Source organism: Bombus vosnesenskii, unplaced genomic scaffold (assembly GCF_011952255.1).
Source record: "Bombus vosnesenskii isolate JDL3184/JDL3185 unplaced genomic scaffold, Bvos_JDL3184-5_v1.1 scf7180000013265, whole genome shotgun sequence".
Lineage (NCBI taxonomy): Eukaryota > Metazoa > Arthropoda > Insecta > Hymenoptera > Apidae > Bombus > Bombus vosnesenskii.
In genome coordinates, this window is record NW_022882925.1 from 6954567 (window position 1) to 7015514 (window position 60948).

The window sequence follows — 60948 nt, forward strand, 5'->3', positions numbered from 1 at the left end:
TGTTATATAAGACACGCATTTATAGAAAATGGAAAAGTGCAGAATCGCATAGAACGCGTGTAGTATAAAAAAGTATAGAAAATATCCAAAGTATAATTCTATACTATCCGATAGGTGACACAATTTTCTGCTTTTCTACCTACATCTTTAAAAATGAAATTTGTGTAAAAATCTACACTTAATATACCTATGAAAACTTCCTATGGGTGTTCGACCGTTCGTGGAGAGGCGCGATCGCGATGAAGCGCGGCAACGGGAGTCGTAAATTCCCGTTACGATTATATAATCGACGCCACGAAGTAATCGATTCCCTATTTCGGTTAGGATAATAGAGGTGGTTGAATTGATAATAACACTGAGAATAACAGGTAACAATATATATTTTATTCCAACAACTTGTAGACAAAATAGTTACGCTCGGTGCGTATAGATATAAGTTAACTCGATGACTAATCTAAAGATGCAAAACCAGCGCAGAGATGTTGACTGATTTAACGATGATGAACCAGTGAAGTTCGGTGACGATGCTGTCGCAGAGGAAAACTCCTGCTGGGTGTTGGTCGCCCCACCACCTCTTCTTTTTTTTTTCTCCGCGAAGAGGGGAAAATGCTAATTACGCATACTCAGTGACCCGTGTCACTGGGTTATGTGGGGCTCGACAGATAGCGTCGCCATACCCACTAAAAACCCCTCTTCTCTCCGCTCGTCTAGCTTTTTTTTTGTACGTGGAGAAATCCTCATGGACACTCCGCCGCTGCGGTAGCAGCAGAACAGTGTCGGACTCTTACCGACTAAAACTCCACGATGGCCTGCCTATGTGTGTAACAGAAGTGCCCCGGGATTTCTTGCGAATTACTGCCGGTGCACTCCCCGCGTCCTCTTGATTGAGTCAGTCATAAAATTTCCTAACAGATGAATTGGAGCTAGAGGAGGCTATTGCCCCTAGCGCCATTCCCCGATCTAGTCGCGACCAGTTGGGGGCGGCGGTGCAGCTGCTCCGGGCCGCCTGACCGCCATCACCCTCCGCCGCGTTACCCTGCAAGGGTGAGAGTTTGCCTCTCTGCCCGCTCCTTTGCGAGTATAACTTGCTCGCACAAGAAGGGGACAATCTCTTATTCCTGCGGCCCGCTCAGCATCGCTTCCACGATCGCCAAGGGGCCGATCTCTCGCCTATGACGAGGCGCAGGGTGTAGCGGTGCAGCTCCCACGCCGGACAAAACTCCGGCGTGTACTACGCCGTGTCCTTGCCCTCCCCGCAATAGTGACAGATATGCGTCGTCTCGTGTCCGATCTTCATCAGGTACTCGCCGAATACGCCGTGTTCCGTGAGCACCTGGGTCATCCTGTAGGTCAGCGGGAGACCGCGGAGGATCTGTGGCGGATCGGTATCAACAGGACGCCGACAGGTCGAGGCATCAAGGCGGCGCAACACCTCCCGGGCGATCCGCGGGTACCAACCGCCAACACTAGAGGACTACGACGACAACGAGTCTGTCTGTCTTACTCGCTAGCGGTCGAATATACGAGCGATTGATATAAATACCGCACCTAGCGAGACTCCCTCTACGTCTAAGGCAGGGACTACCGGGCATAGCCTTACTGACGAGTCCACCTCTCTCTTTTCATCCGTCACAGATCCTCCATGCCTCCCAACTTGGGAGGACCGCCTCCACGCCTGGATGTTCGCCTCCCTCATTGATCAGCTGAGACCGCCACTTCCCGCAGGGAGGACTTGCTTATGTAAGTCTATGGAGGCTGGCATACTCACGTTCCCGCAACCAGGGAGGACCGTCGGAACAAGCGTCCCGCTTACGTGAGTCCTCTATGTACACCGCAGGGAAGGTCGCCGGGAGTGTAAGGCGTTTAAGTACGGTTACACACTCTCTAAGTGGCCTTGGGTAGTAGCGCACCCACGATCCTGATGCCAAGGATGGACCGTAGGGATAAGTTCCCAGGTACTTTGTACCTTGAGGTCCCCGCTTACGTGAGTCCCATCTGGAACTGCCGAGCACGGTTAGCAGGTCGCCGGCCAGCAGTGATGTGGCCGTATATCCACACGATAGTCCCACCAATGACTTAGGATGGTACCACGGGGGTCGAGTGTAAGGAGTAGTGACCCCGCTGCTCGACCAATTATGGGTTTGGACTCGTGGTTGCAGTGGTTGATGGCCAAGATGCTGGTAAGAGGGCCGATTTAAGGGATATTGGCTCGCCCCGAATGGCCTTCGGCGGGTGAGCAGCGTCCCACCTGCTCCAGAACCGTCCTGGAGAGACGGAAGGGCTTAGAAAGCGCCCCGTTCGACCTGAGATGAGCGACAGCCCCTGCAGGCTTAGTTAATCGAGGTAGCAAGGCACTGGATGCTTTGTGCGCTGGTGGGGTGTAACCCGAACCCCTATGGCCCTATGGGGTGCCCAGGTACTGTATAGCGCTAAATATACGCTCAGGAAAGAACCCGAAACCAAAGATGAGAATACTTGATACCGCCACTGGTCCCACGTATCCTCCTCGGCGGTTCCCAGGTCATCTGGGACGGCCTGTTCGGGAATATCTCCGCTTGAGTATCAATGCCCGGAGCTCCCGCAGAGGAGACGCGGCCAGAATCGTCGACGCGCGGGACACCGTTCGGTATCCCCTGACGATTCCGATGGCGGTCACCCTGTGCAGCGTCTTTAGGAGCAGGACGCTACGGCGACTCGCCATCAGATCGTCTACTCATACCGGGGCCCCGTACATCACTCGAGACCGAACGACGCCCTCGTATAGTTGGCGCACCGCGACTCCCACCCCGCTGATGTTCGGCAGCAGGCCGTACAAGGCGTTGGCCGCCGCCAACACCCTCGGGACCAGGGAGTCGAAGTGCGGCCCGAGCTTTCACTGGCTGTCGATGATGAGATCCAGATACTTCATCCGAGATCCCACTTCGACAGCTTTCGCTCCTCTAGCTGTACGAGCACCAGCCCCGGAACCGCTTTACGGCATTACTTCAGGGTTGGGCTTTACATTCGTACCGCTCCTTCTTCTTGCTCTCCTCCTCTCTTCGCACTTCTCTGGAGTCATTCTTGATAAAATTATTTTCTTGCTCCAAGCCTGTAACTTTGTTCAATTGTGTTCTTTTTTCACTATACACAAAATTAAGTTGTCTGTCGTCAGTGGTGTGCCGATGTAGTTCTCCATTTCAGCCCTCTCTTGTATCCATCTAGGGCAGTGGAACAGCGCATGCTCGGTGTCGTCACCTTCACTATCGTAGTCCCAACATCTAGTGTGGTCCTCCTTATTAATCGTGTTACGGTGCTCCACTTTTTACCTGATGGAGTAATAACCATAAGGAACGTCTTGAATTGAATATATTTTATAACAATTAAGGGCCCTAACAGTAAAATACAAATGCTTAGTTTTATTACAGTTTCTTAGGATTATTGCGGTCTGATTAATTATATTTGCGCAGCTAGTGGCCTCATCGATCGAGGGATGGGTTCCGGGTTACGCAAAGAATCGCCGAACGTAACAATGGGTATTGATACAAATATTTTCGTGAGCCATGGTACTTACTGAGCTCGATAGCGAATTCGTGGCCGTCTAATTCTTTTTCTCACATCGGTGTTTCGAGCTAAGTAACGCAATTACAATTTTCATCCAACGTTTCGTTCTTTTCGTTGCGCGTGGAGTTCTGCACGCGTGTTGGGGGAAGACTTGGAAATTTGCATTGGAGAACTCCGGGCAGCGAATTTTCATGAAATTTTCAGACGAAAATTTCCTATCGGCGCTCTCGCGCAACATCTCACAATTCGGAAGATCTTAATTTCAACATAAAAATTCCTGAAATACTTGGAACGAAGGCACACAGCTATAATTCACGCCGCGTCTCGCGCTTATGCCACTTTAATTAAACAAAGTCCTCGTTGGCAACAGCAACTATTCAAATAACTTGTTCATCGCGCAAGGTGAACAAATTCCTAGCTGCTAAACAAGTCTTTATCAATTTGATCGTTCACCGTTGCTCTTTGTTTGATTTCCACTGCTTGCGGACATTCGTGGAAATTTCAAATTGAATTCCATAAAAATTTCTCGTTGGAAATCTTTTCCAGTTTGAAATTTCAATAATTTTTATGAATTTCTGACTGAATTTTTCGGATAAATTTTTCGCTAGTTTATCGATTTCAAGCTTGTTTCGGGTGATTTTTAATTCTCAGTTGTGGCTGCGAGCTTCTAAAACTTGCATAACAAAATATTTCCGACGTTGATTTTAATACAAGAAACTCACGGAAAAATTTTCTATCTGTCACTTTGCAAGCATTCGTCGATTCACTGCCTTTATTTGTTGCATTTTCTTAGAAATTCTTAGAAATTAAATATTATCGAAATTAATATTTCCAAAATTTACAGCGATTCTATTTGCAAGTTTCTAATTTGCGAAACCCAGTACCCAAGTACAGATGCGAAGTTTCGCTAATTTCGACTATCTTCTCGGCAGAGTATCTTTGTTCTTGCAATCCCCGTAGCTTTCGTCGTTAAAATCTATTCGACATCTTAAATTCCGACGTACTTAATCGCATAAACTAACAGATAATCTGTTACTTTTCGAGGAAGCGCATTATGCGCGAAATAATGAAGTGCGATTATAGTTTGAGACGAATAAAAAATTACAACAGACGATGGGACAAATGAAATTGCATAATACCAGAGAGAAACTATTAATAAACTTTTATATCTTAAACTCTCGGTAATATTGAAAAATAACAAGCACCTGAAACTGGTCTAATTGAAAAATGGCATAAAGTAGCAATTTTGTTACGATGCAGGTGATTGGATAATTCGCGGTATTCCAATCTATCTTCGTTGTATAAGATTAAAAAAGTAGTAGATAAAATTATTTTCTCGTACGATTTAATCAGGCAGAAAAAATCGCAGCATACGAACAATCCTAAATATCGATTCTGTGTCTTAAAATCAATTTGCAGTAGACACGACAGTCGTAATCAATACATTCACAACGTATTCACATTTCACACACGAAACATGCCGCGTCTGCTCCTTTCTTCTTTTATCTTCGCTGTAATCGGCATCGCAGAAAAGGCAGGCACCATCCTTTTCGGCAGGTTTTCCCCCGATATTCGGAGTTAGCAACAAGCCATTAAAACCTAAAATTCCAAGTCGCATTTTCTATTTGCCAAACGTTTGCATAATCGACACGAAACGATACCATTAATATACGAACGCATAGCTGAAGAGATTGGCTCTAAAGTTTCGATAAACTTTGTCCATTTTATCGAGCGCCTAAAATGCCAATTAAGTTGTCCACGTGGTTTTCGTTGCAAACTTTATAACGTGCAACGTGGGAAAACTTTAACTTCTGAAAAATAACTGATGCGTCGTTCGTATCGTAAACTTGGCATAATCTCATATGCCAAACAATTATTATTACACGCAAAATGAACAATCTAACGGTTCTTTCCCAGGAAGCTCTTTTCCATCTTGTCAAATGAACTTCAAACGGACACGTATAATACATTACCAAAAATAGCTTGCTTCTCGAAAAGCTGAGAGTTCTCGTTGCGCATTCTCGCCACGTACAGACGAATATCCACGTGACTCTGCGTATTCCTCCTCCTCGCTGGCTGTGTCCATACTTTGCCAGAAAACATTCGCTGAATCCTGCGTCGCTCGTCAACCGCGCCTGTACTTGGAACATGATTCGGCCAGCCTCTCGTGTCTCTGCGTAGGCAAAATTAGAAAGGCGGGGTCGCCACGGATCGGTAAATTATTTATTTTGCCAAGTAATTTAACTTTTTTAATTGATCGTCGCTGCTTTGTCTCGCCGACACCTGATTTGCCAAAGACAGAGTGGCGGAGTGGGGGATGAAGGATCGGTTGACTAGAAAGTCGGAGGGCAAAGGGTGGAAGATCGAGTCGATTTCAACATGAAATATTCTGCTTCTCGAGCCACGACGAAACGCCACTTTGCGGTTCTAACTTTCCAGACGAGTTTCTGAGGGTCGAGGGAAAAAGAAGTACGCAAGCACAGGGTTGGCGTTCGCTACTGGAGTAGATGCGCGAGCGGACAAAACGATGAGACAGAGAATGGTCACCCGATCTAGACGAGATTCCCCATTTTCAATGCTTCCGAAGGATATGAGACGAAGCATTAAGTACTAACGTGTATCTTACACGAAACATAATTTCGACATCGGTCGATAATTTTGTTCGAACATTTAAGAAATAGGACACATTTTTTTGAAGGAAGAATTTATTTTAAGACTAATGGAAATATCCGCTGATGAATTATTTAATGTCGTTCAATGTTGCGCCTGTAAAACTCGATCGGAATTTAATTTCTTCCACGTTTCCGTGTACTTATATCACATATGAATATCTGGCCTGCGAATTATATTATAAAATGTCCGTGTGTCACGCGCGATGAGATCATCCCTGAGAGATCGTTCATTTTAACCACCAAAAAATACTGTTTCTTTGATAGAATCCTGCGTCGTAAATGCTGAAGTGGCCACTTCTATGAAAACTCTACATCTGATCTTTGTAGTTTCCTCAAACAGTGAAGTCATCGACAGCGTATAGACAAAAGACTGGGACAAAGGCAAACCATAGACAGTTCACAGGCGACGATGGCTTTGGGGTTTTGCGTTATAGGGTAACACTACTAGTGTAACGCCAATCCACATCAGAGACCAAGCCACACACCGCGGGCAAAATGGCAGCCAGATGTCTGCACATCCTTGGCGTGTATCCTCAATAGTCTTAAGGACCCACCACGGATCTTGGCATTTTCATAATTAAAGTCCTTCAGACCAAACAAGTATCTTTTGTTTCAGGCTTCCTTTTACATTTATTGTTTCCTACGGATTAACACGGGAAAGTTGGTTCTCCTCATGTTCGGTACCTTCCGTTAGCAATTTTCTCTCGAGGGCGGCTAAAACCCTTCCTGGTCTACTAACCTTCTTATTATCCAATCGGAAGCAGTGTCCACTGCCCTCACTTTCCTAACCAAAATTGTCATCAACAAATCCGATGGTTCCGTGTCCTTAGACACACCCACCCTTAGCTTTCCTCAGACGTGATATTGGCACGTGCGCCGAAAGCGCGCCGCGCGGACCATTCGAAAGTGGCAGTGACTGGTGGAGTGATAAGTGCGGAACAAGTGGCCATTTTTGTGTCCAATGGGGAAAAAGGATGCAACCGCCGGGAAAGATAAGGAGGTAGAGGAAACCGTGAGAGGAGGGAGTGAAGCGGAGTTGGCTGCTGAGCCGACACACGTCAGCCCCAGAAGCATGAAGAAAGCGAGCCCGCCTAAAGAGGGGTCCTCCTACTCCACACTGAACGCGGAGAACCTACGGACGGAAGAAACGACGGAGGAAGAGGAAACCCCGCCAACGAAGTGCCCCGCGCGAAGAAAAGGAAGGCCGGCGGATCCCCCGAGCTCTCCACGGACCTAGCCGAAGAGATGCCAATATCTACTACGGCAGACATAGGAGCGCAACTGATCCGTCGAGCCTCCGAGGTGACCAAGGTTGCCGAGACATCTCGCAACCTCAAGGGCACACAGGGGAAAACGCTGAAAGAAGCGGCAAGGACCATTGCTGCTGGCATAACAGAGATGGTGAGAAGAATAGACCCCGCCTCTGGCGCCCTCGCTATAATGCAAGGACGCATAGCGGCACTAGAGGCGGAGAACGAGGCGCTCCAAAAAAAAAAAACTGGCCTTGGGCCCTACCGCAGAGAAGAGCAGTGAGACAGCGCGTCTCGCCATAGTCGAACGCAAGATGGAGGAGATAGGACCCTCGCTGCGCCGGTTGGAAGAACGCCTTCAAGACATAGAAAGAAGGATAGATAGAGCCAGGAGTTTCAAACGCTCCAGCGACCAAAGGAGGTCAAGCGGCTGCCACGGAATGGAAGACCGTTGAAAGGAAAAATAGAAAGAAGGAGGCAGAGAAGAAACAACCGGCGAAGCTAACTCCCGGGATAGGGGCGAAGAGCCTAAGGAAAGCCCCAGAGGGACGATCGGAGAACGCGCGAAAAGGGGGAGGCAAGCTGCCCCCTCCCCACAGACATCACGAACATCGGTGGTAACGATCACGCTGAGGGACAAATCGGGCCAATCCTACGCAAAGGTGTTGGCCGCGGCCAGGGATAGCGTCTCCCTGGACGGAGTCGACATCAACGAGGTGAGGATGCGAAAGACCATTACCGGAGGCGTCATTCTGGAGGTCCTGGAGGTCCAGGAGAGGGAGAAAGCTGCTGCGCTCGCAGCACGGCTGACCCGGGCCTTGGATTCGAACAAGGACTGCGTGGCGACACCCTTCCGAGCAGCGGAAGCAAGGCTGACTAAGATAGACATGTCGGCCACTAAGGAGAAAATCAAGAACACCCTGGCGAAGGAGAGCGGTTGCAAGCCGGAGGACGTCCGATTGGGAGAAATCCGCCCGGCCCGAAACGGCCTTGGATCTGTGTGGATACGAGGCCCGGCCGGTGCAGTGAGGATACTGGTCCAGGCTAGCAAAGTCGTCATAGGTTGGTCGACAGCGAAGGTCGAAATTATCGAGCGAAGACCTTTAGAGTGTTACAGGTGCCTGGAGATTGGGCACGTAAGCAAGACCTGCACCTCCAAGGAGGACAAGGGACACCTATGCTATAGATGCGGCAAACCAGGACACCAAGCGAAAGCATGCAAGGCCGCGAGCCCGAAATGCCTGCTCTGCGAGGCGCTTTGAGCACCAATTTTCCACAGGATGTGTGGATCGGCCTGCGCCCCGCCCGAAGAAAAGGAACAAGAGGAGCCACCCGCGGATCCACAGCCGCAAGTGACAACGAGAAAGGCTCGCCGTCGCAAGGCGACCCTAAGCCGGTGAACAAAGAATCTGGCACGGAGGAAGCCATGGAAGTGACGGCATTAGGTGACTGAAATGCGCATCCTCCAGACTAACCTGGAAAGGTCAAGACGAGCGCAAGGCCTGCCCTACTGAACCATTCGGGAGAGCACGGTCGCCCCAGCGGTGTTGGCAGAACCATACAGCATTCTGGATGCTCCGGAATGGTCCGGAGATACAGACGAAATGGTTGCTGTCGCCTGGACATCAACAACGCCGGAAGCGTTCGCCCACAGAGCCCTGCTGGAGCGCGGCAACGGATACGTCGCAGTCGAGTGGGCAGGGATGATGGTGGTGGGTGTGTACGTGTCACCCAACAGCGGATGGGCAGCGTTCGAGGAATTCCTGGACGGAGTTGGCGACTGCGTCAGGCGACGACTTCCCCGGCAAGTGCTTGTCCTGGGAGACTTCAGCGCGCAGTCCACGGAATGGGGGAAACCCAGGACCAATGCGCGCGGCCGCGCGCTGTCAGACTGGGCCGCGGGACTGGGACTCCTGTTGGTGAACAGGGGCTCGACCAGTACCTGCGTGGCGTGGGTAGGGAACTCCATCGTCGACATTACATGGGCCTCCCCCGATGCATTCAGGCGGATTTCAGGCTGGAGAGTGGCCGAGACACTTTCGGACCACCTCTACATATTCATGGAGGTGGACACACTCGGACCTGGAACGGCGACTGCGGGCGATGGTCGCGGCCTGCCGAGAACAGGACACGCGCGCTCACCGCCAAGATGGAAGGTAAAAGAGATACGAAGATCTACTCCGGGCGGCCGCTATAGCAACAGCTTGGAGCTGGGAGGCCTCGACGACGATGACCGAAACAGGCGTGGAAGAGGAGGCCGAGAACCTTCGCCGAGCCATAACAGCAATCTGCTTCGCATCCATGCCACGCAGCCACACCGGGCACGGTGCGAAGCGGAGCAGTCTACTAGTGGAACCACGTCATTGCGGAGCTGAGGACGAGATGCGTCCAGGCCCGAAGACGGTACCTGAGGGCCCGCCGCTGGCGACGACGCGACGAGGAAGAAGTCTCCTTTCGCTACCGAGAGTACCGCGTGCTACGGCTCTCGCTACAAAAGGAAATCAAGAACGTGAAGGATCGTGCCTGGTCCGAACTAGTTGAAGCAGTCGGGTCTGACCCATGGAGAATGCCATACAGGACAGTGACGCGAAAACTTCGCGCGAACGGCCCCCTGGCAACGATGGAGATGGAACCTGCGCTGCTGCTGCGAATCATCGGGACGCTTTTCCCCCCGCAAAAAGACAATGCGGCAGAACAGTCGCGGAAAAGGGCACGGCCGATGGAATGGAGGGACGACTGGGAAGTCACGGAGGAAGAGCTGTGGGAGGCGACCAGAAGAATGGCCACCTGCGACGTGGCGCCTGCGGAAGTGATGGGGGTCATGGCCCCCAGACTTCGGCGCCTCTACACAAGATGCCTGAGAGAGGGAGTTTACCCTCGGGCATGGCGGACGGCGAGGCTGCTCTTGCTCCGTAAACAGGGCCGACCGACGACTTTGCCGTCGGCGTACTGGCCGATATGCCTGCTAGACCACGTCGGCAAATTCCTTGAGGGGGCGGTCGCCACCCGCTTGGAGCGACACATGGCGAAACAGGTGCCAGATTGGCACGAAAGCCGGCTACCGGAAGGGACGGGACACTCGACGATTGACGCGGTCAGACGCGTGCGGGCGCCCACAGAGGACATGGCTTCCCGGAACAGTGTGGTGCTGGCGGTTTCTTTGGACATCGTCAATGCGTTCAACTCCATGCCCTGGGACAGGATAGTGGCGGCTCTGGAGCACTTCAAGGTTCCCAGCTACCTCGTCCGCCTTCCCGCAGGGAGGATTTACTTATGTAAGTCTATGGGGGCTGGCAAACCCACTTTTCCGCAGCCAGAGAGGACCGTCGGGACAGGCGTCCCGCTTACGTGAGTCCTCTATGTACACCGCAAGGAAGGTCGCCGGGAGTATAGGCGAGAGGCTCGTCTACGCTCTCTCTACGTGGCCTTGGGTAGTAGCGCACCCACGATCCTGATACCAAGGATAGGATCGTCGGGATAAGTTTCCGGGCACTTTGTGCCTTGAGGCCCCCGCTTACGTGAATCCTATCTGGATCTGTCGAGTACGGTTAGCAGGTCGCCGGCCGGCAGTGACGTGGCGGTACATCTACACGATCGTCCCACCAATGACATAGGATGGTACCACGGGCGGTCGAGTGTAAGCCCGGAGGGAGTAGCGACCCCTCTGCTCGGCCAATTATGGGTTTGGACTCGTGGTGGCAGTGGTTGATGGCCAAGATGCTGGCAAGAGGGCCGAATTAAGGGGTAATGGCTCGCTCCGAATGGCCTTCGGCGAGTGAGCAGCGTCCCAACTGCTCCGGAACCGTCCTGGTGAGACGGTAGGCTTTAGAAACGTTCCACCGGTAACGAGCGAAGGCTCCTACAGGCTTAGCTAATCAAGGTAGCAAGGCACAAGGTGCCTTGCGCGCTGGTTGGGCGTATCCCAACCCCTATGGCCCTAGGGATGCCCGAGTACTGTATAGCGCTAAATATACGCTCAGGAAAGAACCCGAAACTAAAGATGAGAATACCTCGTCCGTCTGATCCGAGCCTACCTCGACAACAGGTGGATATGCTACGCCATCAAGGAAGGGGAGGAAAGGTGACCCGTCGAGCGCGGCGTCCCGCAGAGCTCGGTGTTGGGTCCGATCCTGTGGAACATTGCGTACGACGAGGTACTGCGATGCTCGCTGCCCCCAGGCGCGGCCATGGTGTGCTATGCGGACGACACTCTGATCCTGGTCGGGGTCGTGGTTGGCATGAGACGCTGTGTATCGGTGAAATCGCAACGGCCTGCGCGCCGCTGCTGTGCTCGGAGTGGCCTCCTGCGAAGTCGGAAGTCATCTGGTTTTACGACAAGAAGAGGCGAGGAACTCCACCACCCGGCCTATGCATAAATATGGCAGGCGAAACCGTTGGGTGGAATCGCAGATGAAATATCTGGGTCTCGTCATTGACAGCCAGTGGACGTTCAAGCCGCACTTGGACTCCCTGATCCTGAAGGTGTCGGTGGCTGCCAATGTTTTGTGCGGCCTTGTACCGAACATCGGCGGGGCTAAGTTGCGGTGCGCCGACTATACGAGGGCGTTGTTCGGTCCCGAGTGATGTACGGGGCCCCGGTATGGGCGGACGATCTGATGGCGAGTCGTCGTAGCATCCTGCTCCTGAGGGGGCTCCACAGGGTAACCGCCATCAGAATCATTAGGGGATACCGGACGGTGTCCCACGCGTCGGCGACCGTTTTAGCCCCCCCCCCCCGTGGGGGCTACGGGCGCTGGCACTCAAAAGGAGATACGCCCATTGGAGAGTATGGGATCCGAGAGAAGATCTGACCGAGCCGGCGGCCCCAAACGACCTAGGAACCGCCGAGGAGGAAGCGTGGGTCCAGTGGCGATCCCAGCTGATCAACGAGGGAGGCGAACATTGAGGCGCGGAGGCGGTCCTCCCAAACTGGAGACATAAAGAAGCCGCCGCGACCTCCCGCTCACATTCAGGATGACCCACGTGCTTACTGGGCACGGCGTGTTTGGCGAGTTCCTGAGGAAAATCGGACGGGAGACGATAGACATTTGTCACCACTGCGGAGAGGGCAGGGACATTGCGCTACACAAGCTGGAGCTCCGGCGTGGGAGCTGCCCCGCTACAATCTGCGGCACGCCATAGGAGAAAGATTGACCTCCTCAGCGATTGTAGAAGCGATGTTGAGAGGGTCACAGGAATACGAGGCCGTCCGCCTCTTCTGCGAGCGAGTTATGCTCGCGAAGGAGCGAACAGAAAGGGAGAGAAAGAAAAACCTTCACACTTGTAGGATAAGACGATGGAGAAGGATGGCATAAGAGGTTCCTGGAGCACTCCTGTCATACGCGTAGGATGGTCATCGTGGAGTTTTAGTCGCTAGGAGTCCGATACTATTCTGCTGTTACTGCTGCTGTAAAAAAAGAAAGCTTTCCTCAAACACAGTATCGTCAGTAAAACTTCACTTATTCTGTATCCTTAGAATAGTCAACATATCCTTACCGATTTCTACCCTTAGACCAGTCGCGTACTTAACGTATCAGTGTAACTAGGTTTTACATAAAGTTGTTGAAGTGAATTGTGATTTATGTGTGTTAATTCAGTGTGTATTCCATTGTGACTGCTGAATGCAAAATAAAGTTTAATAAAAGCAAAATTGATTGTTGTGTTACGACTTACCTATTTTATTTTATCATCCAAAACTCAACATTACGTGACACTAGCGTACGGATCGGGACCAGCTCAAATTATATTCCTACTAGTACCTACACTAATGTACTAAAATATATTTCCTACTTTACAATTTATCCACGCGTTTCCCTGTTTATATATCAAATAGCCTCAACAGTACAATATACAGGGTGGTTGGTAACTGGTGCTACAAGCGGAAAGGGGGTGATTCTACGCGAAAAAAAGAAGTCGAAAAAATAGAATAAAAAGTTTTCGTTTGAGGCTTTATCTTTATCTTTTATCACTTTATCACGTCTCGTTATAACGAATCTCACTGTAGATTTTTAAAAAGATTAAAAAAAAATTTTTTTTTTAATTTTTATTCTATATTTTCGCCTTCTTTTTTCGCGTAGAAGCATCCCTTTTCTGCTTGTACCACCAGTTACCAACTACCCAGTATAATGTTACATAGTATTACGTTATATTCTATTACATTATATAGTATTACGGTATATAGTATTACGTTATACAGTATTACGTTATGTAGTACTACGCTATATAGTATAACTTTACATAGTACTAGGCTATATACTATTACGATATAACGTATTACGTTATACAGTATAAAGTTGCGATGCATTATGTTATACAGTATTACGTTATAACGGAATGTAGTATTACGTATTATAGTATTACCGTATAACGTATTACGGTACATATTATTACGGTATTATGGTATATAGTATTACGTTATACAGTATTACAACATACAGTATTACGGTATATAGTGTTACGTTATATACTATTACGCAATATATTATTCCGTTATACAGTATTAACGTAAAACGTATTACGGTATATATTATTACCGTACAACGCATTACGCTATACAGTATTACGGTATAGAGTATTACGTTACATAGTTCTACGCTATAACGTGTTACGGTATATAGTGTTACGTAATATAGTTTTGAGGTATACACTATTACGTTATATAGTTTTGCGTTACAACGTATTACAGTATATAGTATTACGTTACATAGTATTTCCGAATAACCTATTACGGTATATAGTATTACGAAATATAGTATTACGGTTTATAGTACTACGTTAAATAGATTACCGTCATAACATATTACGGTATATAGTATTATCGCATAACGTATTACTTTAAATACTATTACGTTATTAAGTTTTATGTCATATAGTATTAAGTTATGTAGTATTACCTGATATAGTTTTGCGTTATGTGGTATTACGTTATATAGTTTTACGTTATAACGTATAGCGGTATATAGTGATACGGAATATAGTATTACGGTATGTAGTATTAAGTAATACAGTATAATCGCACAACGTATTACTTTATCTACTATTACGTAGTATAGTATTACGCTATACAGTATTACGCTGTAACGTATTACAGTATTTACTTCTAACGTATAATGTATAATGTATACAGTATTTCGATGTATGGTGTTACGGTGTATAGCATTACGTTATACAGTTTTACGTTGTAAAGTTTTACGGTATATAGTGTTACGTCAAGCAGTATTACGTTATATCGTACTACGGTATATAGTATTACGTTATACAGTATAATGTTATATCGTGTTACGGAAATATAGTATTACTTTATATAGTGTTACGTTATATAGTATTACGTTATGTAGTATTACGTTGTACAGTACTACGTTATATAGTTTTATGTAATATAGTATTACCGCACAACGTATTACCATATCTACTATTATTAGTATATAGTATTACGATATAGTATTACGATATACAGTATTGCGCTGTAACGTATTGCGGTATATAATACTATTTTATATACTATTTCCGTATAAGGTATCACGGTACATAGTATTACCATATAACGTATTACGGTATATAGTGTAACGTTATATTGTTTCACGTTATATCGTATTACGGTATATAGTATTACTGTTTATCGTATTACGGTTTATGGTATTACGTTATATAGTTTCATGCTCCAACGTAGTACGGTATGTAGTATTTCATTCTATGGTTTACGGTATACAGTAATACCTCATGATACACAGTACTACGTTATATCCCATTACGGTATATAGTATTACGTTATATAGTTTTACGTTATAACGTATTACGGTATACAGTATTTCGTTGTATGGTATTCCGTTATATGACATCGCGTTATATAGTATTTCCGTACAACCTATGGCGGTATATAATATTACCGTATACGTATTACAGTATACACTATTGCCATATTACGTATAACGTTTTACAGTATTACGTTATAACGTATTAAGGTATATAGTATTACGTTATATAGTATTACCTTGTATAGTTTTACGTTATAACGTATAGTAGATAGTATTACGTAATATAGTGTTGCGGTTTATATTATTGCGCTATAATGTTGTACCTTAAAACGAATTACGGTACATAGTATTACGATATGCAGTATTACGTTATATCGTAACGGTATATAGTATTACGTTATATAGTATTCCCGTGTAACGTATTGCGGTATGTAGTATTATCGCACAACGTATTACCTTATCTACTATTACATAATATAGTATTCGCTATATAGTATTATGCTATAACGTATTTCGGTATATAGTATTCCGTTGTATGGTATTAGGGTATACAGTATTACGAAATACAGTATGTCATTATAACGTAGTACGTTATATGCTATTGCGTTATGATGTTTTACGGTATTTCGTTATAACGTAATACGGTATATAGTATAACGTTATATGGTGTTACCGTAAACGTATTACGGAATATAATATTATGTTATATAGTGTTATGGTATATATTATTGCGATATATAGTGTTACTGTATATTGTATTACGTTATATATTATTACCGTATATTGTATTACGATATACAGTATTATGTTGTAACGTAGCACGTTATATGCTATTGCGTTATAATGTACTACGTTGTATAGTATTACGTTATATAGAATAACGTTATAACGTATGATGTTATATATTATTATGTTTTGCATTATTACTTTATAATATATTACGTTATATAGTATTATGGTTTGCATTATTACTTTATAATGTATTACGCCATACATTGTTACGTTTTAATGTATTACGATATAGTGAATTACGTTATGTAGTATCACGTTACATAGTTTTACGTTATATAGTATTATGTTATATAGGATTATGTTATAACCTATTATGTTATATAGTATTACGTTATAATGTATTATGTTATGTAGTGTTACGTTATATTGTATTGCGTAATGTATTGTAACGTTATATGGTATTACGTTATATAGTACTACGTTATATTATATCATTACACGTTATATTTTATTACGTTATAATTTATTACCTTATATACTATTACGTTCTATTATATTTCGTATTGTATCACTATATATTATACTAATTACCACTTGCTTCCATTCAAATGTGTTTCGCGTTAAACGCGGATAAAGAAATTACGTTTGATGAATCAGTCGTGGTTCAGGCAATGCGAGATCTATCGAGCCGAGTGTCGATTCTAATTTCTCTGGTTTTTCATTCAGAAAGTGTCGACTGGCATTAACTACCTGATAGTTTCATTATCTACTTTGGAATATCTCTATTCCTACGAGAACTGTATTGGATGCTGTATCAGCAGTTAGTGCATATGTTTTGCCGGGGATCTATTGTACTCGAGTTTCACCTACGAAACGTTATTTGAAGATGATGTTATCAACGTAATTTACTGCGAATCAAGCTATTGCAGAATACTATAACCTGTAGATAGCGGATTAATTGCTTTATTACTATTCAGGATATAAATTCGTTACTTCTTCAACTACGAAGCTTTATTGATCCTCTTAACGTAATGTACGTTTGGTTCGTCAATGGAAACGAATAATCCTCCTCGATCATTTCAACAGCATTTTATTTGGATCAATCAAAGCTCATGTTTGCTACCGTCAACATTCACATCGATAATCGGATATCTTCTACGTGAGATTTCTATCAGATGTAGCAAAGTGCAAAGGGCTTAGATTTATCTTTTATTGCCACACAAATCCTGTGACATGCGTTGTCTAACGAGGCGTATAATAGAAGGAAATAATAACATCATCGCAAGAGCAAATATTTAACCGTTACGATAGAAACACTGAGATATCTAAATAATATGCAAGGGAGGAAAATATTCTGCTATATTCTTCTTCTTCGCTGAAAGTACACGACGAAGAAATCTGACAACTGTAACTACTAGTTTTACGATGTTTCGGGCAGACGACGAAAATAGAAAATGAAAATCCCACTGTTCGATGTCGTGCGTTGAAAAATTGATTTCAGATTGCAATTTTTCATAGACACCAGTCACATCTAGAGGAACGGGTCATTATTTATTGATGGTGCTGAGGGATATATGAATCCGTATTAGTAGTCTGCCAACAACATATCGCTGATCCTACGATTCAGGACGACTCATACGGTTTACCGCAATGCTTCAAAATTCTCTCGATAGTAGCCTTGTAATCGATGAGGCGTAGTTCTCTCCTTGAACTTGTGGTTTTGGAATACACCAATTTCTATGGAATATTGACGTGACCATGCGAATGAACTTCTCCATTCATTGAGGTAGATTGCTAGTTAAAAATATATTCGATGTTCGGGTGTTGTTATCATTGGATGTAAGTTGGAGTCTCTTATAGAATAACTATCTCTATGATGACAGCATTTCGTGATGCGAAGGAAGATATAATCGAAATTTTGCAGGACTGACAGGAAAAATGTTTACTCCTCCCTTTTAGAATACCGTGCGAATCCTATAAATCTTTGTCCTCCTTTTTTCATTAAATATAAAGACATAGAAATTTGAACAAGTAGACGCCGCTATCTGTTCTACTTTTGAAATCACAACAGCATAGGAATTTGTGGAATCTATAGACTTCGCGTAAAATTCTTAAATCGATCAAAATTTTAATTTAAGCCACACGAATTCAGGCATCGAGACCCCGCGATGAAGTTGCCCCTCCCCAAACATACTAAACGTATTGTTTCTAACGATCCGGGGAATCTGTTGCACTATAAATGCGACATTAATATTCAGTGGCTCTGATGCTTATTCAATCGTATATTATATTTCCTCGTCGCAACTGTACAAGGCTAATCTCAGCAACTGCAATAACACGGCTCGACTGTCTCGTCTGCGATTGAGCCACTTTTTTTCGTGTAGCGAACAATAGACGAAAGCTCGAAGACTGAATGTTAACCAACACTAATGACGTCTTCCATTCTTCTCTTTCCTTTTTTTTTCATACGCGAGTTAGCTTGATTAAAGTGATCATCGAAAGCCTAGCTTAATGCTATCAGAGAACAGCTACATCTCATGGCCCTTCTTTTCAGAACATTTGTTTTCTTAGGAAATGATTTGACTCTGACGATCAGACGTAATCATTAGTCCCTTTCCCGAACGTCGTATCGTTAAGTTGCTCATCTATTGGATTTCCGCATGGATATTACATTGGCCTAATGATGCATCGCTCCGGGATACCCAGAGCAATGGAACATGTGTCATTCTTGTTTGATCGTCTATCATTTCAGCGAATGCAAACCAATGATGCGCTGGGAATCTCCCGGATTATGTACAAACAAATTGCCTCTATAGGTTGCGCTAACTATTGTCGAATCACGCGTAAACTGAAGTTTTCTTGTAAATTGAACGCTCCATGTATTTCAGCTTCATAATCCTTGAACAACGTGCTTTTTCCAATTTCGATCAGGGAAGGAGAAGCAATATTGAAACTCGAAGTAATCAGGGCACAAGTTTGATTAAAAAAGTACGAGTATAGAAGGATAAGGCATACGCGAATGTGTAATTTTTAAAGTGTAACCTGAAACGAAGTTTCATTAATATGGAATAGAATTTAATACAGTCCTTGTTAACTTGCAATTTATAAAATTTCGCTAATATTGTTAATTCGATTACAAGTTCAATTAAGCGAAACGACGAGTTCGTTTAAGTTTAACTGATTAATTATTACTTAAATTAAGAGGACGGAAGAGGTGAAAATGTTTAAAAATCATAAGCGACAAATTGCTATTAATTAAAATTTGTCTTCCGCTGAAGATTAAATAAAGGATGAAAATAAATGTCTGAAATAAAGTATGACAGTCAGTAATGAAACATTAGTTCAAGGATCCGCGCGTCGTTAATCATTGACTTGTACTACTTCATTTACCAGGAATTCCCTACGAATCATTTTTTTATTACGGGGATTAGAATTTCATCGTATATTCTTCGTTCGGCAGTGGCCCTTGGAAAGTGGTAAAAAGGTATCCCTTGCGAAATATTAAGCTAGAATTGCGACATTATTCCAGAAACCACGGAGAAATGGAACTGTCATTCGTGTTTAAGAGTCCATCGCGTTGGCTGCAATCGTGGAACGTTGGCATGTAATAAACGTACCTCTCAAGTTTTATTCCACCACCTCTTTTGTCAAACCAAACTTGCAACTCAAATTCTGGAATTTACAACGTTTCCTTTGTTAAGAAGATCAAATTATAGCCTCTCAACATGGTACTTTCACACTTAGGTACTTACACTTTCGAGTTAAAATGAAATTATATTTCGTCGTGAAGTCTGCAGTACCGAGAAACTATTTTCATTAAAATCATTAAAAGATAGATCATCTTAAAATGGATATAAAACAGACAAAATGAGATAGAAACTTTTTATTCTAAAGTCATAACAAATAATACTGACAAAATTATAGTTATAAATTAAAAACGAGGTAAAAGACTGAGCTAAAACATATATAAAATCTTGATTCTCGTGAATAACAGGATCTAAAAATTACAGGATAAAGGAAGATCGTCGCCTAGAATAGGTGAACAAGAGAAATGATTACAAAATCCAATTTCTTCTTTGTATTACATGAGCGCCTTTATTGATATATGTACTTTACAATTTGTATCAGGACAACTCTCCACGAAATCTCGAGTGTTCTTAAACCTAGAACTCTTAAAATCTACGACGATCCACTGGAAAAGAAAGGAAAATCTCATATCGTCGTTTAAGTTACTTTCAAAATGTGTATTTCTTTGCGCGCTTGGCTCGCGGATGGGCAGGGGCTTATCTACCACGATCCGCGAATTTTCAGCAAAGCTTCCTCTCGAAATTACGTAACCTAAAATTTTTATAATAATTTAAACATCGACATCTTTCTATCAGCCGCGTCGTTAAGCTCTTTCGTTCCTTTCTTTTTAAATTCTTCTTTACAGAACAAACGATAAGCTGTTTCTTTGTCCTCTAAATCTAGATTAGTAACTATCGTCGAACCTATTCATCACTTAATGTTACTATTTATACTCGTACTCTCGTTATTACCTTACAAGCGTTGCTATGTACAAAGTTTGTTCACAGTGTAAGCGTAAACTTCGCACGCTGTTTACGTCTATATAAAACATTTATTACCATCAGCACACGAGAAAAAAACATGCTTAATTACGAATCTATGGAACATTCGATACGATAGGATTGCTCCAAAAATCGAGCAACGTCACGCGATCGACACAGTCATCGAGTTTGTTAATTAGGAAGATTGAAGATACATCGCTGTTGTAATTGTTTCGCAAAACGGACGTCACGCTTAAACGACACGAATGCACGTTCCAGTTCACATGATAACTATCCTGTATAATATCGAATATCGAATACCGGCGATATCCTTTAATTTCGATGTAAAATCGGCGCAATTAGTGCTTGTTACAGAACGACGAATCCGGCGTCGAAATATTTGTGACCTGAAACAGTAATAATACAACAACAAGAAGCAAGGAAATTAACAAAGTTGCTACAACTGCGAGTATTGTTGAATCTAATAGCAGAGTAATTGCTTCTCAAAATAAAAATATGTCCTGCAACTTGTAAATTAACTGCGTGAAAGTTAACTTTGCAAATCTTCTGCCATATACACTGCTAAAAATTGTTACTCCGCACTCTTCGTTAATTTTTGTATAGGCGATTGCCTTTTACTTCGTTTCACGACGCAGTCCATTCTATTTGATATAAAAATCATAAAGATATCATAAAGCAATTTAATCTGCATAATGTATCCATTAGTGTGGAATAAGGATCGAAGGAGAGCCGCGAGGACTACGAATATCCAGTACCTTCAGTTTCGATAAGAAAAGGGAAACGATTGTGAAATTTTTAAGCGACCATCTTCGCAGACGTGTTCAGTAAAGTAGTTCGTAAGCGACGACGAAAATGGGCAGACTCGATGAAGGGTACACAGATCGATGACGAGAAAGTGCAAGAAAGACAAGCCAAGAGAGAGAAGAGCTAAAGATACGAAAAAAAAAAAAAAGAAAAAAGGAAAGTGGAGGCAAGCGTACGATACGACAGAGATGAGGAGGCAAAAAGAGAATGGCAGCCCTCTTTTACTTGACGAGTGAAGTTTCCACCGGTTTCACAGCTCGGCCTACTTTGGTAAGCCTCCTAACCCAGAATTATAACGTGGAAACATTGCGAGAATTTCGGTCGGATGGTACGAGAACGTCACGTTATTCGCGGCCAAGCTCTAAACATTTCTTTAATTAATATTGGATGGCGATGGATTTCTGAGTGACGTAGGGCCATCAACTAAGACACTTTGATAACGTATTTCATATCAATTTCGAAGAAATACGTGTCCATAAAGACGGATAGGGGAAGAATCGTTTCTGAGGTATCCAGCGGTTCTTAATCCCAACGAAGGGAGTATCTTTACGATCCTCGTGACAATATGTCATGTTGTCTAGGTTAATTGCTCATGATAAATGTATAAAGTTTTCTATGGATGACTTTCTTACGCATGTTTGGAAGGAATTAATCGGTAAAGTAGTTTAGGAATGGAAAGATTTTTAAATTGTCGGTTATGAAGAAAATGGAAAATATTTTTATTCCACATTTCTCGTCGAGTAGTCTGTTTTAATTATTCTTAGTTGGTCGTCATTTAGAGCTCTCTAATCGTAGTATTTAAAGTTACAGAAGGGACTGGTTAATAGAGATTTTATTTGTCGCGAAACTTTTAATCAAGGACTCCAGGAAAGTAAGTTAAATACAGAAACAATGTTACCCGGAAATTGGAAAGGCAAGTTGAGCGTCTTAATCTATTTTTAGGTATCGTCGATGACTCATTGTATGGGCAACCTAAGTACAAGTACTTTCCATTAAGCGTCACCCTAGTTTTCCCCATTCGACGTTAATTCCATGTGAATTCGTGTACTCTTCTTACGATCACGACCACCTCGGTGCGTTCCCTTCCCACCGACTCTATTTGCTCCAAACAAAGACGCTTTCACAGATGAAGTCTCATGATGCTCAGGAAGGAACTATAAGTAATTCGAGACTATTCCACTCTGGAGAGCGAGGCTACCTTTTATCACTTGCTCGTTACGTTTTTGCTAAAGACAGATTTATTTACGTAGAGGAAGAAATATCAAAACAAAAATTCATTAAGCCTTGTTCTCAAAATATTTTCATATAAATTGTTTCAAAAATTTGGAATATTTAGAAACAAAGCTTTTTTCTATATGATATATTACTTGATATTAATGATTTTAATAAAAGTTTAATTTAATATTAATTATTTCTATCATGAAATTGTAGGAAATTATTCTAGTAAAAATTAGTTTAATATTAATTATTTCTATTATGAAATTGTAGGAAATTGTAGAATCGCTTAACACCTTTTGCTTCGTAATTCGCATTCGCAAGCTGAATTCGAGTGATATACGATGCCCATGGAGCTTGACAGCGACATAGGTTGGTAAAACTGATAATACGTAGCTATAAGATAAATCAGTATCTACATAAAGCCAAAGATGTACAGTAGCAGACTGCACTGATACTAGGAAATGACGTTTGCGTGATACCACAAGTATGTGAATTATAGGCCATTCATTCATCTACGGAAATATGATTTATCATTGATAAGTACATGCCCACCTCATTAGTATATACACGTTCCATTGCTTCTATAATGTAATCGAATTTCGACATGCGGTCTTGCAAAATCTGGCGTGGGAATAATTTTTCGTTAGGTAAAAACTCGTACAGACCAGTGAACTGTAAAAAACCAATATCGTATTTCCCGTAACATTACTATAACACCACATATCGAAAAAATATCACAAATATTCGTTTTCAAGAACTGGAAATATTTTTCATCGATCATTATAGACCACTTGTATTATATTTGTTATATTTTAGCTCGTTCTTGTAAAATCAAACGCGGTTGAATTATTTATACATCTTGTAAATGTTTTGATTCCCAACGATCAAATTACTTCTACACGTTACGAATTTTCAGATTGCCAACCGGAAAGCTCTCGAAACAGTTCCCCGTAGTAATATTACACCAACTGATTGCGCAACCGTATACAGAAACATTTTCTTATCAGTGCAAGGAGAATGGTCCCATCCAGAGATATTGAGATTGTCTCGATAGCGAAATAACCATTACCAATCGGCATAGTATTTCGAAGAAATTTTAAAACAAGAGGCAAAAATCTACGTAATCCTATTATTATATTATAGTATTATTCGCTAATCTTGTTCCGATAGCCAAGAGTGCGCCGTTGTAAATCTATAAAATTCTCTTTGAAAAATTGCAAATTGTTCATTTTGGCTACTCTGAGTTGAGGAGAGAGTTTGCCTGGATCTTGTTAGCAAATTATACGCTTTATAGAGCATGTACGCGCATACTCCGTAATATTCTCCGATAATTTAAACGCATACATAACATAAGCACGGGCAAAAACGTGCATGAAATATAACATTCTTCTGGCTTCCTTCTGCTTATAGCTTCCTATAAGTTTTATAAAATGAAAACGACGTCATTAAGGGAAACATTTATAATCCTTATCTCTCTCTTTCTTTCTCTCTCTCTCTCTCCTCTCCCCCCCCCCCTCTCTCTCTCTCTCTCTGAATGTTCAGCCAAGTTCCTAGGTTTAATTTATTCGTGTTACGTCACAGGAGAACGAGCATATAGCTAAACTTATTGATATTGTATGTTAATAGCTAAGAATAGACGGAGTTTTTTTTCACAAATAATACGTTCGGGGAAGATTAATGGGAGAGGACTGCAAATTTTTGTAAGCTTCCAGAATTTATTAAGAATAATACTATTAGAGACAGAATATATTTCAGCTTTTTCGTGAAACAAGAACATAACTTCCGATAAAAAATAAAATAATACTCACACAGATGTTACGACTATCAACGGATATGTTCTACAAATGCGCAACAAAATTTATGAAACATTTACGTCGTGATTATACTCAAGCAATTTCACGATGAACAGGCTTCTCATTTTTCCTTTTCCTCTTCAATTTCATCAACTGTAAGTTTTATTACATCGAGAAATTTCACTCTAAAAAATGGAACTAGGTAAGAATGGATCTTACACTGTTCACGAGATTAATGACCAAGGGCTAAAATATGATCACGTTTAATCTCTTCTATGTACCTTTCTGTCCTTCGCTTTGTTCTCTGATCTTATTAATGAAAACATCCAATGGATCGAAATTGATTTCAAACCATTTTCCTACGCTGAGTCGTAATATCTGCAATTTAGAAGACAAACGCTCTCCTCGGTTTTCTCCAACATGTCGACAATGCTGCGTGAAATTGGAACAAACTTTCATCATATAAGAGTTATGTGGTGTCTTCAACCGACATTGCGAGGTAAAATCTCAGAAAATACTGCATATCAGATATCAGAAGATCTTCGGCATTGTTAAACGCAGTACTTCGAAACATTTAGAACGAACTTTGAAACAAATGTTTATAGAAACGCTCCTTTCCTTCTTCAAAAATGAATTCTTTTCCGACACAAAACAGAAGACGACGAAAGTTAGAAATCGACGAAGAACATACAACCAATTCGCAGCCCAAGAATGCAATGGAACATCCGTAAGTTGGTTTATTATTGCAGTTACAATCAGCAAATGCTTCGTGGTCGTAATAGAAATAAACCATAAAAAGTAGGACGTTTGTTTTAGAAAACGATTTCGTATTGCTGCGTAATATGTTCACTACGTTTTGCACAACGCGGAGATTACACCGTAATTTTCTTTTACGACTTCCATGTTAACGGTGTTTTATAGATGCCATGGAAAAAATTAAACAACGCGAAAGATTGCTGACACCTGCTGGTTCAGTGTGCAAATCCGCGAGGATGAGGAACGTTGTTATTAAAGCTTCGCCAAGAATTTGGGAATTTAGGGCGCCCGTAATATGTTTTTTCCCTTCTCTTCATTAATGCGTTTTACTCGACGCTCCGGACAATGTGCTTCCGAAATGTACGGAAATCAACAACAAAGACTACGAAAAACGGGAGAAAGCGCTGACTCACTCGACAAGACGGAAGTAGAGTATGGGAAATTTATGGAATTAGCGATCTTTTCTCTAGCGCTGCCATTTTTTGTTTGAAAGCTTTCAGTGAAAAAGCGTGTTGGAAGTTTGTAGAGTTACAATATTTACGATGATATTCCTAGTTCTAATTTCTACGACGCGCATCATATTACGAAATAGTCGCCAAGCTGATAATAAACTGAATACCAGTGACTGAACAGCAACTTTGATATAAGTTAAGAGATGTACAGGTGAAATTCCTGTAATTACAAAACTCAGAGAGTAAGTCATAAAGCGTTAATTTAATTGCTAGACCGCCCGTTCGTTAGGAAACTTTGGTAAGATGGAATAAAATCGAGATGCAAGATATATAAAGCTAACTGAAAATGAGAACGAAACACGTTGCTTCCTAAAACGTTCTTAACATTCTTTCACTATTAATGAACATAATTTTTAACTTTTTGTAATTAATGAACAGAATTTTTAAAGTAACTGTTATAAAATGTTGCGTTACTAATTATAAAAAGTAACATGAAATAAAATTCTAAATTTATGGTTTTTATGTCGAATATTAGTACAATAGAACTTCGCTTATATAGGACAAATAGTTTATATATCACCAACTACCTATTATTTTTCGTTCACATAATAGGAGCTCGTGTTCAGATGGATTGAACGAATGAATTGAAGCAGCAAAACTTCAGTTAATCGGGCATTAACTAAAATTTCGTTCGGATAAATGCAATTTGTATAAGTGGAGTTCTGCTATGCGACAAAATACGATGAAATTAAACGAGCAAACTCAATCGAGACTAATCGCGTTTGCCATTGATCGCTAGTTTGATGGATCGTGTTGACACAAAATTGATGAGCACCGCGAGAAAAGAGAAAATGATGCTGGTCAATTGGTACATAGTTTCATAAACCGCAATCGATACTGTGTACACGTTGACGATATCCTCTAACAATATTGTTCTTTGCACGGAAGCGTAGAAGTAAACTATATGCCATATGTTACTAGTTTACGTCAAACGTAAATAAATCAGTGCATAAAACAAATTATGAACGCGAAATGGGATTTCTTCCGAACGTACTGACATTTTGTGCTTAATAAAATTTTGATCGTAATACGAGTTTATCACGATTGCAATGAGATGCCGTGAAAACAGATCACAGTTTTCGCAGCGCGACACGACGCATCGCATCGCATCGCGTTCAAATATCGATCCCATGTTGTATTTTATATCCTCTCATGCGGGTTTGATTAAAGCGCGTTGTCTATTTAGCTGTGTAATTTCGGCAAAGGCGTGAAGCTCATAAAATTCGAATGACCGAATCGTATAGCTTTATCGACAATTTGAAAGTGCTATAGCAATACACGAATCTCTTTCCGTCTCTCAACTATCGCGAGAATTTTATCCCTTACTATCGTCTGTGACATATAAACTACGATAGCATAATAATTCAAATCTCGGATTAGTATACACATACAGACTGCGGATATTTAGTTATAAATTCGTCTATTTCGCAATACAAATAAATAGAATCTAAGTAGAAATTCATTTCTTTCGCTAAATATCGATTACTTTCCTTCGGATATTTCACTTTGTATATTTACATTTGATCGAGAATGACTGGGAAGTCAAGATATAATAGACTAATATAACAGTTTCTTCTGCTTCGTGAACAAAATTCATAAACGGAGTAGAAAAATAGGAGCGAACTCGTAGACAGGGATGTTCGCGCGAAATAAAAGATAGCTTGTACAAGTAAATGACCAAAATAAATGACTAAACACTCTGTAGGAGGTTCAGGCATTCGAGCAAATGACGTTTATATTTTTGTGCAAGGTAGACGAACTATGCGATAACAACAATCCAAAGAACGGATACGGTGTAACACAAGCGTCGAGTTGGAATGTTCTATTACGGTTAAAGTTATTTTAAGAATTTATAAGATCAACAAATGTAGACAGAGATACGAATGTAGAAGTTCCAGCGCCCAACGATGATTTATACGATTTATCTATCTTTAACAAGACTGAAAATCACTGATATAACAGGAAAATAGTTACGATACAGAGATTTACAACATCTTTCTCGCTTGAAACTAAAAGTGTAATAAATTCATTCACTTATGTACGTATCTCCAAGTATCTAAGTATTAATCTTTCGAAACGTCATATTAACTAAAATATGTAAATCAGATATTTATGTTCGTATGTCTTCTAAATTTCATTTTATTTAAAAACTGTACTTGTATGGGATGACCTAATATTTTATTCAGTTTAAGGCATATCGTTCATCAACCCGGTTTATAGACTAAACTAACCATTCGAATATAACCATTCAAAATAGACGCAAGGTTTTAACGTTTGTATTCGTTTCGAACGTAATATCAACCATAACTGTTGTTTGGAATTATCTAAATGTTGGTCCGACATTCCACGAGGTTCCGCAATTATTTATCTGAAAACGAAGCGGTTGAGAGGCATAGTAGCTAGCTATAGTCGTTTGTCGGGGAGGAGGGGGGGGGGGGCAGGATTATAGAACAGGCCAGTAATCTGTGGTAGTCGAAGCACGGCGATGGATAGATCCATAACGCGGCGAGTTTATGTTTCGCAGCAACAGCCTTCAAACTTCATCGGAATAAAAATGCACGAACGAAGAACGAGGGGATGCATGGACGAAAAAACTAAGCCGGATTTCCACATTAATTTGTCGAAACTGTGATATGCTTGGTGAATCGTTCCACGCAAAGCTATCACAGACCGACGTTATTCAGTCATAAACGTAATAATAGCTGTCGATTGCAGAGAAAAATCGTGCTGGTGCTTATGGTTCCGAGCAGGACTATGATTTACGGCATGTGCTCTGCTGAATTCGTTGATTTCGATTTGGAATCACGATATAATGTTCCGATTACGTAGAGAGAAGATATAACAGACTAGAATAAACGATAAGCTTGAATTCGATTTTAACACAATCAACGGAGTTTCAAAATTTCGAAGAATAGTTGAGTGTTAATTTCATGTTTTCTTCGGCTACGATACGCGATTATCAGTTTTTCCGATACAACATTTTTGTATTAAATTCTCCTTTGTCCCTGTCAAAAGATAAACTTGAACAATGCACGGTAGATGGAAAGAATCTGCTTCTCCGGAAGGGAAGTAATAGTGTCTTTGATCGAGAGCGGCGAGATTTAATGGATTAAGAAATCCCTTCATTTCCTCATTTCATTTTCATCTTCCCTAAATCTCATTTGCGACAAAGGAAAAGACTCGCTTTAAAACTGAAGGGCTTAAACGTGCCGTGTATTAAAGCTTTACAAGTTCGCGCTATCGCTGACGATCCTTAAATCCTCAAACGAGACGAGACAAATCAACAGACGGAATAGCATTTGGACAAAATTTATGGGTAAACGCGTTTATGTATCGCGGTACGATATCCAGCATATTCAGAGTGTTTTATTAGCGCGCGAGCCGCGATGTTATACGAAAAGTTGCGCGACACGATAAAAATTTGTCTACTTTCGCACTTCTCAAGAGGATATCAGCGAAAATAAGGCAACGTATATATATTCCCCTATGGTGTCACGCAATGATATTTGCAGCCAAATCCATGCCGTCTTATCACTTTCTGAGACAAATTTCTCCCAAGCAGCTAAAAATACCGATAGTGCGCCCCGAATGTTGCCATGCAACTTGACTCCAGCAGTGATTCCGCCTCTTTCGGGTTTCAAAGTGAAACAGTATTTTATAGACTAATAGCGCTCGTAGATCTCGAGAATGTCAAGGAATTTAGAAAAGTCAACACGTTACCTTGCCAAACAAGTTTAAATTGAAAAAGTATTCTATCGTCGACGCGTGTTTAAAGCCTCTTTCGGTGCTATTTTACGAAAAATCTGTACGAGATTTTTCGCCTGTTTTTACACATACGTTCGTCCGTATTGCGATAACGTACACAAATTATTTTGGAGAGAAATAATCAGAATTGGTAGCAGTATAAATCCTCGAACGTACTCCTTTAGAAGAACAGACGTAGAATACAGAATACATTCTTAAATAAAAATCTTCGAAAGACAATTTGCGAAGATCACTACGACGTCTCGATAACGCGGTACAATTACAAGATCCTTCGACATAATATTGCTTGAGCGGAGCTCTGAAATTTGTTTCACAGATAAGTAAATCGAGTTGGTGCCGTAATCGTGGAAATAACTCGAGAGAAATTAAAGTGGCCGAGGATCTGATGTCGTCTACTCCGAGCAGTCTATTTATTTCTCCTTTCGTTTGCTCCGTTTCTCTTTTTCTTTCTCTTCCATTTCTTTTCTTAACTCGATCTCTCTTTGTCGACTTCATCGACTGCATTTTGCTCGAACATGAAAGGGAAACAGTCGCTACCTGTTCGGTGGAAATATTTAAACAATCGATGAAACCAGCGAAATGCGAATAATTCGTGCGATTAAACGGAAGTTACCGTCGTCTCAGTACTCAGATTTCTAACCACGAAATGCGTTTCAAAGGCTGGTAATTATGAAAATATGCTGAGTCGTTTAATAAATTGAAGATTTTACCGTTTTTCCACTAAACGTTTTATTTCACCGAATAATATATTTTCACGAATGTTATAGTTTACAGTGATACTAGCACTCTGAAAATCCTGTATATGGCTTATACTTTTTCTAACTTCATCCTAATTTAGGAAACTATATATACTCAAATATATATATCCTCGTAAATTAGGATAATATAAACCAATTCTGCTTATTCCGGTGTGATCCTTGTGCAATTGAGTAGATGGCGAGCCAACTCTCGTAAATGTGATTTCGTTGATTCCTGAAATTCTGTACGACACTATCTAAAAATTTGCACGTTGTGTCTTTGGAAGGGGGACCTAGACCCAGTGTTGTGTGAGGGTGTGCGTCGAAGCGATGGAACGAACACTCCTGTGAAATGTTCGAATGGGTCTGAGTTATGTCGCAAGAACCGCTAGGCTAATCGTGAGCATGAGCGTTCCGAAACGCCAAGGTTTATGATAAGGTCACGGCTATTGAGCTATGGAAAGTTACTGTGGAGAAGTTAAAAATACATACTACTACAAATCCGTTAAATTACTCGCCATCTAGTACCATCTGAGTACTGCCACTGAGTGGCGCTGAAAATGTATTTCTCAAAAACAGTGGTTGTTCTTGACCGTGACACAAACGTGGCCTAATACAACCCTCGACACATTGCGTTATAACATTCGATAGTTACCTTGCTACATAAATAAAAATTAATGAAGAATTTGTTGATAAAATAGTAGAAGTTTAGGTAACCCAACGCTTATTTTTGACGAAACGTAATTTAATTAGAAAATTGAGAACTTTATTTTATACGTATAGTTTCTAAATATTATAAGTTATATAAATAAATGAGTAGTGGGGTATATTTGTAGCAACTGACTTTCCCGTCTAAAAGATATATAATAGAGAATAATGAACTGAAAATGGTCAAAAGATAATTCGAACGAAAGGAACTGCGGACACAAAACAGATAAGAGACGAATGGGTGGATTCTCCCGCGTTCCTTTCGTGAAAAGTCCAAGATACCGGCGAACAGCACTTCTAAAATTAGTACCATTCTTCCCTCCACTCCTCACACCCGGTTTTATCCCCCTTCGCCAGGGCTTATTATCTGTTACTCGTGGATTCAAAAGTAGAATTGCAGAAAGTTGACCTGGTATTTCGCAACGTACCCTTCAACCATCTATGAGAACCGACTCTTTCTAACTTTCCCATTCTGTTCATTCCACACAATCAATCAAAAGCAATTGATAAGCTCTGATAAAGGAATAACGATATTGCTTCCACCACTATATTCCATTCGACCAATATTTCTTAGGTGTAAGTGATATACGAGCCATATTAGTATCAAGGCTTGAAAGGAATCGATTTAGGCTTCGGAAATCAAGAAATTAGGTATTCATAATATGCGGACGCGTTCGATAAATCTTTCTAAATGACGCGTTTCCTATAACCGGTTTCGTTTAGCTTTGAACGTTTCAAAATGATCTATGACGCGAAATTTCCATTTTACCATCTTCTTTCTTTCTTTCCCCCTACTTCGAGGAGAATACATCCGAAACGATATCGTGCGTACACATATTGTAGCAAACAGAATACATAATGATTCTGAGAAGGAAAATACTTCGACCTAGGTAAAAATTCTGCGTTGTTTAAAGTGACGTTTTACGTGTTGCAACCTAAGATGAAGAAAATCTACTTTTCAAATATTAAATGTCAGGACGCTTGATGAGAAATTGATAAAGAAAAGCTGCGAGGTAAAACTTCTGAAAAAATACTCAAAGAAATTACGAAAGGGAAGTCATGTGAAAAATTAATTCAAGCAACGATAGCAGCAACTTTTCGAGTATAATCGGGTTAACAATCTTTCCATGCTAAACTTTTCATCACCGTAAAAGTCATCTTGTATCGTTCCATCTTTGTATTTCATTTCCGTCTACTCTTTCTTCTTTACTCGTTGGGTTACTCCATCCTACCTATCTGACTAAACGCAAATATTTTCCTCCATCCTCCGCCACAAGACAAGATTGTATAATAGAAAAATTTTCTTGTTGAAACCAGGGAAGGGGAATTCGATTCGATTCTGTTACATCACACGGATGTTTTGATACGTGTTGGATATAACGAAATCTCCACAGATGGATGTAACAAATTGAAATAGAAATATCGTTCAACAAACCAACTTATTACCAACTTATTTACTTTTTACCGACCTTCCCGTCACCGATCTTTCGATCATTTTTAAATACTTCACGATGATAAATGATACGTACGTATTAGGTACATGTATCTCATAAAACTTCTGACGGAGGATATAGCATAGTTATAAAAAAAAAATACGTTATAATAATATTGATTTATAAAAATATAAAATATTGATTTATTTTCTATCGATTTATTTTTCTGTAATTTTTTCCTAAATACTTCACGACATGAAATTTCAATAAAAGGGAAAAAAGCTCCAAACTCGTTCGTTTGCGTTACTATAGAATATAGAATTTAATTAGCTTGTGCACAAAACTTCATCGTTTGCGTTACTATAGAATATAGAATTTAATTAGCTTGTGCACAAAACTTCATCGTTTTTGAAGTCTTAGTAATGTCCCTTAAACATATTTAGTATACCATCCACTGGTAACTATATCACTAACGCTTACATCGATCTTCTTTGAAAAACGAAGAGGTATTGACTTTTACCTAATAGTTGCGAAGGAAACCTCATAAAATACGTGGCAAAGTTTTGAACGCGGTGTATAAAGGAACATTGAAGGAACCTTGTAGGTACATTAACTCCTTAATGAACATATAAAACGAGAAAAATGTGCTTCATTCGCGTTAATTTGTTCAGAATGGTTGTTGTTAGAGTATACAATGTGTCCACTGTCTCGTGTCCAATTTTCCATTTGCTTTACTAACAGAATAATAGAGGTAGGCATCACGATTTTCCTTGAGAATACAATGTAACAATAAAGACATGCGCATTTACAAACATTTGTTCGTGAAGTTTGCGACGAAAGAAATCTCTATCCCCTACAGATACTTCAGTGAATTGATCGAACGTCTGCCAGTCCTCGAAAGTATGATCGGAAATACTTGGAAAAGAACATAACTCCCCTATAGACGTTTTCGGAGGATTTTACGAGAAAATTTTAGGCTACGAATGAAACGTTGTCGGTATTTTAAAACAATCACTTTTCAATTCACACGATTCCAGCGAAATCTAATTTCGAGTGTCTGTACTTATCCTGATTTATAGCAGGGATTCGTTGCTTTCTAGCCGCTTTGGTAAACGTAATCTGATTTTCTAGCCGTTTCCACTTTCCGCCCGAAGAATTTCCTGCCACTTTATCTGCAGTCCGCGGTATAAATATATGAAAACTCCTATTTAAGGACAGTATTGCATGTTTTTTACCGGATGGGTAGGAAAAATGCGTATCTCCGGTGAAATCCGATTTTCCAGAAGGAATACGTTCTAAAGTACATCGCATCTCCGATCTTACGTATTCCTATCCGATATTATCCTCTGATAAGCTCTTCCTATCCTACTCTTACAACTCTTAGAAAATATCTGTCAGTGTAAACATCTGACTGTAATAAAATGTTGGAAATTGCGGTAAACACAACCATTGAATTTCAAGTTAATTTTATGATAATAAACACGACAAAAATTAGTAAAAACATTTATCTCATGTAATTAACAAGAAAGGGGGGACGTGGTTGAAGGTTGATAATGAACGTAGCAATGAAAGATTTCTCGATAAACGTGAATTGCTATTTTTTTCTTCATTTTTATGACTAATCTTATTTCCATATCTCTTCGTCCAGCCAGTATGCGGATCAGGTTCTAATTATCGCTTTAGAGACGTTAATCGAGTCAGCACAATTTGGCATTTCCTCTTTTTCGATGAAAGTTAGCTACGCCATAAACGACGTCGTGTGGTCTAATGAAAAAAGTTCTTCCAGTCTCCTCAATTCGGAGAAGCTGCATTAGCATTGATAACGATAGGCATCGAACATTCCACGAATAAGTATTCGCTTCATTCCCTTTTACGAACTCTCTCAAATGCTCTGAATATTATACGAAGAATTTTTACGAGCGCAATTGAAAATTTCATAAATTCGTAAGCTCTGCTGACGCAGATAATTACAACAACGATATCAAATTTATCAATTTCAGAATCATGGAAACAATTTATACGAAAATGTGAATAATCGAGGATGAAACGTTCAGCCCAATCCTCTCACACTGCTTTATTTGGTATTTCACAAGCGAAAACCAGTGTGTGACCCGATATCCCTACATAAGTGACGCTCGTCTTACGATCAACGAATTATACGGACGTCTTTCTGATGCAAAAAGGGAAAATACGCTGACTCAAACTGAAGTCAGCGAGAATTCTACAACGAGAATGAACGTCGGTAAAAGGCAGTAAGAGCAACGTGCAAATGGATATAACACGAGCACTATTTGTCGAATAAGAAGACTGTCATTCAGGCGTTCTACAAACGTTCTCGGATGTCGTTGGGGAACGTTAACGCCTCAGCCAATCCCTACCCTCGCAATTTCATCCTCCTATATACCGCGTTGCCCTTCCTTTATCCTGCAAAACCTTCGGGAGCAGTTCGCTCTGTGGATGTCGCGCACGCTTCTGTGATTTATCATCCGATACCTATTGCACAGCCTCCAGTCATTCAAGCCTCTACAATGTAAGTTATGTCGTGCAGTATTATTAAGGATAAAGATTGTAAGCGAACGAGGTTGAGAGTAAGTGAAAAGAAATGAGAACCAAGTCGTTCGAGTTTATTTCTTCTGGATGATTGGCGGGGTGAAACGAAGCTCCCGCGTTTTGCTAAGTCCCGACGGGTCGATTGAAGCTTCCACCACTTGTAACTTAGCGGGAATTTTCTACAGAAATCGATATTAAGAAGAAACTTCGTGGGCTGGCGAAATAGAGAAAAACAGTGAAAATATATTATTCGGTGTTTGTTTTATTTATCGAGGGTATGTCTCGCAATGTGCTTTGTATCCGTAACACGCGAAATGAAAACATTGTCCCTACTGCTGAATATCTCTATGAAATGTTCTATACGAGCCGCAAGAGACGAATAAGGAGACGGGAAGAGAATAGCAGAGGGAGAATGAAGAAACTAGTTCACCGGACTTTATTTTCCGGATATTGAAGCGGAATGTTTGCAATGAATTTTGATGTGCACGACGTGTATTATGTATAATAGAAAGTAGTAAAACTGTGAGACCTAACATACAAAAAATATCACAATCTGCAATTACGATAAAAGTAACTCCCAAATTCAAACAATGCTCCGTAACAAAATCTAACTTGTGTATTTGATTGCAAGTTCTAATCACGCGCTTCATCCGAGATACATTTTGGGTAAAATAAACAGAAAAGTAGGCTGCGAGGCCGGTGTAACCTAGACATTCTATGAGCACAGTAGTCTCGATGGCCTTGCATTTTCAACTTGAAGATGTACGCCTACAGCGATACAAGTAGCGCCGGGTGTTTTCAAAGCCTCTGACTCGTCCATAAAACAAAAGAAGCTTTCCGGAAGGTCGAAAAGCTACTAAGGTAAAAGATGCGTTTCACTTTCTCACTATTATGAAGAGCTAATTGCCTACGAAGTAATTAATTCTATCGTGCAATTTTAAACGAGAATAGGAGAAACATGAAAAGAGAAGCGCGCACATATGCGCGTTATAGTTTAAAAACCGGTTATTTGTTTAGGAGTTTAACTCCGCTTAGAATTTTATTCACAGTTTTAATTGTTAAGCAAATTTCTACAAACGTGGATCCTACTGTGAAGTAAAGCGTGAAGTGCTATATAGCATTTTCTAATTTCGGAACAAATATCGAAACTATTGAAATTGAATTACCACTCTATCTAGAAACTAGGAAGTCGACGAGAACCAAGAAGCGTTAGTAAAGCAAATCGATTCTCTAATCAATTTTGAAAAATTAATTAGAGAAAATTGTTGATTATTAATTTTACAAAACTAGTTAGAGAATCGATCTTTCAACAAACTCTATTATTAATTTTCAATGTCTGTTCAATTAAAGATCTTTAAGTGATTAAGATAGATAGTACGAAACATTGAATAAGCATTCCTCACTTTTTAATCATATCAACGAAAGCTCCTTAATATAGCATGTAAAATAAAGTTAAGCAAGGAAAATCTTGGAACAAACAACGTTGAAAAAATAAAACTCACCTAAAGGATGTCACCAGTACTGGCAGCTCTCGTAGTCTTCGTCAATGGTCCCAGTTGTCTGGTTTGATCTGGTCGAGGTCTGCAGTAAATAATTTTTCGAAAAGCTTTCCGAAAACTGTCACTGAGGAAAGCGTAAAGAATAGGATTGACGCAGCTGTTCGTATACGCCAGAATATGACTCGCTATTTGCACCATTATTGTCGCTGATGTCAATCGGTACACATCCAATGCTTTTGTCACTAGGATTACCTTTTGTAAAAAAAAAAAAACAAAACACGCAAAAGATATTATTATAATCCTCGAGCGTGGAGAGTTTGGATTATTTCAAACTTATTTCGGATTAAATATGCTCGCTCGTAGCGGAAGAATGAAATTTTCCATGGAAATGCAGCAAAAAATCTGTTTTATAACGAACGATTGACGATCACACGTGTAAATATGTATTAACTGCGTGTCACAGAAGGTACACCGATGGCAGTTCATTTCTGTAATGGCGATATTGCCACTAAAAGTGCCGAAAAGACCGATAATAAATAGTCTATCAACTTTTTGGCTGAATTTTAACTCACTGATCTCGTGTCCTACTTAAAAAGAACCAAAGTAAAGGTATTATGCGAATATTGTCAAAGAAATATACGTTTAATACTTGAACAGATAAAAACGTACAATTTCTGTGATATGAATTCAGCAGCTAAGTTAATAAGAGTCAATAGGAAACATTTGTACAATCTATGAAAACAATATTTCTCGTTCATCGAATAAAAATCGTATAAACTCTTCGTTCTGGCTGCTGTAACATATCGGCGAATTTCTATTGCGTTTCAATGCATGGCCGATACATTTTCAACGGAGAATATTTTACACAGGAAGCTCAATAAACGCAGTATATCCGATATATATTTAGTGCCGTGAGAAATACATAAAACATTCATTATGAAATAGGAGACAAGCGAAAGATACATGAAAAATCATTATGTTCCATTTCGAAACGCGAAAGAACAGAACATCGTACTGGTCTTAATAGTCTTGACATAGAACCGGGTGGCTGAACATATTTTTGCGGTTCCATAGAATTGTTTCGCTCGCTATTTTCAATTCGCAACCATTATTTACGCAATTATTCTTTTGGAACCACCGTTCTATTCACGAATTTTTCTATTTCATTCAATTTAGAGAAATTTCGTAAAGGATCGATAAATTTCTATGGACTGTACCACGCTTTAAATGTAACGATATCATTCGTGTAATTTAACTATCTCACAAAGCCAAAATTAAAAAATTAGTAGCATTGTTGACCGACCGATAAACCTCATGCCGATATTCCGTATTGGCCACGAAATACACCGAATTACCGAATTTCACCGCGCAATTTCCTTTCGCGATTTATCTTCCATCTCAATTAGCGCCAATGGCGTATCAGTTGATTACATCTTGCTTTTCTTGCTCATGAATTTTTTCCGTCAAAAGTCAAACTCCGCAATTGCCACTTAATTCTCTGGCCGCCGTTTACGACTGATATCACGGCGAATTATACGATACGAAAACCGTGATCTGTCGGATAGATCATTGCACGATAGCCCCGTGGAATTTACACGCGGTTACGTAGTACATTCCACAAGAAATGTTTTCAAATATTATTAAAGTATTAAAAAAATAATATTGTTACGAATATCTTTATAGTCCCGAATAAATGAAATCGAAAATAGAAATCTGTTATTTAATAACAAAATACTGAAAATACGTTTAACTGCGAAATTTCTGTTAGATCGTAAAAATGTTACATATTACAAAATTCGACGCTGATCGATGTTCATCTATTTCGTTATGCGAAAGAACGTGGCACTACTAACCTGTATAGGACACCAACAAAAGGCGAAAACGCCAACGACGACGAAGACTAGTCTCGTAACTCGCTTTCTTCCGCGTCGACTTTCGGCGCTGACGCGATCAGTGCGCCAGAGTCTGATGAGCATGCAAATGTAAAAGAAACATATCAGCGTCAGTGGCAGCAGATAGCTCATCAGGAAGAACGACAACTGGAATAACGGCCAACTATATTGCGGTAGGATTCGACAAGCCGTCAGGTTCTCCGACGACAAGTCATCCATGTCCTGAAATTAAAGCAAATCTACATATATAACAGAGCAATTCTGGTCCGAAATCGTACAGGGAAATAAAATGTATGGAATATCGACTCAATTTTTTAAATTTTCTTTAACACGTTCCACGCCACCGAAAAAGTAAATTGTCTTTGTTCCTTTAAGTTTAGGCAAGGTATACTACACGTTCGCATCGAAAATGACATAACTTCAGCAGAACGGGCGTTTTCAATTTATGACGAAGAATTTCTTTAGTTACTTCGAATCTATGGAACTTTAAAGAAATCTTTCATAGTGCTAGCTGGAAAAATACGTTTTAGCATCGAGGGTGGGGTATGTAGTAGTAGGCTTGCATAGTAAAGTCAAAGTGACCGCTTAAATGTACATAAGTGTATACGTATATGTAAAACGTGATCGATATTTCATACAGCACACAAGATTTCATACTCGCAGTAATGATCATAGCAAGTCGCATGTCATATATAGAGAACGTTCATACCCGGAGTATTTAGTGCTCAAAGGGCTAATGCCATGAGTTTGAATGCTTTCACTATGATAGTTATTCTTGAAATGGTGTACATGCCATATGCCAGCGTCTCTGTGTGTACGCGGAGTAGAAATGTAAGAAATCGTTGCATATATGTGATATGAAATAAATATTCAATTTTGGACATGAAGGGGTAAAACATTTTTTCACTGCATGTTCTTAATTCTATGGAACGATGGAAAAATGAAAATGTTAATAGTTGTCCGAAAATGAGGTTGAATTACTCCAAAACGAGATAATTGTCTCTGATTAATTTAACACGTCCACCAATTTCGTCTGGTCAAACTGTGGTGTGATTCAATCGAAATGTACATTTGACGCGTGTATGAAACGCGCATTATGATCTGCATTTCCCCATCGCATCAAATGGCCCATGTCATACACGTAAACCTAAAATACTGTGCAGCTATAATCGTCGAACGATCACAGCCAAGTAGGAGAATGGTTGTTTCTCCCATTTCCGTTTGTAGAGTCGGGCAAAATCATATAATGCACGATAATGAGTCGTGTTTGGAGAAATTTGCGCAGAGCGCGTACAATCGCGATAATCTAGATGCGTATTCCATGAATGTGTAGTGTTCGGTTATCGTTCGCGATGTAATCCAAAAATACTTCTGGCAATTACACATTGGTAAACATTGTTGACAGATTAGTCTAGCAATTTCATAGCTTATCATGTTCAAATAACGCGGTTCTGTACCGGTGCGTCATATGTTTCAACGATGAATCGATACGATTATCACGTTAAATTATCCGAAGTTAGTGCTTCGTATGATCTCGTAGGGTTCACATTTACAAAAAAAAAAAAAAAAAACAGAATATGGACATACGATCGCAGAAAGTATAGAACGAAGAATAAAATTCAGCGATTCAGAGATAAAAATGATTTTCGATTTCACAGAACTGCGGATAAAGTTAAGCTAAAAGATAAAATATATCGAATATGATTTCAGCAATAAAGAATTGAAAAAGAATATATGATACAAATCGCTATGACTTCTAATAATACTTTGATCCCGACGATACCGATCACGTCGGTTTTGCGTTTATAAAGCTTTATGAGAAACGTTCTATTATGAATAATTACAAGTTGCAAGGTTGGCTGCGTCCATTTCATTCGAAAGTAATTAGAGTGGTTACACTCAAAGGTGAATTACTGAATAGAGGGGCATCAGCGAACTTTCCTCCCGTTCACTTCAATCTTTCAGTACCATTGCCGGATTATTATTTAAAGAGCTAATCTGTCTTTTTTGTCAATTTTAATCCGGCTCCTTTCAAAATCTCTGTCGACTATGAATCAAACCGACCCGCTAAATATCAAATAAATCATGGTTTCCGTTTGAATGATAGACAAATGATTCGAAATGCATTATAAACAAGTTGGATCATTAAAAGAGTATATTCAATGAATTCATAGTATTGAAATCTGACCATTGAACATATTAATGCAATGGGTAACGAATAACCGAATCGAAGTAAATCGAAATGAATCGAAAAAGCTTACTGGATCGATATAATTTTCAACATTTGTTCGATTGTAACTAATAAAAAGAATCACATAAAACTCTGATAGAGATCTATCGTTATATATATCGTACTATTAGTAATATTATGAGTTAAGCGAAAATTGTTAATCCATGAATTTGACAATATTATGGGAAGTGATTGTGTGACTTACCTCGCCGTGGACGATGAATGCAGGAGTGGATATTGCAAAAATCATCGCCCAGGCGATACAGATGGCGACGATTGCGTGGTTTTCGGTCCTCCATGACATGGAGGAAATGGGATGAACCACTGCTAAGTATCTGTAACAATCAAGATACAACATTATGTCGCCGTCAACAAATGCTGCTTCTTAATTCATTATTAATGTACACCCTTTCACCAAATTCAAATACTCTCTACTACTACTACAAAACAACTATAGAGTTCCGATATGTATCAACGGCAGTATAGGCCTCTTTTGAAGATGTCTTATACATAATGCTGAAGCAAATCAATATGCTAATTAACTTGGATCTAAGCCAATAAGCCAAATTATGCAGCCTATCAAGGGATACTAGGTGAATGGATTTATGCGATCTATCAAGGAAACCTGAATCAAACACATAGCTTCGCTTGCAGCTGTAGAAATGAATGATTACTAAACTTAAGCGATCATAAATTAATTCTTCAAACATGTAAGGCTATCAATCATATAGAAATTATTCTAAATCCCGTCACGATCACATTGCAATTACTGAAGACTTTGAAAATTCTATTTGACATAGGAGATGGATGCCGCTAGGTTATTGAAAACGGAATTGAGAAATAAAATCAGAAACCTGAGCACGTAATGTGACTCAAAAAGTTTCTTCGAAACACAAAATGAATGTATCGTATATTTCGAGAGGAAATCAAGATTCTTTCGCACGTATGACATTTCTAAACATAGCACATGATGCTGCAGTCTGCACCACTGCATACTATACGGTATCTTGAAATGTAACGGAAAACAATGCTGATATTTATAGAAGGATGAGTTACATCTTACGTTGAGGATCGAGTTTTATCGTGCAGTATCCTTCTTCGACTATTTCCGTTAACCCGTGCCTGATCGAGTGATTCTAAATTATCGTCTCTACCTCTGCGTACCGCTTTCTTTATGGAAACTATACCGTAGAAAGCATTTTGAGAGAATTACCTAATTTTTCTCTTTCTTCTTAATTTACTCACCTATCGAGGCTCATGAGGACTAAGGTGTAAACACTGGCGTAGGCAGTGACGATGATGAGATATTGAACCATCTTGCACCAGAAGTTGCCGAAGGGCCAGTAGGGTAGCACAAAATCGGTCGCGGTAAATGGTATACAAAAAATGACGAATAATAGATCCGCCACGGCTAGATTAATAATTAGGATATTCGTGGTTGATCTCATTCCAGGATTCGCAGCAACCACGATAACGACCAAACAGTTCCCAACGAGTCCAAGGATACCAATCATACCAAAAAATATCGGCACCACAACTACTACTATTCTCTCCACTTGATGTCGATCGAAATTATATTCAAAGTCATCGAAGAGTTTGTGAGTTTCGTTGTACGAGCTGTTTGAAAAATTTCTGGCTATTCTGTCCAAAGTCTCCATCTCTTGAAACATCGTGTATCACATCCACAAATCGTTGAAGTTATATCATAGCAGATCTTGAAACTGTATCTCGGAGTTTCTAATCACTTTCGTTCATATCATAACAAATGGCCTTGTAACAAGTTTTAATTCAATTTTCTCCTATATTTCAGTTTCATTTTAGTTTAAAAGAAGATCGATATGAAAGCTGTTGTTTATCTTGCCTATGACAGTAAATGTATCACGTCAGTAAACATTGCAGTTAAAAAACTTAATACTCTGTATTTCTAGAAGTCATTCTCGAATCTTGTAGAAAAATCTATTCGATGGCGTGTATCTGATATACGAATTTCCCCCAAAATTCCTTGCGATTAATGAAATTTTAATAAATTCTTACGTCGTGTCTTTGAAAGATCAAGTATGATTTTCTTTCCGCCAGCTGTCGATCTGTAAAGAAACGGATTTTATATTCAATATAACACTTCTTACGCTGCGAAATACGTTTGAATTGATCCAATAAGTAGTTAATACATCAGTAAGCAATATTAGTCGCACAGTCGAATTGTTTTATCTCTCAACGACTAACAGCTTTACTTATCCAGACACGTGGAGCTTAAATTACACACGAGACACAAAGCGTTCTGATTCAAATTTCGTATCCATATTTCAAATTTGACTAATGTGTTGGATATAGATTCCTCTTCCCTTTAAACACGGAGCCATTAAGCTAAACTAAAATTAGATTTCGCTAAACATAACATACAATATTCTACAATTCTATGAAATCGTTTGATTTCAATCGTTTTTATTCAGACTGATACCGAGCTCTTATATATCACGTTACAAATAATAAAGTCACTTCTTGGAAGATAAATAAGTTTAATTCATCACAAAAGCATCTACACTTTAAGAAGTTCCTTTTAATTAATGAAATTACTTGCCGTCTGTCACATCCGAATCGAATTATTTAAGACTGTTGCTTGCAATCACGAGATGGACTAAAGGAAGTAATAACTTGATCTACGTAATCAAACGCTAATTTTTCAATATCACATTAAAAATAATCGTCACGCAATAAATTATTGACATGACGCAACTAAAATCGTTCAAAGCTATTAAAGTGTAAATTGTATGTTGTTGCATGAAGTTGTATGAAATGCAATGTACGTTCAATGTCACATTTTCTCACAGTTCTTTCCCCGACACGAAGTCATATTTTGGTAATTATCGATATCGCTATAGTGAATTTTGCCTATAATTATGCGTCCATGACAACTTATGCGTTAGTATTGGTTGGTATTGGCCGGATGAAATAACGTCTAAACCAAGCCTAATTCTTATTTTTTGTCTATAATTTATATAAGATTGGGTTAGATGTCACTTTATCTGACCATCGTGAGGCTGCCGCAACCAATGCTCATACGCTGTCGCGGACAGCACAATTATAGACAGAATTCACTGTGCCGATAGCGACAGCTTTTCGCGAATATCTGGAAAACTAAGACGCAGCGACGCTTACATGTATAAGAAAATGTTGTTGAAATTTTGATTTTTACGACATATTCAAAAATCATCGAAATGGACAAAATATCGATTACAATCGATATTTTTATGAAATATTCTAAAAGCGATAACTTTCTGATTTTCGTGTATATTCTTTTAAATTTCTCTTTGTCAGTTAAAAATTGACAATTCTCCTGATGAAGATCGAACAAAGAAAAGAGAAGAAATAATAAAAATTGACCCGTTTCAAGTCGTGTTTGACTGATAGCAATGCCTTATCGAAATTCAGGTCACGTTGAGAGCACGTGCGATCCCCTCTTTGTGACTCCGTAAAAAGAGTGTTCTATTTAGCCCCCGTTCTCACTTAGGCAAATATAAATAATATAGGTAAATTCAACATAAGTGGATATTCAAAATATTATCAGATTAAATTAGAGAAGCTAAGTGGTCTAAAGTGGCAAGAAACACGATAAAACCACTCGCTTTATACAAGTAACATATAACATCAAAATACGCGAACAGATAGATGAAATTCTATCCAGCCAGGGGGAGTATAAAGATAAGAAAAATATTGTGTTATTATCCAATAAATTTTGTCTCCATCCCATATATTCGCATTTGATATTTATAGACAGAAATAACGAAATTCTACTATTACGATATTGAAATTTTACAAATTTATATAGTAATTTTAATTCGATATATTTCAAATTACGAATCTCACAAATAAAGTTCATTAAATAACATGGAATATGAAAATTAATCATCACATTCAAAAGAAGTCTATTGTGTTTCAGTTGGCTAAATTAAATTTAAATAACACCGTAAAATATGGGAAAATTACATATGCATTACATGTTCCTATTATTCGAAGTTATATTTCTGCACTCTGCAGTGCGTATAAAAAACAATGGTGGTCCAACTACCACCATTCTTTACCTCCTCGTTCGCTACACTTCTGAAGAATCAAAATTTTTAATTCATGCTACTTTACCGCCCACTACTTTTTTATACTCTTTCCCTCTCTCTCTCTCTCTCTCCCTCTCTCTCTCTCCCTCCCTCTCTCTCTCTCTCTCTCCCTCCCTCCCTCTCTCTCTCTCTCTGTGTGTTTTATACTATTTTAAAGAATAAAAATGTCAGTTCCACCATAAAATAACGTTAGATCGTAAAAGAATTTCATTCGTCCAGCAAAACGATATAAAACCACGTATCTTTCATATATAAATGTAATATATCACATAGATTGAAACGCAAAGGGACTTCCTCTCTCAATTTGTACATTATTATCGTGCAATACATTCTTTTATAATACATCTTGTTCCCGTACTTTTTACCCTTGTTCCAGCCAATTTATTAAAGAACGAGAAATTGGGAATAAAGAAAAGATTTCCATCGAAACGTCATTGAATATGAAACAACATTTCGTAGCTACGGTCACAGTTGAATATTCCACGAACATAATAATTTCACAAAAAAAAGAATCACGTTTCTTGCTCGTCTGAAAGCCAGAAAGATTATCGATAGAACACGTGGCTTCGAATACGACAGGATGTTACAAGCATTTCGTGGCTATTAATGAAATTTATGACGATCTTCATTTAATTACCTTGGTCCTCACGCGCTGATATCGAGAGGGTTTAACGATCATCCGCCCTTCCTTTTACCGGATTAAGGCTCATAAGGCGTAACTGATGCAGATAGATCGATTCATGATTGGTCTTCCAGCGGCTACTAATTGCTGCAACTCTCGTTTGACAAATATGTCCCTGATGAATATGGTTGATGCATCTTTGATTTCGATATCATGATAGCACGAAGACATCTAAATGCGTGTATCCTTATACCGAACTTGAGCGCATTCACATCCAAATTTAACATTCTATCACGTCATTTTTTCACACAATAAACGGTTTTAAACGATGATTAGAATTTGTAATACTTTATTGTAATTTTCTCATATGCGTATTAGTTAATCGATAATCCAGCGCGTGAAGAATTATTCAATGGACCGTCGATATAAAATTTCGAAGATCTTCCTGTTAAATAAAATCTGTCAACTTCGATCCCTTTTTCCTTTCCTCTTTTGTTAGTAAGGAACTTTGATTTAATGAGCACGTTAAACATCAGAATATCATGTAACTTGTATTCGATCTCACACTTTTCTGGGTCACGTTTTTTTTATCGTTCTTGCGTTACAAAAAATGGATATCATACTTAAAGAAATATTACGTGGAAACTTTCGGTAAAATATTCAGATATTTTGGGTAAATTGTTCGCACTTTCCGCACAGCTATCACCATTCACGCGGCTTAAATAATATTTTTCAACCTAAATCCCACGAAACTTTCTTGACACATTCTCGTCAAATAACTTTTTATGATATCCAGTATGATTCCAGTAATAAGACTCTCCGTAAAACGTACGTCACTTTAACAAAATAATCCACACGAATCTCAAAGCTAGTTATTCGTTGTAAAGTTGCGAAATATTTAATTTGCGCTTAAATTTCGTAAAAATCATGTTGTTCTTTCGTTCCTCGTGGGAAAACTGTGCGTGTTAACGAGATTTAGTAAGTACCGTCGTCCATAAATAAACGAGCGGTAACAGAAAAATAAAAAATTTATGAAACGTAACGACACACGTGCTTAGACAATATCAGAGTCGGGAGAAAATATAAAAACGACTAAAAATAAAATTATTTCCTATCTCATGACAAAGTTTTCAGGAACACTTCACTGATAACAATTTTTTCGATTATTTGTCATTTACGCGATCGTTTTTCATTTTCTTTTTTTTTTTTTATTAATTTACTTTAGAGCTTCTTTTCTTCCTTTAATTTATTTATAGCGATTACGCGACAAAATTCGTGACACGTTTCTATGACATTTAATTTTGAATACGACTTTCAAGAACTTTTATCGGAAAGAGATACGTGTACGAAGTATTTTGAAGACCGCGAGATAGGTACACAACCGGCGGTGGATGCGGCACGACTGTGCAGATTGAAGAAATATCGCCGTCGAGTTTACCTGAAATAGGGGTGCAGGACTATCCTTGCAGAGAGGGTGCAAGAGCCATCTAGCATCCTTCGAAGAGCACGGATTTATTGATCTGTTCCCTCAGCCGCTAAAATCGAGATACTATTGTATCATCATATAGTAATCCTCCATCATTTTACAAAATGAGATTAAATATTACTAACGAAGAAACGAATTTACACCACTTAAATAAAATATATTAGAATCCATTATCTAATTTGAAGATAATTTGAAAAATAAGTAGGTCAGAATTTCTTCCGTTTTGTGCTGAATACACATATACAATTGATTTTCCTGCATTGCCACATTCTTACAAATTAGAAAATAATAATATTTAATTAATTAACATTTCATTTTTTCATTATTTTATAAACACGTTTTCGAAATTTTTCGCTTAACTGTTAAGTTTGTTGATGTTCCGATAATCGATAAGTAACGTATAATACAATTGAAATGTTTAAAAATCATTTTACCTTGTTTATAACTTTGACACATTGATTATAAATAATCAGTTCACTGATATGATACTGAAATTGAAAAAGCAAGAAAATACCACATGTAAAATTATCGTTATAAATTTTTAACTAGTTTATTCTTTTTATTTTTTATTTGTATTTGAAGATAAAATTCACTCTCCGCAAGAATAATACAAATTTTTATTGTAATTATTATATACGATATAATATGTTTAAATTTCACGAATACCATTAAGCTCACAAATTTTGTGATTAAAGTCAAGAATTTTGTTATTAAACTCAGGAATTTTGCTATTAAACTCGGGAATTTTGTTATTAAACTCAGGAATTTTGTTATTAAACCCAAGAATTTTGTTATTAAATCCAAGAATTTTGACACCTGCAGTTTCGTAGCAACGATCGACCAGTTTTTAAACGTGCCTAAAATAGTTTCGTCAAATAAACAGGGTCCAGTCCTCAGGCGACGTGTCATACACACCAATTGTATGATAATTAAACACAGTACGAGGTTATTTAAAGAACGTCTGTGTTGGTCGAGTGGACGGATTTAACTTTAGCTGCTTTTTTCTTTAATTATGAGAACAGTAAACCTAAAAGAAGAACGCAGAAACTAACAATTTTCCGTACAAACATTAAAACTTATGTCATTTGTAAAATTATAAGGTACTTGAAAGAAAAATGTCCCGTTAAGACAATAAAATGCAATGATATAATCAGTAAATCTTCTTACTGAAGAATTTATTTCTACAATTCGTTAGTAATTCTATTTAACATAGAGTAATATCGCTATAAGCAGTGATTATCTTGAAGAAAGCATAATTAATCGTATATATAATAATATCTTAAAAATATATAAGATCTTCTATAACTCTAATGCGATCTTCCACTAACTTTATCTATAATCGCTTGAGTTAAAACTCTCCCAGCAAGATCTTTAGCTATATTAGTTAACTGGTCTCCAAAGTTAGGCTTTTTACTGGCAGGTGGAGGAGGAGGCTGATATCCTTGCGGATATCCTTGTGGATAACCTTGCTGATATCCTTGTGGGTACCCTTGAGGATAGTTTCCTTGGGGTGGATATGCCTGTGGGTAACCTTGATTATATCCAGGATAGTAGTTACCATATGGGTTAGACTGGCTAGGATATCCAGACTGTGATGGGTATCCAGATTGTGAAGGATATCCTGACTGTGAAGGATATCCAGAATTGCTTCGACTAGCCTGACTAGGATATCCAGGATACGCGGCATTCACCGAATTGGCATTTACCCTTTTAACACTTTCTTCGTTCGTCCTGGAGCTGCCAGGGTAACCGGAGCTCGCTGGATATCCTCCGGAACTGGAAGGATAACCGCTCGATCCTGATGGATAGTCCGAACTACGCGATGGGTAACCAGATCCTGATGGGTATCCCGAAGAACTTCTCGAAGGGTAACCAGACTCCGAAGGGTAACCGGAAGAGCTTCTCGAAGGATATCCGGATCCTGATGGATAACCAGATGAGCTTCTTGAAGGATATCCAGATTCAGAGGGATAACCAGAACTGCTTCTCGATGGATAACCGGATGAGCTTCCTGATTCAGATGGGTATCCCGAACTTCTTGAAGGATAACCTACAGAGCTATAAGGATAACCTGACGAACCACTGGATGGATAATTGGAGTTCGAAGGATAACCAGAGTTACTTGGATAACCAGACGATCTGGTTGGGCTTTCGGAGTTTGGTTGACTTGCGGAGAATGAATTGGAATTTTTGGAAGAATCAGAGCTAGGATATCCGCTTCCAGATGGATATCCCGATTGCGATCCCTTTGTCGACTGAACGTCAGACGCAGAAGAGTCTGCGTCGCTGGCGCTTTCTCGTCTTCTGACTATCTTGTTGTCACTATCGAACTCTGCGAACAATTCGTTATCTATCTCCTAATTTTTTAGAAATATTCTCTTCCGGTTTGTGCCCCATGCCATGCCGAGTCCAACTTAATTGTTATCACACTTCTGTGTTGCACAAGCAGCCTTGCTGACACAGTCAATATCGCTATCAATGCCCGAGCAACTGTACCATTTGAATTAGTATGTTATTAAACTAACTATAATGTAAATGTATTTTAATATCGTATATGTGATTGAATTATTTTTGTATCTTGATTATTCGTTTCTTGTTACTGTTTGAAAGCTAGGCTATGCAACGAGTAATTCAGTCATGCAATTTCATGTGCTTGTACTTCTATTTGTCAAAAGTGTTGAAGGCTGTAAGTGTGCTATTGCAATAAACGATTCACATAGATGTGTCTCGACTTTCTAAATGCGTGGAGTATTTTAAACAATTACATAATCTTATTTATAATTCATTTTATTGGCATCTAATTGTTGTATTGTTTTATAAAGAAAATACATTTCTGGAATTACTTAAATTAAGACCATCCATAGTATGCTGAAGAATTACATATATTTATTACATTTGTTCGTTACATAGGAAAATGTTTCAAATGCTTGTTAAGTACTACACATTTAATAGACCTATATATCATAACAACGTAATAAAAATGTATCGCACAACCGTAACATGGCACTGTAATGAAAGAAACCACAGTCATTCATAAGATAATATGACACCTACAAAACTGGAGATAATATAAGATTAAATTAGTTCATCGTCATAATTTAGGTTATTGAATAAAAGATTAAATATCAGAGAATTCAGAGTAAATATTTTCAAGATAAGTACTTCTTTATCGACAAGATATCTCGTATATCGACACTAGATACAAAAAATGGCACAATTTGGACATTTTTTTAATATAATTTTTTCTTTATATAAATATGGTATGTCTTGCGATATAACTGCAGCCTCTAGTGTAGAAAGTAAGATGCGATCCTAAAGCGAAAGCTAAACATAAGGTAAGTAAGTTATAAATTGACAATGAACTCCATTTAACCAAAGAATCTCCAAATTCGGTTTCCCTGATCATCCACAGAGGTATGGGTATCGTAATAGCCGTTACCACTTTGCTGAGTACGGCTCCTAGGAGTAGTTACACCATAACGATCATTCCCGAACAAACGGTTAAAAATAGAACCACTTCCAATAGTGTTTCTGGATCCCGAGTTACCGCTGACTCTTCCACCGTATCCACTGGGAGAAGATCTCGGTGGTGGAGTAGGTGGAGTTGGTCTAATCTTTCCTGGTCTTGGTGTTGGATACACTGTCACATTGAAGAGTGGTAGTCAAAAGCTATATCGTACTTAAAAGTCAACTAAATTCGACGCACACAATATATAAGCCGTTAGTTAATGTTAGAAATAACGATTATTGCGTACCAATGTTATGATGAAGTTATCTCTCCTTAAACATGCATTCTAATAATTGTTAATTCGTTTACTCTTTGTACTTCCACTCTTCAATTTTGGGCATCAATTTATTTTTGACAAGTAAAAATATCAATTGCCTGTGTTAACTCTTAAGCCTTTAATGGATATTAATAAACCTGTAGCTATAATTAGACGAAATAAAAATAAGTAAATGTTTTAGATAATGTATGTATAATAAAATAAAAGTAAATTAAATCGAAGTAAAAATTAAAACAGAAGTAGATATCTTAAAAGTAGATATCTGGAAATCGTAGTTTCTTTTGAACAAAAGGGCAATATAAAAACATTGTAAAAAAAATGCTGAAAGAAACGCTGATAAAAGTAAAATGACTATCTGCCAGCTAAGAACTGTGACCTACAAAGTACTTCTACGTCGCACGCTGAAGTAGATAAGAGGTGTCAGGGTTCGACACGATAACGAGATCAGTCGGTGTTTGCTACGTCTTCGAGAAATTAATCCTAAAGCCTGTCCCAGGCGACTGCAGCTTAATGAGAGCAGATGACAGGTAGTTGTAGTAAATCTATGAATTTGATAGAAATCGTATTATTTTTATTCCGATTCAACGAGTTCGCACAATAGCCACTGGTTTCATATATTTGTCAATATAGAAATAATTGTATGTGTATTATAAATATACATCAATGCAAATATATCGATTTTATTAATGCTAAGAGAAATTATTTTTCGGACGGCAAAAATATCTGGCTCATCTCAGTACCTAATTATGTGCATTGTGTAAAAAAAGGAAGATAAAACATTCACGTGACAATAGTTTGTTCGTTTAAAGAGAAGTGAGTAATTTTGTTCGTCGATCATACTCAGAATATCAGGTACCAAATTAATCGACTCATTGCAATCAGCGTGCTTGAGGAATTGGTCAACTTACATGCTTGATGACATATTTCTTGTTTTTAATCTATCGCTGGAAACATACATTTTGACAAGTTGTAAAATCATTGTGTACATCAAAAGAAAAAAATAGGTTATCAAATTCTGAGGTAGAACACGAGTAAAAAGAGTGCATCAAATGGAAGAACTTTCACCTCAAACAGCGTGTGACTTTAATCAGTCAAATGCATTTTCAGCACCCAACATGTTTGAAAATCTTATTCTCTACGGAAAATGTAATTATATTTTCTGCGTCTCCATTAATCATATATGCATTACAAAAAGAGCGATTACTGGCTGAAAGACACATTGGAAGGCACGTAATGCATCATAGTAAAATATCAAATGGTAACTACAATTTTAAGAATGAATCTTTTATAAAGATAGGAAAACGTTGAGCAAAAAAGAAAAATGATAGAGAGATAATATCTTAAACAATAATTCCTTAAAGCATCTTATAATTTCATAAAGCATTTTGTAATTTTTGTATATTTTTTTCTTTTTCAAATATTATTCTAAAAGAAACAACAGAAAGTAATGAAATAACATTACTACGACCTGTTATTGAATCTTCTAAAGATATTAATTTACCATAATGTATTTTTAAATGGTGGAAATGTAAAAAATAAATTAGTAGCAAGAAAGAGACAGATAAAGAGAGAGAGAGAGGAAGAATATACATTGAAGTCACTAACTTCAACATAAAAATATCAAGAAATTATACACGGTACACGCTAAAAAATTTCTCTAAGTCTACTGGACGAAAGTAGTGAAGGTACTTATAATCTCTTTCCATAGTTACGTGTACATATTATAAATATATACAATTCCACTAAGATTTCTCTATAATTATATATATATATAATTCAATATTGATCAAACAAAAGTTTGCCGCCCAAGATTCGTCTATTATTCAACAATATCGAATAAAGCATTAACAGACACTTAGAACCCAATGCGCATGTAATCATGATAATCTATTCACCAATACCATGATAAGACTTGCTGAATAGATAATCATTAAGGATGGAGACTGCATGATGGCGTTATTTCTTCGATAACCAGAATGCACATTATTGTGGTACATACGATTCTGATTAGGATAATTCGCATTGGGATAATTCGCATTAGGATAATTCGCATAAGGATAATTCTGGTATCCGGGATATTGTTGAGGATATCCTGGCGGCGCTGGATAAGCAGGTTGTCCTGGATAAATAGGATAATTGGATTGACCAGGTTGTCTAGCGGGATAGGCTTGTCCAGGCACTGGCATTCTGTTGTGCGTTGGATACGGCGGATATCCTAAATCTTGTTGCCGATTTCCTTGGTTCGATGAGGGATAAGGCGGATATCCGCTGTTAGAACCGCTGTTAGAAGCGCTGTTACTGGGATATGCTGGATAACCCAAATTGCTGCCAGAATTCACTTGATGGTATCCTCCTGCTGGATCAGCAGGAGCCGGGGGTGCATTAGCATTCGCGTATGGGTTCGAATTGCTAGCGCTGTTGCTGGTCTTATCGTGATTCTCGTCGTTGTTGGTTCGCTGTCCGTTTACGTAAGAAACGCCCGCTGAATCGTATCCTGAAAAGATCGTCCTCTTCTACGTCGTATTTTATCTCTGGGTTATTCCTCAATTATAATCAAGGAATTTTAAAAATCAAATCAAAGATCAGACAGAAAAAAACGAATATTGTCAAAATATGATAGGAGCTTCATACTAAAAACGGGAGACACCTTGATTACAACTACGTGAACGCATTCCGACTAAAAACGTTTCGCTAAAAAATTGAAGATTTTTAGAGTGACACGCTTTAACGGAATTAGTCGAACGAAGGTGCTATGCGAGAATTCTGAAAATTGTGCTGCGTTATTTTCATCCCCTGTTACGTATGCAAAGATAATTGGAAAGCGTTAGAAGTGAACGTTGAAAAGATCCATGCTACATGCTGAAGCAATCCTGCGTTGAAACTATCGCAGAGAAAGTTAAAAATATGTCGTAATTCATAATATTCGTTTGTACAAATAATTAACTTCATTATTAGATAGTGAAAATTGAATATGATTATACAATGAATAGTTTCAGACGTCATTTTATTTTTGTGTAACGAAGAAATTTTAACGCAACTACATAAACCACGCGTTCGAAATCAATTTCGCTAACAACTAGAATAATACACTTTTTCTTTCCTTCTTCGACAGGATGTTAAAAGTTTATACGTTCGAGAGCAATTTCTTCAAAATCCTATAACGCTACGTGAGTATACGCGCATCTATACGTTTGCGTGTAGGAAGAGACGATAATGGAAAGGTCGTGTTCGAAAAAGTTAAGAAGAGTAAAAAATCTGCCATACAGATTCTTGGGGTTTGCCACCTTACGTTACATCCCGCTCTACACTTACCGATATGTCGAAAAATTACGGAAATTCTATGTTTTTAGATGCCATTTTATTTCGAGAGCTTTAATTCTACTTCATAAGAAATGGATTTTATCGAACTGTTGCACTTACATTTAAGATATTTCATATCTTAAACTATAATATGCAATAAAAAATCTTCTTACAAAGGTGTATTGTTAGAAAGATAAATACTGTGAAAAATCAGCTAGACTCGTAAGATAAAATAAATTTTAATAACGAAGATTCGTATGGAACATTACGTATGATATTTAAGGCCAAGAACACCGGAAGTTTTAATGAATCCAACACGCGTGACTGTAATTTGCACTCGAAACGATTCACGGTCTTATACGTTAATAAAGAACGATGTAAATCACGTTTAGTTTTGCTTCAAAATTAGCTTCAAAATCTAGTTTCAAAATTTTAAAGCTGAGATATTTAAAACCATCAAATGGATAAAACTCGATGGAATATTCCAACCAATTAAAAAGTTATAAATTTCAACAAAGAAATAATTCCATTCATTTTATAAAAATATGCATATATGAAAAATAGGGGAAAAAGCCTGGTATAAAGCTTTGTTTTTACCGCAATGGAGAGAGGATTACAACAGCTTAAAGTTCCATTAGCAAATATAGAATGAAATTATTCCATAACTCTTATATAATATCGTATTACAAGTAAAAGCGTTCTTTAATTAATATATCTTAATGAACTATAAGTTAATAAATCACATATAATAATACATGATTAATTGCATATATTTGATAATTTCAACAAAGTTCATAAAGTTTTAGATAAAATGTAATATTGGCAATCCATTTAAATCAAATGCAACAATTTTTGCCAATATTGTATTCTTCTCTCATTTGCGTGATTCAATTTCATACATTTTGCTCGTTGTACCTCTGACATGCACTTAAGCTTTCATGCTAATCAACAAGCGTGTACGCATAATCAATCACAGTAGTAACGAATAAAAGATGAAATAATTTAAACACTCACCAACTGCCGTTGATTTTTTCACGCACGTCGGTGCATCATTTTCAGTTTTGCAGTATTCATTTTCCCCACATATAGTGCTTGCGCAACTAGCACCTACAAATAAGAGAGATTAAATATTTATTTTGAATCCCTCGCATTTTCAGTTCACCATCAGTCGCGTTGATAGTATGGATGATATTTAAACGATAATAGGAAACAGCGACCAAAATGATAAATATAGTTCTCCTTAAAAACAAAGCAGACAACGAGATCGATAACGATGCATTTAGGTTCATCGGATATTATACGTTTTGAATATGATAGTACTGAAGTTAGAAATGGCTAACTGTATAATAATTATGAAGTTTGATAAACGCGATTAACCGGTGTAATTTATTTTGAATTCATTAAAATATTCAAGTACTATTTATTAGTATTATCGATCATAAGGCGAACAATTTCGTATGCAATTGGTCAGTAACTTACACACAATAGATTAAAATTTAATGAGCTTGTAATTGATTGAAGAGTAATGGAGCTATCGATAATTTATGCACCGAAAGGGGTTGAAACGTTTACGTTACACACATTCTAATTCAAAACACAACAGACTATATTTGATTAGTAACATATTCCAAACACGCTTCTATGCATGAATCATTATTATATCCTAAATTCTCTACACTTTAATTTCCATTGATACGACGACAAGTATTCATTACTGTGTATTCGCGTAATACGAAATTCGAAATAATTGTGCAGTATTCGTTACACGACTTCGTTAATTGATAGGAATATCGATACGTTAATATCTTCATTTCGAAAATGCTGTATCACTACAGGATATATCATTCGCAAATCAAAAATTGCATTAAAATGAATTTCGTTCGATAAGAAACGTAATCGAATTAAAATCATGATTATCATTTATGCAAAGTTAACAAGAACCGCCGTCATCAACCCCGATTCAATCGTGCAGAATTTTATTCCTCTTCCAATTTTCCGTGTCCCGTCTATTCCTCATCGAGATGAGACAGGAAAACTGTATTTATGGATAGGTCAACAACATTCTTACCGCCTGGATGAGCTTTTGCACAAGTCGGATAACGACCGCAGTTATCTCGTTGGTAAATTGAACAAGGATCCTCGGCCATCACGCAGACCTCATCCCTCCTGCAACCGATGTCCTTGCATGTCCTTCCATACTCTGCAAACCAGAGAGTAACCCCTCCGTGAGTTTTCGTTTAGTGGCGAAAGTTCCAGTAATATACCATGATCTCGCAATTGGATATGGTTCGTTAAAAGTTCACTCGAAGAAAGGAACGTGTTATAAATGGAATCTATACCGGAGACTCTGATACTCCTGATCAAATGGCTTGTACGGAAGCTTTAATTTCGGGTCGCGCGAAAAGTGCACGTAAACGATGCGTATTTCGCCGAAAAGTACCACCGTTATATATTCACAGGATTGTGGGTTTATACTGTAGCACAAGAAAATGTACTTCTGGAACTTTTTGATGCCATCAGCGTTCCTGAAATATACACGATAGGTCTACGAAGTTTCAGAACTGATTTTATTTTTAAATACTATTTAAACCATCTAGAGACTTTAGCAAACTAATTAGCAACGCGTCTGAATATGATGTATGCGATGTTTTATCTCTGTAATCAGTAGAGTATAAACATTTATGGAAATTTATATTTTCGAGGACACACCTGACACTGAACAAATGAAACTTAGATGTTCGATGTGATGTATATTTATGTAACTATAAAATATTTACTATAGACAGACCATCTGATAGAGACTGGTCGCAAAGCACAGTCCTTCAGATTGTTTTATACCGATATATCACTAATGACGTTAATGTAGTTGCCAGTAATTATTTATTGCATAGATAGCTGTTAAAACTTGTTTTAAGGACATACACGCCTAGCTGCCCGGCCATGTAACGTGGAACTATTAAACAGAGTAAGTATATTTACATTTAAGTGACTTTAACTCAATATCTCACATCCTATGCAGAGTTCCACTAAAACTTCAAATAGAAACTGAGCAACTGAGTAACTGAAGCTGCTGTTTAGTGAATAAAGTATAACTTGATAAATAACTAAATATCTATAGTCGGTCAATTCTGTCATTTCTTTAGATCAGCGTCCTTGGCCACAATTAATAATTGTATGATTACGTATTCAAAGTACATGGTCTTGGTATTGTATTACTTTTTATATTTAGCCTCAACTGTTAAGTTTTGCTGGTTCACAATTAAGTTTTGACTTAAGCCTTGACTGTTGACAATTGCTGAATTGTAAATGAGCGATTAGGTTCTAAAAATGTATATTACATGTTTTCAGATAACGAATAATAATAACGAAGCAATATAAGACGACATTATTCCAGACTGTAACTGTAATAAACAAATCGAAATGTAAATTAAGTAGAAATTTTGGAATTCTTTTCTCGCAACTTGAATCAATATTCACAAGAGCATAAGTGTCTTTGCCAATTTCATTTGACGCGGTGAAAAAGCTCGTATATCCGCATTTAGTAAATACTAGAGGAAACGTTTCTTGCAGTGAAAATACAACTTCCAGCGCACATTTACCTGACGTTATCCAACCAAGCCTTGCATGGGTATAACGCTGCTAATCGTAATTCTATTCAAGCACCACAGCGTCATCCCCATATAACCCCATCGATTCTCAATTATCCAGCAGCAAGGGAAGGAGAAAGAGGATAGAAAGGGAGAGAGAGAGAGAGAAAGAGAGAAGCAGCTGCCGAGTTAACGCCCAGCTTGGTGTTATCCACCTCTGCCTACGTGTTGGGAAGATACGAAGAAATGGAATAAAAGGATGGGCAGCTAGAAAGAGAATATTAAAACTAGGCTAATGATCCTCTCTCTAATTGTCCTTAAACGTTTGTCATATCCAAGAATAAAAGGGAGAATGAAAGAATCGTAGAAACAATAGAGGTATTATATATATAGGCTGCAAAATAATTCTCAAGCAATGCATGATATTATATGATAAGACCGACAACTGTAAATTGTAAGGAATTAATCGAAATACGTTAATACAGGCGGCAAAATGATTCTCGAAGTGATACACGGTGTTACGTGATAACCGTGGAAATAACGATAATTATGAAAAATAAATTGAGACGGAGTGAACAGCGCTCCAATTCATCTTCCGTGAAAATGAAATGTACATATGCGGTTATAACAGTCACATTTTGCGTAAATATCAATTCAACGGTAGCAATTAAGGTCCGGTAATTAATTATATCAATTTGGTCAAGAGCATTGGGGCTCTGATCAAATAATGACATATTGGTGATAACAGGTACTCCTTATTTAATATATGTATTACGTTTAACGAAATAAACGTAGAAATAGAAATGTATATGAATAAGATTGCTTTTTTAATAATGGTATTGCAATGAATATATTAGGAATATATTTCAGAATATATTTTGAATAGCGAATCAATATTAACAAAAAGGTTTTAATCTCGGTATTTTTCTAGCCATTTAAGAGAACTCCATTTTCAACATTTCATTTAACTCGCAAAAAAGCTTCACAGGAAAATTAAGAGAGAAGTTCTGGAACAATTTAAAAATTACTCCAACCAGTTATAATAGTTATAACATCCCTTTTAACAGAAATGGTAATCTTTAACTTTAAAACAATCGTTTTAAAACGTTAAAACGTTAATGAATCGGAAATATACCTATTAATCTTCTAACTATTCTATACATATTCTATACATATGTATTATTTAAGCCATTTGATTGAGTAGTAAGATTGTCAATTCAGCGGAAACAATTAATGAGATATCTTTGTTTCTGAAACGAATTCGGATATATCTAGGAAAATTGTTTATTGGCATGATTTTTCTCGAGACGCTTATAATAAGCTTCTAAATAAGCTTGATTACGTAAAGCTTCTAACAGGAAATTATTCTTATGCGATAAACAGGAATTGTGAAATATATTTCCAAGCCAACGTTAAAGTGTTATATTCTTGGAAAATCCAATACAGGGTCCTATATCATCCAATATAATCCCAATAATAAAACAAAAATTTGCTCGTATAAGTATTTTCAAAGATTGACCATTAATAAGGATATAAACATGGACGACTAGAAATAAATAGTTGAGTTTAGGATTCGAATATACATGTCATTAAATCTCTTGGTTCCTGTCACGGTTTCTTCTTCCTTATTTAACAAGATTACGAAGCGGAAAAGGACAAAGACGACGATTACGACGAAGGTCGATGTAATTACATTGGTCGAGTTAGAGATTAAAAACGATCATTTGTTTCCATTAAGCCCACTTAATCCCGATCAAACGAAACGATTGGCCATTGGCAATTGAATTGCAACACCATGATTTAAGCTGGCTTGTAATACCACAATTACAACAAATTAGCAATTTAAACAAGTACTGTAGAAATATACATATTTAAATTTTAATCGATATTTTATTAATACGATATATTTTATATATTATTTTATTCATTACAGAAATTTATATATATCTGAATTAAGAAAAAGTTTTTTAAAATGGTCTACTTAAATTTATTAAATTTTTACTTACTAGTGTATGAGGCTGCATCGGGAACCGAAGTAATAAGTAAGAGTGTCCCCAGAAGGATACCCAGTATAGAACTGGACAACATTTTCTGTAATTAAAAAAATGTTCTTCTTTCAACCTAATTTTATACGTAGATTTAATTATTCTTTGGTCGTTTTAAATTATATTACTTTAAGTACTATAATAATAAAATTATTTGATAAAGGGTTGATTAAAAATTAATACGTCATAATGCTATGTGTAATATTGTGTAATATTTTATGGAGTCTTTACACTATATATCGCCTAGGGATAGATAAACGTCACGCAACGTACAACGTATTTCCATGTCATTAGACGTACATTCAAGACAAGTGCGTACTTACAAAATATCGAATATTTAATACTGATTTAATAAAGAAATGTAATTAGAGAAATTCACATAACATTTATTCCAAATAAACTGCAATCATAATATAAATATCTCGTGGAATTTTGCAGAATTATAATAATATAACTATTCTCTCTACTCTTTTTATTGATTAAAAAAACAATAAAAAAAAGTTTATAAAACCAGAAGACGTGTCCAACATTAAAATTAATAATGGACGCCAAAAGTATTTTATCAATGATTCCATTCTATTAATTCTAGTAATAGAAGATGTTTTGGATTTCTATTAAGGTTCTATTAAACAAATATTAAATAAAGAATGTTCACCAAGTGGTAAACATATCAAAGCTGAGAATCAACGTTTAGTGTTAATTTTAGATCACAAAAGTGAATAATGAAAACAAAAGAATAACTAGATTTACAATTTCAGCAGTAATTACAGGCAACATATAACCTAACTCAAGCAGGTGTTCTATTCCTCACCTGTCCTTATCTCACTAGTCTCACTTTTTAACCTCACCCGTCATATCTATCCTTGTACTCCTTAGTATAGGAGGAATACCTAACCTCAAACGCATCAAATGTACTAAACGTACAAATGAAACACGTACTTCTCGAGTATACATAACAATTGAATTAAATTGCCAACAATTTAGATCTTAACACTAGAAAACACATTGGTAACATTGAATTTGCAATCTTTTAATCCATTGACCTTGCCAAGCCATGGAGAAACCGTAAATTGCGTCGTTCGTTTCTACGTGGCACATCGTTCTACTCAGTTACTTACATCACATAATTAACGCGAAGATTCTTAAAAAGACACAAAACAATAACGTTATATGAGGGAATGATGCAAACTTACCACAAAATCTCACTCACTATATGCACAAACGTCTACTCCAACGCGTAGTCAGTATAACACTGAACATTCGGTGAAATGCCGTATCGTTACTGACCTGACGTTGGCGTGAGTCGAACAAAGATGGACAACAACGTTACACGCGAGAGACAAGGAGAGAAAGGAACTCCGAAAAGGAGACTGATATAGCGTCAACGTGACGTAAAAGGAAATAGAATATGTTGAGCGTAAATAATCGCTTTAATGACCACGAGAAAGGTAAAAAAGATACGATCTTCAAAGAGAGAGGCTTCAATTCACTTTCGAGAATAATTTTTAAACATGATGTTGAATGTAGAACGAGAATTTCTATAATCATCATGGTACTTTGAAGATATTTATTTAAAATTTCTTAAATTCTGACTACCATTT

General features: G+C 38.4%; 2 protein-coding genes across 2 annotated transcripts; both read right to left on the reverse strand.

The window, feature by feature from the left end:
* Positions 1–20016: 20016 nt before the first annotated feature.
* LOC117243442 (allatostatin-A receptor) lies at positions 20017–46349 on the reverse strand. The gene is made up of 6 exons (XM_033510944.1): positions 45160–46349; positions 41659–42497; positions 40619–40748; positions 38145–38405; positions 36295–36543; positions 20017–20902 (listed from the first exon to the last, which is right to left on the reverse strand). Exons 2-5 carry the CDS (start codon positions 42081–42083, stop codon positions 36295–36297), a joined length of 1065 nt encoding a protein of 354 aa, XP_033366835.1. The 5' UTR covers positions 42084–42497; positions 45160–46349; the 3' UTR covers positions 20017–20902.
* Positions 46350–47775: 1426 nt separating this feature from the next.
* On the reverse strand, positions 47776–60696 carry LOC117242406 (trithorax group protein osa-like). Its single transcript, XM_033509023.1, has 7 exons — positions 60541–60696; positions 59309–59393; positions 55784–55915; positions 54730–54822; positions 52295–52909; positions 50002–50270; positions 47776–48987 (listed from the first exon to the last, which is right to left on the reverse strand). The coding sequence occupies exons 2-7, from the start codon at positions 59388–59390 to the stop codon at positions 47938–47940; spliced, it is 2241 nt and encodes a 746-aa protein (XP_033364914.1). The 5' UTR covers positions 59391–59393; positions 60541–60696; the 3' UTR covers positions 47776–47937.
* Between the last annotated feature and the right edge of the window lie 252 nt (positions 60697–60948).

What these genes read in the sequence shown, in the direction of transcription:
- LOC117243442 (XM_033510944.1), bottom strand. Translation starts at nt 42,083, where the DNA reads ATGTTTCAAGAGATGGAGACTTTGGACAGAATAGCCAGAAATTTTTCA. An exon ending in GTCCTCATGAGCCTCGATAG is followed by an intron (nt 40,749 to 41,658) that starts GTGAGTAAATTA and finishes TGATTGTTACAG; the next exon opens with ATACTTAGCAGTGGTTCATC. An exon ending in CATTCATCGTCCACGGCGAG is followed by an intron (nt 38,406 to 40,618) that starts GTAAGTCACACA and finishes CTTTAATTTCAG; the next exon opens with GACATGGATGACTTGTCGTC.
- LOC117242406 (XM_033509023.1), bottom strand. Translation starts at nt 59,390, where the DNA reads ATGTTGTCCAGTTCTATACTGGGTATCCTTCTGGGGACACTCTTACTT. An exon ending in CGATGCAGCCTCATACACTA is followed by an intron (nt 55,916 to 59,308) that starts GTAAGTAAAAAT and finishes TCTGGTTTGCAG; the next exon opens with AGTATGGAAGGACATGCAAG. An exon ending in GAAAAAATCAACGGCAGTTG is followed by an intron (nt 52,910 to 54,729) that starts GTGAGTGTTTAA and finishes CGATCTTTTCAG; the next exon opens with GATACGATTCAGCGGGCGTT.